At 43.8% G+C, this 72089-nt stretch overlaps 1 pseudogene; it reads right to left on the reverse strand.

Moving 5' to 3' along the window:
* Positions 1-28463: 28463 nt before the first annotated feature.
* On the reverse strand, positions 28464-34662 carry LOC132022387 (histo-blood group ABO system transferase 2-like; annotated as a pseudogene).
* Between the last annotated feature and the right edge of the window lie 37427 nt (positions 34663-72089).

Raw genomic sequence — 72089 nt, forward strand, 5'->3', positions numbered from 1 at the left:
CTTACACTGTTGGTGGGAATGCAAGTTGGTGCAGGCACTTTGGAAAAACAGTGTGGAGATTCCTTAAGAAATTAAAAATAGAGCTTCCTTATGACCCTGCAATTGCACTACTGGGTATTTACCCCCAAAGATACACATGTAGTGAAAAGAAGGGCCATCTGTACCCCAATGTTCATAGCAGCAATGGCCACGGTGGAAAGAACTGTGGAAAGTTCTTTCTTTCCAAAGAAAGAAACTTCTTTGTTTCTTTGGAACTGTGGAAAGAATGAAGATGCCCTTCAACGGATGAATGGATAAGGAAGATGTGGTCCATATACACTATGGAGTATTATGCCTCCATCAGAAAGGATGAATACCCAACTTTTGTATCAATATGGACAGGACTGGAAGAGATTATGCTGAGTGAAATAAGTCAAGCAGAGAGAGTCAATTATCATATGGTTTCACTTATTTTTGGAGCATAACAAATAGCATGGAGGAAAAGGGGAGATGGAAGGGAGAAGGGAGTTGAGGGAAATTGGAGGGTGAGATGAACCATGAGAGACTATGGACTCTGAAAAACAACCTGAGAGTTTTGAAGGGGCGGGGGGTGGGAGGTTGGGGGAGCCTGGTGGTGGGTATTATGGAGCACTGGGTGTGGTGCATAAACAATGAATTCTGTTACACTGAAAAGAAATTAAAAAAAAAAAAAAGAATTAGGCCAAATACTTGAACAGACATTTTTCCAAAGAAAAAGTGCTCAACATCCCTCGACATTAGGAAAATACAAATCAAATCCATAATGAGATACCATGTTACACCAGTCAGAATGGCTAAAATGAACAAGTCCAGAAATGACAGGTGTTGGTGAGGATGTGGAGAAAGGGGAACCCTCTTATACTGTTGGTGAGAATGCAAGCTGGTGAAACAACCCTGGATAACAGTGTGGAGGTTTCTCAAGAGGTTGAAAATAGAACTACCCTACAATCCTGCAATTGCCCTGCTGGGAATTTAATCCAAAGATAAAAACGTGGTGATCTGAAGAGGTACCTAAACCCCAATGTCTCCAGCAGCAATGTCCACAAGAGCCAAAGAATGCAAAGAGCCCAGATGTCCCTCAACAGATGAATGGATATATATGTCATATATACAGTTGAATATTATATAACCATCAAAAAATGAAATCTTGCCATTTGCAATGACATGGATGGAACTAGAGGGTATTATGCTAAGCTAATTGTCCTTCTCAATCAGAGGACAATTATCACATAATCTGTGATAAGTGGAATCCATTTTTTAAAAGATTTTATTTATTTGACAGAGAGAAATCACCAGTAGGCAGAGAGGCAGGCAGAGAGGGGAAAGTAGGCTTCCTCCTGAGGAGAGAGCCCAATGTGGGGCTCGATCCCAGGACCCTGAGATCACAACCTGAGCTGAAGGAAGAGGCTTAACCTACTGAGCCACCCAGGTGCCCCAGTGATAGTTGGAATTTAAGAAACAAGACAGAGGATCATAGGGGAAGAGAAGAAAAAAGGAAAGGAAGAAGAAAAAAGGAAGCAAGAAGAAACCAGAGAGGGAGTCAAAGCAAAGAGACAATCTCAGGAAACAAACTGAAGGTTTCTGAGTGAGATGGGAGTGGGGGAATGGGGTGGCTGGGTGATGGGCCTGGGGAGGTTATGTGCTGTGGTGAGTGCTGTGTAAAATGGAAGGATCACAAACATGTGCCCTTGAAACAAATAACACATTATATGATCATAATTAAAAAGAGGTGAAAGAAAACTTTTTAGAATACAAATGTAAATGAGCTCAAAATAAATAATCTCATCAATAAAAAGCAAGCAAGCAGGCAAAGAAGCCACTAGGGGACCTGAAGTCACCACACTCCAATTTCAAGCTCAATTACAAAGCTGTTGGCATTAAAATGTATGGTACTGCATAAAATCAGACACACAGGATGATGGAACACAACAGAGCGCTCAGAAACTGAGAATCATTGTACTTCTGGCAATGTTTATTCATTCATATATTAAAGGAATATTTAAACTTAGCTCTGATAGAATTATTAACTCTGAATGGGAATTAATATTGATATCCTGTTCCAACGTTTGCTTCCAATAAATACAGTTTTTAAACATACTGTTTATGTAGATATATATTATAAAATAAGGATGATTTAGAATCCACACTTTTAAGAAAAATTAAATTCACTTTAATAAACCTACCACGGAAAAGGAAATATAGATATCCATCATCACAAATGAGAACCTAACAAAAGACGACAATCAGACAAAATCTGATGGAAGAACAGAATACTACGTAAGTAGTTCTGCCCAAATGTCCAACCTGCTTAAAGCTATAGATCCAGCTACTCATTTACTAAAACACAGATGTCAGAGAAAAGTCCTAACAAAGAATATGAAGACATCGCCAATGAAGTCCACAATGCATATATTCTGAGAGGAAAAATATTTTCCCAAAAAACAAACTGTAAGACCAGAATGAATGAATGAATGAATGAATGGAGAGAGAGGGGGGGAAAAGAAACAAAGAAAGAAAAAAGGGAAAGAAAAGGAAAGAAAAGAAAGGAGAGACTTCAGAAACTAACACACACATGTATGGTCTTAACTTATGACACACCAACAGCAAATATTAAAATGGGGAAAGAATTGTCTCTTCAGTGAATCATACTGGAAAAACTGGACACTAAATGCAGAAGAATGTGACTGGATCACTTCCTACACCACTCATACACAGTATGAGTGGATGAGTGACTTGAACCTAAGATCTGAATCCATAATCCAGGTTGTCAGTTTTTTTGATATTGGTTTTGGTGAAGAGTCTCTTACATCAGACACAAAAACGAAAGGCAACAAAACCAATATTACACAAGTGGAAGGACATCAAATTGAAATTTCTGCATGACAAAAGAAACCATCAAACCCCTCAAGGCAACCTCACCAATGAGAAAAAATACCTGCACATTCTATGCGTGAAAAGAGGCTAACATCCGAAATCCACAAAACACTCCTTCAAATCCAAACACAAACCGAATAAAAACTGGGGAGAAACGTGAATAGACACTTTCCACAGATGGCATATAGGTGGTCAACAGACACAGAGAAAGTTGTTCAACATCACTAATTGTCATCAGGGAAACATAAGTCAAAACCACAATCAGCTATCACCTCACAAGTGTGGGAACAGCAATCATCCCAGAGACAGACACCAGGTGTGGTCAAGGGTGTGCACACAAGAGGACCCTGTGCACGGTTGGTGGGAATGGAACTTGGTGCAGCCATGGTGACAAATGCTACAGAGGCTTTGGGAAAAATTAATACAACTACCACATGAGCTGGTCATTGCTCTACTGAGTATTTCTTTGGCCAACACAAGAACACTCCCTCCAAAAGAGAGATGCACTCTCATGTTCACGGCAGCGTTATTCTCAATAACCTGACATGGAAACATTGACCTTGGGAACCTTATGCGAAGTGACTCAGACACAGAGAGACAAACACCAGAGACTCTCATGGACATTCTACATGGAAATAAAATAATGAACACATTGATCATGAGAAAAAATGAGGGGCTGCCAGATTCGGGGTTGGTGGGGGCAACGGGTGAAGGTAGTCAAAGGTGCCATGTTTGAGTGATAAAATCCACAAGTCATGGAATGTTCTGTGCAGCATGGAGAAGAATGCTAACCCTGCAGGATGGGGTACAGGATCCCCCACTACTTGAAAATAGTGTTCCTAGGAAACCTTCACAGCAGAATTGTGTAAACAGAAAAAGGAATTACCATTCATTTCTACAGAAAAATGAGTGAGCATGCTCAGACACCAAAAGTTCCTTCTCTTTGGCTCTTCTTAGGCCTTAGGACACCACATACTAATGGATGCCCAAAATAAATGGAGACAAAGCACAGCAGATGCTCACAGACACAATTCAAAGCGCTGGTGGCTGGACACAGAGAGCAGTGCCCAGGAAGGAGCTGGTTGGGGTGCACACTGCCTCTGTAGTGGTTCCCCACAAAACATATGCTGAACCCAATGCCAACTTCTTGACATTTTTTTTTTAAACTTTTTTCATAAGAGGAAACTCCTCTTTCAGGTTTCTTCTTGCTACTAGAGGTGGGTAATAACTTGGGTCTCTCCAAAAAGTCAAGTGTCTTACCATTAACTTTCAGAAAACTTGCATTTGAAAATTGCTGAGGGAGTAGATGTTCAAAGTTCTCCTGGACAGGTTCAGCAGGTTCCCTGTGAAAGGTACTTTCCTCAGCAGGTGGAACATGGACTACCTCCTACCCAGAAACCTCTCCTTCACCTTGCTCGGGACCCACAAGAGCTCAGAGTTACCTCAGCTCCTCCTTTCTCCCATTCCCAATATCTAACCCATCAGCAAATCCTGTGAGCTCCATCCTCAGTAGATACCCAGAATAGTTCTAACCCCTCCTTCTAAGTCTGCCTGTCTGGTCCACACTGGAACCCATCTCCTGCCTGACTTCCTGAAAAAGCTTCATCATCGACCTCCCTTGCCCATCCTCAATGCTGTGTCATCTGTTCTCAACACTGTTGTCAGGAAGGCCCAGTGAAATTGGGTCCCATGGTGTCACAGCCCTGCCATGGCTTTCTGTCACTCTACTGTCACCTCCCTGAGGTCATGTCCTAAGCTGTCTCTTGTAGCCACAAGGCCTGCTGATCCTGGACACACCTGGTAAGCTCCTGCCCCAGGGCCTTTGCATATGCTTTCCCTACCATTTAGAAGGCTCTTGGTGTGGTATCACTCACCTTCTTTTGAACTTGACTCAAGCATCACCTTCCTAGTGAAGACCCACCTCACCCCCATAAGAATAGCAACCACCACCACCACCCCCTTTCAGCACTCCAGCCCTGTCTCCTGCTTTCTATTTCCAAACCAGTTATCACAGTCACCAGGCCATCTAGGCAAGGGGGAAATTGAGCCCTACTCTGATGCTTTCACCACAGATTCCCCCCAATTTCCTAGTCCAGAGCCCTGGGGGGAAAGGTGACCAGAGCTCTTGCACATCCAGGATGCCCAGGACAATAGGTCCCCCTCCAGCACCATGAAGACCATCAGGAAAAATGAGCCATAAGAGGAATCCACTTGTACATGAAACCTGAAACCAGACACCTTCCTCCATTCTAGGTGAGCACACACACGTCCTCCCCTTGCCTGATGTGCTCACCTGAGAAAGCTGAGCAGAGAAGCATCCCAGGATCCACATCTCCCTCTGGCCAAGGTCCCTGGAAACAGACCTCTCTCCTCCCTCAACTAGCCACCTGTGGTTGATGTCTGGCATCCTCTCGTGCAGGGGCAGAATGGTGCACCTTTCTCTCTCTCCTGGGACGTCATCACAAATCAGGCCTTGCTGCACACTTTTCAGGAAGGAACTTGTAGCAGCAGTAGCAACAGCAGCAACAGCAGCAGGCTGCCCAGGATCGATCTCAGTCTCACATGCCAGGCCCCATGTGGAACTAGAGCTTCAAGGAGACTGATGTGCTGTGTGGCCTTGGAACCCAATGGCAGGAGCTGAGATTTCAGTTCTTAATGAAAACCGGCCTCTTCCACACAGCACAGGAAAGTGGAGGATTTCTCAGGGATATGGCTCTGGAAGAAGAGCTTCTGCTTGCTGAATTCACAGGGACCAGACAGAGGACACCTGCAGTGCCTTGTCTGAGGAAACAAGGGGCACCCTGAGCAAGAAGCCATAATGCTACCTGGGGGCTGCTTCCTACCAAGCCCCCTGCTGAGATGAGGGCTGGAGAACCAAACAGGAAGCAAGTTTCCTATCACATCTCCAGCAGGAGGGCTGGCTGGGGAGCAGATCCCTGTCCCTGGAGCAAGCTGGCCTGTGCATCAAGAGTGAAGGCCCATCGCCATGGCCTCACAGTCTCCCAGCTCTCTGATCAGACTGCCCTGCCAGACTCACACCTGCTAACACGGTGACTCCTAAGACCCAGAGACTGCCTTCCATGCCAGCTCACTGTGCTCACAGAGAAGCAAACTCCAGACTCAGAAACTTGTTCATCGTTAGCTCTGGAATTCCATGGGTTTGTCTACACTGGCCCACCCAGGTGTCCCTTTCAGATCATTCCTCCAGAGCCCTTGGGTTTTGAGCTACCTTCAAGCTGCCCTTCAAAAGGCAGGAACGGGTCTGTTTAAGCAGACCAGCCAGTGACTCTGTGTGTGGGAAACTCAGACCACATCCTCCCCGAACACCAATGCTTCCATGTCGAAGCTTCAAACCCTCACTCACTGGGCATGGAGCACCACATCAGCATGAACACTGCTCTTTCAAATCTCTTGTCTCCCATTCCTTCAAATCAGAAACAAAGCTCCAGTCACCACTCTATTTTCCCTGAGAGAAGTAAGGAAAAGGATAGAATAAAACACTATGTGGGCAGAGCACACTTATATCCAAATAGAATTCTGTGTTCCTTCTTATACGGACAGCCTGGCGTATATATATATATATACTTGACCTTGTGCTTTTCCTTTTGATATTTGGATTTTGAAGTCAATGCCTATATTTCTTTCTTAAAATAACAAGAATAATAATGATGTGGTCACGTAAAGGTCTGGGTCTCCATAACCAGACAGCATGACTCTGGTTCCGATGAGGATGAAGACACAACTTCTTCCCAGGAAGCAAAGCCCACACCCTCAGGGATCCTGACACACCTCACGGGTGATGAGCTCCTTTGCTCCATGGAGTTGTCTGAGTGCAAAGGATGTAGGCACCCTCCAGGGCTCATTCTGTTTTCTTTTCTTTCTTTTTTTTTTTAATTTTTTATTTTTTCAGTGTAACAGTATTCATTATTTTTGCACCACACCCAGTGCTCCATGCAATCCATGCCCTCTCCAATACCCACCACCTGGTGCCCCAACCTCCCACCCCGCGCCCCTTCAAAACCCTCAGATTGTTTTTCAGAGTCCATAGTCTCTCATGTTTTCTTAATCAATTCCTCAGTTCTAGTCACACGGGACTCACTGGGTCAGGTTTCAGAGCCCAGGATGGGTGATCAGGTAAGTACTCCCCACCCCCTCGACTCTCTGAGCTACTCAACAACCTACACTCCTTCTCTGTCCTCCTCACAAAGGCCACTGGGCCCTGTTACAGCCCTGCAGCTGCGCTTGCCTTTAAAAACTATTTTCTACTATCGGAATGTGGCTCATGGAAGAGAAAAACATGAACACCCACAAAGAATTCTTTTAATATTTCAGAAGATTTGTTTCCCATTGTTTAATTAAAACAGGGTATAAAAATGCACAGATAGCCCCTTCCACTAGCATGTTCGACTCATTGCGGTGACTTAGAGGAGAGCAGAAAATACAAGAGGAACAGATGTTCTGATGACCATCGTTTCCATCATCGAGGTTGTGAAACTCCACACACACTCAGAGAAAGAAGCCCAAACCAACGTCTTGGCCTGGCAGTGGGGAGAAGTCTGAACTGGAGAGACAGGGACAGACAAAGAGCTCGTGTGTGTTGGTTGAGGCTGGTGGCACAGAAGGGGCTCTGCCAGCTCTCCACCCAGGTCTCACCTGTCCTCAGCCAGGAACCTGTTCACAGCCCTGACTTGTCACAACTGTCACACGGGAGACACACAGCCACTCCTAGAGCCAGCCCTGCCCACACCCTCCTACAGAATGCAGTCTGCTCTCCTCTGGGACCCCTGGCAGCTCTACCCAGACCTGGAACTGCCCTCTCTGCTGCAACGCTCCAGAATTGGGCCCAAGGCTTTCATAAATGTGTCGTATTTCTCTCAACCCACCTTCCTATCTGGGCAAACTGTGAGTAATGTATCAATGGAACATGAACATGCTCTGAGATCTGAGTCTTTCCTTGTAGACTTCTGAGGACTCCTTTGCAATAAAATACCATAGCCTATGATGGGTGTTATAAAACTATTATTTATGGAATACAGCCCAAATCACCTCATTGTTAGTTGCTCTTCATTAACCGGAAAGTTTCTGTGTAAAAAAAGTCTCCTTAGATATTACCTTCCAGCAATTTCCTGAGGAGAAACAAGCTCTGTGGGGTAACCTGACTCACCCAGCATCACGCAAACAGTTCCAGAATTCAACCAAGGGCTCCTGAAGTCTGCCAAGTCCCTTGACGTCACCAGCATGCCTCTATCCAGGAGAATTCCCAAAGATTCTCCTTCTGACTCCACCACCAAAGAAACTACTGAGAAAGTATGGCACATCAAAATATCTAGATGATACATTTAGTCAAACTAGAAAGTCAAGCTTTACTTTTAAATGGTGAAAGCCTACCTTGAATAATTTCGAATTTTCCCTCTATCTTAATTGGAACTCTTTAGATGAAAACACTAATCAGTTATGAAACATCAACTTTGATCATTGACTAGAGATCATCCATGTCTCTATCTGGCCATAAAAAGCCACCTAACTCTAGATGGTGGCATTCGACCATACCCCAGGCCCAAGTGAATAAACGCTGTTAGATGAAGGATCAAATTATATGTTGAAAATACACAAAGAGTAAATCTCATATTCCCTCTCTAATACAAGTGATTTCCTAGGAAACAGATGTTCAGATTCCATTTTGTAAGCAGTAAATGAACAGAGAAAATGGTATTCCCTGCAATGTTCTACCTGCAGGGAAACTAAGTAACTCTTGCACCAAATCCAGAATGCTGACAGCTACTTAAGTTTTACTTCGTGGCTCAACTAGAGAAAAGAGAAAAGTTCAGGAGGTTTTGGGTTAAAAAGAAGTCTTACCTCCAGTCCTCGCATGTAAGTGACATTGCACCCAATGTACCTGCTGCTTTCTCAGAACACTGACGTCCCATGACAAGCTGCATGACTGACTCAGATGCTGTGGTTCAAAACATTGGGACTCGTGGAGCCCAACCAGAGAAGTGTTGTCAGGTGGGGATAAGAAGGCACCTCTGGGGCGCCTGGGTGGCTCAGTGGGTTGGGCCGCTGCCTTCGGCTCAGGTCATGATCTCGGGGTCCTGGAATCGAGTCCCGCATCGGGCTGTCTGCTCAGCGGGGAGCCTGCTTCCCTCTCTGTCTCTCTCTCTGGCTGCCTCTCCATCTACTTGTGATTTCTGTCAAATAAATAAATAAAATCTTAAAAAAAAAAAAAAAAAAAAAGAAGGCACCTCTGACCTAAGGCCGTTACACCTGCTTCTGTTCCTGGGAGAAGGGAAAACACAGACTTGTTGGTTCTTTCCTTTCTTTTTCTTTTTTGGAAACACATACTTGTTTCTTAAGTAGTAATTATCAGCATTCTAAAGTAGACCAGTGACTTTGTCTTTTTTGGAAAAGTGAAATTGTCCTTCCAAAGGAACACCTCAACTCACCTGTTCCTCATGCAACTTGAGTGGGGTCTGGTTTCCTCCAGCTTTCAGCCCCCACCTGGAGGAAGCTCCCACAGGATCCTGACAGCCCATTACCACCATCCCCTGGGACACGGGGCACAATGCTAAAATTGAGGGATGGCTCTGGGGCTTTTGCCACAACACCTGTGCCTGAGGGGGAAACAGGAACCCACAAGAGCCTCCAGCGGGATCCTGACAGTCCATTGCTACCATCCTGGGAACATGGTGTGGGGGTGTGGATGGCTCTGGGGCTTGTTAGTGCCACATCTGTGCTTGGGGCAGGGGCAGGAACCAGGAGGACCCTCTGCACAACCCTGACAGCCCATTACCACCAAACCTGTGGACAGAGCGCAAAATGTTGAAGCTGGGGAACTGTTCTTGGGCTTGTTAGCACCACACCTGTGGGGTGGGGAACAGGGAACACCCTGCTGAATTTGGGGTGCTGCTCAAGGCCCATTATCTGCACTGTGCCAGGGGACCAGAGGCACCCCACTGAAGTTGGGGACCCTGTGCTGTCTTTACATGCACTTTTCCTGGGGAACAGGGGAAATACTGAAATGTCCACAACCCATCCCACAAAGGCTTGGGTAAGTGGGCGCCCTGGAGTTCAGGGGTCTGGGGGAGAGGCCCAGTTGATGGACATGGGGCAGAAGAGACTTTCAAGGGAAAAAGTAAACCAATCTAAGTCCCTACGATGAACTCACTTCATGCGCCCTTCAAGGACCCTACCCCGGGATCCGCAGGCCAGCGCACAGTCGCACAGTCTGCACTCATGAAAGCAGGACACTGGTCCAGGATCTCTTCCAGCTCCCCGCGCCTGCTCTGCCTCCGGAAACTAAGGCAGCTCTGGCTCCACCCACAGAGGACATAGCTCCGTCCCTACATGCTGATCGGTCAGGGAGGGTGGTGCCCTCATGCCATTAGATGCGGTTCCTGCCTGTACCTGGCCACGGGCCCCCTTACACCCGCATCTCCCTGCTTTTGTACTCCCGGAGGTGGTGCCTCCTCGCTTGCACACCTGGCTCCGCCGGAAGGCCACAGGCGGGTCGTGGGCAGGGCTGTAGACCACCTTCAGAAAACTGCCCCTTCCATTCCTGCACCAGCCCTGCCTGGGCAGCGGTTCCTGCCTCCTGGCAAGGTCAGCTGCTCTCAGACCTTCCCAGGCGTGGGCTTTAGGAAATGCAAATGTTGGCGTGCCTGCCTGGCTCAGTCATTAAGCATCTGCCTTCAGCTCAGGTCTTGATCCCAGGGCATTCTAATCCAGCCCCTGATCTGCCTCCCGGCTCAGCGGGAGGCCTGCTTCTCCCTCTCCCACTCCCCCTGCTTGTGTTCCCTCTCTCTGTCTCTGTCAAATAATAAACAAAATCTTCAGAAAGAAAGAAAAAAAAAGAAAGAAATGTAATGGTTTCCCACATTTCCAAGGCAATTTTAAGACCCAAAAAGTAATGCTCTAAGCGGAAGGAGCTCCACCTTCTGGTCTCACCCATGGAGTAGATAGTGCTTCTCAGACCTTCCCAGCATCCTTCTAGGATGAGCCCATTTGTGCTGGAATATATATATTCATATGCTTGGTTCTGCAGGGAAGCTCCAGGATGAACAAGAACAACCGCCCTTCCGTGCTGTTGGAGTGGTGAACCAGGAACATTGATTCTTCGCTTAAAAAGAAAACATATTGTTATTGTCGACACTAAATGAACAAACCACTTTAACCATTTTAGAGAGAAAATGAGAGAGTTTTATTCAAACCCAAGTCAAGACAACTGCCTGGGAGACACAATCTTCACAAGGAAGGGAGTGCTCCAGGGCAGCAACATTTGGAACAGGTTTCTATATTCGGTCTTGTTTTGTTTTACATACAGAGTGACAGATCATCATGAGGAAGAACATTCCAGAAATTTACAGACTTTTTCTTATGTTTTCAGTATGTGCAAGTCAGTATGACTTTAATCTAGGAGTGGTCCTAGAGTGTGCAGTATGTGCAAGTCAGTATGATTTTAATCTAGGAGAGGTCCTTTTGTTTTTCTTATCTTTATGCTTGCAAAAGCATTTTTTTTTTTTTTTTTTGGTTCTCTTTTTCTTCCCAAAGCAGATGTATAATATGTGCTTGGGGCAGAAATAGTGCCCATGATCTGAGGTTTTGCACAATCATTCTGAGCTTGGTAAAATGTTAAAGGATAGCTTCCCCAGGAGCCCAGGATCCAGGCCCATGGTTGGTAAAAGACAAAAATTTCCGTTATCATTCTAATTACTAATAAAGAAAGGGACTTGAGACAAAAGCACTTTTAACAATACTACCAAGAAGTCAAAATGATGCCTACAGAAGTTTACCTGTTCCATGGTCAACACAGGTAACAGAGGTGTTCACAGAAGCTGGACTCCTCCCTTTCTCCTGCCCAAATCTCTGAAGCACACAGACAATTTAAAGTCAGAATTTTAGAACCTCCCAACATCTTAGAAATGTCTGGCACCATTCCCTTGGACTACAGAATAAAATGGAGTAGCTCATTGTCACAACACTAATTGAAGCATGAAGTCCCCCTAAAGCTTGGATACAGTGTCTTAGTTCTTTCCCTGCAGATTTCAGCTAATATAATCATAGTCATACCATAAAAACACTACAATGGTTTGGAAGTCAGTAATCATGGGTAAGGGAATAGTTTAGTAAAGTTTATAAGCATTGTTTCACTTTGTAGAAGAGGCTGAGCTGAGTGTTTTTAAATACTATTTCAGACATGTCTTGCACACTCTGAACATACCAGAACCTGAATCAATTTTTAAAAGATAGCTCTTTCAGTAACTCTAATATCAGAAAAATATTATAATGTCTCCATTCCTAGGGATCTTTGTGTATCTTACTCAGAGGTCCTCAGTTCTTAATGATCATGATGGGCAGAGGTAAAAAGGCCAGGTGAATTCATTCCAGTTGACCCAAGAAAAAGAAAATCCTGACACTTGAGATGTTTCCAGGTCAAGACCAGAGGTAAGAGGGAAATAGTACCATGTATGGAATAACAAGGTATTTGGAGTCAGTTTGGGGGACCCCACTTAGGTTTCTGACACTAAAATCCTCTGTGACTCAAGTCACCTCTGAGTCCCTGTCTAGCCATCTAGAAAATGTGAATAATAATATCTACATCGTAGTTTGGAAGTTTAAGAGGGAGAATTCTGAAAAGAGCTGGTGTGATGGCTCTCAAGAGCAGGTGCTCAGGAAGCCATGATTACTACTGGGGTCTATTTCTTTTTCAGAAGAAAGAACACAAGTTGAATACATGCTTCTAAGAGATGACTCACAAGATGATTTTTAAACCTTAAGGAAGGTCAAGAATCTGTTATTGTGTCATACTTCACTCAGAAAGCATGTTGTTGGACTGGTGTGGACAATACAATAGCACCATCATCACTAGGGGGGTGGGGCTTTCCATTTCCATGCAGCCATGTTGTCCCCCTTAGCTCAGGGCCACCAGAAAGGGCAGCTTGGGTGGTGGACACCAACATCACTAGGAGTGGGGATCTTCCCATTTCCATATGGCCCTGTTGTCCCTCTTAGATCAGGGCTAGCAAAAAGAGCAGCTGTGGGGGGACCACAGGCCAAGGCTGCCATTTGGGGCTGGGGCAGGCACAACTCTGACTTAAGGCTCATCTCCTGTCTAGCTAATTAAACTGCTCTTCCCAGATAGAGTGCCATTGTCTGCAAGCTCTGATGTAGGAAGTGTCGAGAATCTCCCTTATGAGTCCCTCTGGGGTCTTTAGGAAATGTAGCAAAGTTACATTTAATCTTTAAACATTGAGGGACTTCCTGGTTTTCTTTTCATTATGGCTATGGCTCAATTCTCCTGTGCTCTAAGAACATAATATAGTTAATTTCAGGCTTTAAAATATGTAGACTTGCTTCATGGCCCAGCATTTCACCTACTTGGGTAAATATCTTAGGACCACTTGAAAATAATGTCTTCTGTACTTAATGTGTAATGTTCCATATAGGTCAATTAGGTCACATTTGTTACTCATGTTTCATCTGCTTTTTCTATCAGATATTGAGAAAGGTCTATTAAAATCTTCAAACAATGCTAATCTAGTCAACATGGCACTGGAGAATCTACCAAGTATTATAAGGCAAGAGAAACAAAAAGAACAAGATTTGATGGGCTAATTGTGACTATTCACAGATAATGTGAGGGTGCACATAGAAAATATAAAATAGTCTATAAATGCACTATTAGAATTAAAAGTGGAAAACTTCCAAATCTTAAAACCAAGAAAGCAATCCAGAAAGCATCCCAGGGGAAGAGATTTCTTATGGATGGAGGGAAGGATATCAGAATAATATCAAACCTGTCCCCAGAGACCTGGCAAGCAGAAAGGGCTGGCAAGACATATTCAGGATACTACATGAGAAGAGCATGCAGCCAAGGGTCCCTTAACCAACAAGGCTGTCATTCAAAGAACAAACAATACCTATTCTTCTGACTTCGTTTCAAAAAATAGAAATGGAAGGACAATTTCTAAACTCCTTCTCTGAGGCCAGCATTACCTTGATCCCCAAACCAGGCAAAGATCCCAATTTCTTAAAAGTACATTCTGTATGATTCCATTTTTATAAAGATTTTATTAATTTAATATGGCACGAGAGTTGTGGGAGAGGCAGGAGGAGGAAGAGAGAATCGTGAGCTTACCCACACTGAACACAGACCCTAGATGCGGCTCAATCCCACACCATGAGATCACATCGTGAGCCAAAATCAAGAGTCAGTGGCATACCCGACTGAGCCACCATCCATCTCCTTTGCCTGCTCTCTCCACCACCACTACTCTGAACGCTTCTGAAAATACATCTATGAAAAATCATGCCAGAGTTTCCTGGAGTGAATCTGAGTATGATCACTGCTAGGTGATGGGTGCACCTGCACCCATCTAGGTGCACCCCCTAGTGGGTGCACCCACTAGCGATGGGTGCTGCTCACTGTTTTCTCAGACAGGGGTGCCCATCACCCTTCTCTCCAGGGGACCCCCATGTTCTCAGGCACCTGAGGGCCCCCCAGCCCAGGAATTCACCTTCTCTAGCAGAGGATAGATGGGACTTCTTTCTCTGGCCAGGACTATGAACACTGATCCTGGGAAAGGAGAGCTCTCCTGGGACTCCTGGTCAAGCCAGGCAGCCGTGGTCACTGTGTATGTGACAGAGCCAGTGTGGCTGGGCCTTGGAAGGAATGAGTGCCTGAAACAAGACTTGCATGGGGCATGTGGGAGCAGCAGTTGATGCTTCTTGCTTCTTGGGGAGCAGTGATGTGTGTAAAATGAGGGAGACTGGGGTGGAGCCTTCTAAGCCATATCACAGTCTCTCCCTTGGTCCTGAAGCCAACAGGAAGGAAGCTCTGAGGACAGAGACTCCAAGAGGATTCTCATCCAGGGAATGAGGGCCCACTAGAGGGCACTGAAGCCACCAGCCCCACCAGCCACAGGCCATTTGCACCTGCCAGATCACCTTGGGTGCTTCATTAGCATGTTGTCCATGTTTGTGTGTGAACAGTAATTGGCCCACTCAGTGCTGGTGCACTTCCAGAGGCAGACTAGAACCCTTCCAGGGCCTGCTAGTGGGTCAGAGGAACCCTGCCCAGAGAAGCAGAGAATGTCCCTCATCCTCCAGAGCTGGGGAAGGTAGCCACCATCCTGGGCCAGGACCTGGGCTAGGTGTGTGTTCTTTCTGAAGTCCCCGCATTCAGTGGGCATTGCTGTAACTGAGAAAGGCCCTCTCAGCCACAGAGTCAGGAGCCATGAGGGGCTGTCTCCCATCCTGACCCAGGATCATGACCTGAAATTATCATGTCTTTGGGAGGGCGGGTCTCCTTCAGGAGCCAGGGAGGGGCAGGCCCTGCAAGAGCTCTCCATTCAAGGAGGAGTCATGGAGAACCTGTGTGTCTTGGTGGCCCAGCAAGTGAAAGAACCAAACCCCAATGCTCAGGTTCTAACAGAAGCAGAATTTGAGTGTCTTGTTTGGGAGCAGCCACCTCCCCTCTTACATGGTCTTGGGGGACCCCAGGGAAAGTCTTCCTTGTTCTCATGCCCTCAGAAGGAGGAGCTGGCCCTTGTCCTGGGGTCCCCACCCTGTCCCACTGCTAAGGAAGAGCCACACACAGGGACCCGGTGTCAGGAACGTTGTCTCCCAGGGGTCTGGCGGCTGCATGGAAGGGTTGGATTGCTTTTGGTGGGAGGGGTGCTCACTGGTGACACTGTTCACCATCCCCCACTGCCCTCTGCAGTCCAGGCTCTGTGCCCAGCTTAGGTCAATCACCAGCACCCCACATGGATCCCACAGGATCGCTCTGCCATGGGAGTGATCATTCAGCATCACCGCATTGCAGAGGTGGAGAGGGAGGCCCAGAGAGGGGAGGCAAATTGCTCTAGTCACAGGACTGGTCAGCAGAGGGGCTGGAGAAGGCCAGCCCTCCCGAGCCCCCATTAGCCCAGCCAGAGACTCCCTGAACCCAGAGTGAGCCCTCCCCTGCCTACCCAGCCACACACTGGCCCCTGAGCTGGATGATGGACTGTTCTTCTTGGCCCTGAGGGTGTTGCTGGCTGACTAGGAGGGGGAGTGCAGCTGGCGGGAAAGTCTGTAGCTACAGGACAGAGTGACACGTTTGAACTAGCAGGAGCCACACTCTCTCCTGGAGCTTCCCTGGGAGCTGGAGTCTGGATGCCCTAGGGGCCAGCACACCACAGGGTCTGCACTGACTAGGGAGCCATGGCCTCCAGGGAGAGTCCACTCTGCCCTCTCCCAGCCCCTGTGCCGCATCACCTCTCCTCACTGTGGGGGAGAACCACAGTGAACAGGACCCGGAACCAGACCCCACAGGGCTGACTCTGCTGCAGCTTGTAATGAATCTGCAGGCCCTGAAGCAGTTGGATTTCCTGGGGCTGGAGGGGGACTGGCTGCAGACAAGGCCTGGGCTGGGACAGATGCGGGGCTTCATGGAGGGTGAAGGATGGGGCAGGGACAGAGTTCTGGGGCCATTGCTCATATCTAAAAGGGGCTTAAATCCCTGAATGCCCATTACAGTAACAACACCCTCATTACAGTAACACCACCATCACACTAAGTGTCCTGGTGGTGGGCCCCTCCTTCCCGGCCTTCCCACACCTCTGACTCCAGGCAGGGACAGGCTGGACTTCTGTCCCAGGGTCCTACCCGGAAGACAAAGAAGGAGAGGAGAAGTGGAACAGCGTGGACTGCTCTTAGCCCTGCCCTGAGTCAGCCTCCACTGCTGCCTGCAGGTCCTCTGGTCCAGCCCTGCACTTAGCTGGATCCTGGGAGGCAGTCTGCATTCCCAGCCAGCTGGGTGGGGAGTATTTGGTGACCTTTGTGCTCCCAGAAGTCCAGCCCACCTGGCCTTGCACCCTGAGGCTTGCACCCAGGATGGGCATGGTTCTGGGGCTGAGCAGACTTTGGGGCCACAGAGCCCTTGGTTGTGTTGAGGAAACACCAGGGACCGGTCAGGTGCAGAGCCATGGGTGTCATGCATGTCTGCCGTGGGACTGGGTCACGATACAGGTGCCATGTGCAGGTCCCCTGTGCATACCGGGCCCCCTCAGGAGGGAGGCCTGTGTGTCTGGTGCACCTATCCTCCACCTACTCTGGAGGAGTGGCCAAGTTCAAACATTTCCATGTCCAGCCCTCAGGGACAGTTGGGAACCTAGGGTCAAGAGAGGCAGGGACTCACCCAAGACACAGAGTCCCGGAAGCAGGGCTGCTCTCCAGTCCCAGGCCAGCCCCAGCCCTCCCGCCAGTTTTGCTTTGGGGGTGAGAGCCCCTCAGATCCTGAGGGAGAGCTACCCCCCATCCCATGTGGGGACATGACCTTGGGCATTCCCAGACAAGTAGAGGCATGTGTGCCTACACACACACACACACACACACACACACACACACACACACACCACTCTGACTGCCCAGCTTGGGATCAAAAGAGGCAGACAGCCCAGGAGCAAGGTGGGTGACAAGTGGGAAAGAAGAAAGAGGTTGGAGACAGCTGGGCCATGGGACAGGGGCATCAGGACCCCTGGCAAGAAACCAGATCCATAGCATGGGGATGGGAGATAGGCCAGGCTGATGGTCAGGGGGGTTGCAAGGGTACCGGGAGAGGACAGGGTCTGGGGTCTGGTGTCCATCACCATCCTGGGCTACTGGAAGTAGGAAGATATCCCCCCAAGTCCAGATGGGGTTACAGCACAAAAGGCCTTAGCTTACTCTTCTGTCAATTGAGCCACAGAGATGAGGTGTCCTTAGGGTCCCACATGCTTGTAGAAAAGTCTGTTGGTCTTGGATCTTCATTCCTGACCCCTGTGCTCCCAGTCCTGGCAAAATGCTTTGTACTCCCTCAAGGTCCTTCTGAGCAGAGGACAGCCTGAGGGCTTGGGGGCCTGATGAGCTGGGTTTGCAGAACGTGGCATAGCACTGGACCACTGGTCTAGGAACCAAGGTCAAGACCCTCCTTGTTGCAGCCTCAAGGTCCCCATTTGGAAGAGGTTCCAGAGTCAGTACTCCAGTCAGGGTGAGGAGGCCCTAGGAAGGAACCAAGCACCAGGACAGGAGAGGGAAATGGGGAGAAGGTAGGCTTCTGAGATTTCTCACATCGCCCCCGGAGACCCCAGGTGCTGCCCCTGGGGGACACACCGAGAAGACAGAGACAGGGAATGAACACAAGAGAGGGAACAAGGAGAAGGGAGAAGTCACAGACTTTCCTCAGTCAGGTTGGAAACAACATCCCATCATTTTGCTCCATTCTATTCCTTAGAGCACAGTCACACAGGCCATCCACCCAAGGGGAGAGAATTCCACAGGGATGTGTGACCAGGATTTGGAAATGCCAGGAAACATGGTGGGGACTGCCTAGCACATAGTCGCAGACAAGGCCCTGGGACCTGGGCCTAAACCTAATGGTAGCTCCTAAAAGTCTGTGTCAAGAGAGGACAAGGTCGGAATCAGTTCACTGAAACTTTCCCACGGGGGCTGGGAGAGAGGCAGGAGGAGGGTGGCTTTGCCTGGACCCCAGAGCAGCCCCAGGTCCCTCTGAGCTGTGTTCTATGACCCACCCAGTCCTCAACTCAACCTTGCATTGCCACGTGTGTGTCCCAGCCTCCTGTGATAGCAGGAGCATATGTAGAGATCCTACCAATGATGGTGTCCCTAGAAGTAGAAGCCAGAAGACCCCACTGTGCAGATGGGGAGGCTGGGGAGGTCCTGAAAGTCAAAGGGTCTGTCCAGGGTCACAGTCCTGGGCATGAGCAGGAAGCTGGTCTGAACCCAGCTCTGTGTCCTCACAGCAGGGACACCATCCAAACCCAGGCCTTGTGGGGCCCATGGGTAGGCTGTGTGGGTGTCACTGTAAGGACAGGGCCTGGGGTAGATTGTGAGCATTGAGCAGCTGGGGGAGGGGATCCTTGAGGGAGCTCTGGTGTGAGGAGGAAGTTGGGTAAGGGGTCCCTAGGAAGTGGTGACTTCCCTGACAACAGAGCCTAACAGAATTTGGAACCCAGGGAGCCTAACAGAATTTGGAACCCAGGTAACCAGGCACCCACATTCCAGAGACAGTCCCCTGCCCGGCTCATTTCACTGGAGATCCTTGAAAGAAGAACATGTTTGCATGTTGCATCCCAAAGTCTAGAGGTTGCAGGCAGAGGAAAGCACACCCTGCAAACACTTTCCCTCGCTGGGGATGTCATATCAGGGCTCCCCACCCCTCTCATTTGGCCAGAAGTATGGAAAGGTGACACCATGAGGCCCAGAGCCAGCCCCCAGCCTCATACACTCTGATCCGACATGTGCAGCCCCAGGTTTCCTCCCTGTGTGTGTGTGTGTGTGTGTGTGTGTGTGTGTGTAAAGAAGGCTCACGTGTGGTGCACCCACCCCATTCAAGAGCAGGGGTCACATGCCCGGTGGGCAGGTCATGTTCACACCCCAGGTCAAGGCTGGCTGGGTGAGATGGGGTGTCAGGGGCTGCGAGCTCTCCCTGGGGTTTATCCTGTGTCCTGCAGGCATGGGTCCCTGTCCCAGGTGTGGGGCTGTGCATGCACAGGTCTGTGTGTGATCTGGGAGCAGCAGGGGGACTGGGCAGGAGGACAGTGAGGGTGGCCGGGCAGGGCAGTGATGCATCCAGGCCGGCTACTGGTCCCTTTCTTTGCAGAACAACCGGCATGATGAAACTGGGAGGAGACTGTTGTACACTGCCTCCATCTCCCTGACACAGGGAGTGACCGTAGAGGTCTCTCCAGGAGCACGGACTGGGGACTGCCTGGGAAGGCCTCTGACACTTCCCAGGCCACTGTCCCTGCTGGTACCACACAGGACTTTGGTCCAGCACACGGAGGCCAAGCCCAAGTGTGAGAAGGCCAGGGCTTGGTGTATGGGGGTCCAGGGATGGGACAGTGCTAGGCCCCATAGGCAGGAGACCCCAGAGGCTGGTGTGGGGCCAGGAGCAAGGACTGGGCTCAGAGCACCCAGTGGGTGGACTGCAGTTGTGGAGATGCCCGGTGAGGGTTCCTTCCTAGCTGTAGCTTCCTTGAGAGGCCCTGGGCTGAGCTCTATCTCTGCAAAGGCACACAAGCTTGTTCTTTCACTCCAGCATCTCCAACAAAATGAGCTGGGCAGGGGGCTATCTCTGGAATATGAGGGCCTGGATACCTGGGTCTAGCTCTGAAGAGCCAGAGCTGGCCCCAACTTCATCTGCAGCTCCAGAGGCGGGGGCGGGGGGAGAGGGATGGTGCCTGGAGAGACTTCAGCAGGAGACCAGGGGTCCACCAGGTGACCCAGCACCTGCCCACAGAGAACCTGACGCTGTCCCAGAAGCACTGGCACCTGTCCCTCCCCAGCCCCTGCTCCCACCCCTGCTCCTGTCCATTTTCCTGCTCCCTCCCCTGCTCCTGCTCCTGTCCCTGCCCCTGCCCCTGCCAGAGCCACTCCCCCTTCCCCTGCCCTAGCCTGTGCTGCTGCTCTTGCATCTGCCCCCACTCCTGTCCCTGCCCTTATCCCATCCCCTGCCCCTACTCCTGCTCCTGTGGGGCTCCCAGAGCCACATCCAGAGCCCACAGCCCTGCTCCTCGTACAATTATCCCTTGTTCTATCCCCCGACCGATGGCCCACAGGAATGTTCATCCCCGACCAGTATGTTCTTTCTCTCTGGTACATATTAACTCACATTAACTGTTATTTTATCTTTCCATGTTCTGCATACTGTTTATTATTTCTTTTAAATAAAATTACTTGGTTACACTTGAATATGTCACAGTTAAGTACATTCCCAACTCTGTGTCACCACACCACAGAACATCATTGGCAGGATATCTTCGTCCTCAAAGGAGACCCTGAACCCAAAGCTCTCCCTGCCTATTTCTCCTCCAGCCCGGCCTTACAAAACCCCTAAGCTGCTTTCTCTCTCTGTTCCTTTACCTGTTCTGGATGTTTCTATACATGGAATCATACAATATGTGCCTTTGTGTCTCCCCACCTATTTTCAAAGGGGACTCTTTTTTTTCTGTGTTTCTGCGACATAGAATTTTCCTTATTCCATATTGAAACCTCTGATGGATTACAGATGAGATGTCATCATAGAGGCCCCTTTAGGAATTATGCACAATCTCGGGGTCAAGACCCCTGTTCCTGCTGGGACACCATAGCCTGACCCCAGAGAAGACACAGCTGTTTCCTTCTGTGGCCCCCACAGAAACCAGGGAAATGCAGAAAGCTGGAAGACACACCACAGAGGGCAAACATCACTCACAACTCAGAGATAAGTTTCATCTGACTCTCTTCCAAACCAGGCTCCAAGTCACGAGGTTCCACAGGGACAGAGACCAAAGCCCAGGGGGAGGATAGGCACATGGGGAGTATGTGCCAGAGATGCGGGAGGCCCTGGGGAAGGGCTCTGGCAAAGGAAACCCTATGAGGGCAGCGCTGGTCACCCCCAGAGCAGCAGGTGTCTGGTCTGGGGATCAACAGTCCCGGCGAGAATGTGAAGAAAGAGAGGTCCAATACAGGTCCCCTGAGAGAAGGGTGACGGGCACCCCTGTCTGGGAGAATGGTGAGCAGCACCCATTCCAGCCCATAAGTGCACCCACCACCTAGCTGTGCTCAGCCTCAGTCTCAGCCCCGGAAACTCTGGCACAACTTTTCACAGATGTATTGTCAGGAGTGTTCAGCACAGTGGTGGTGGAGAGAGCAGGGAATGGAACAGCCCTAATGCTCAAGGAGATGGATGGGATCCACGGTCCCAGTCCTCATGATAGAATGTCCTGTAGGAACCAGGGTGACAGCAGGGCCAAGGAGAAGGATTGTCAGCACTGGGAGGACAGATGGATGTGCCCTGAGCCACCTTCCAGGGCTCAGGCTGTGATGCCCTCTGACCTCAACCCAAATAATGGCTCCTAATGTATGGACCAGACTTCTACTTTCACCCCCTGCTTCCTAACTCATTTATTCACCATCTCACTCGTTACCCCCTTTTTCCTTTCCCTCCCTCCCTCCTTACTCTCCCTCCACTCCCTCCCTCCCTCATGCCCTCTTTCATTCAAAGATCTGGGGTCCCTGCTCTATACTGAGCACTGGGGCTTCATCAGTGAGCACTGATGACCCCAACCCATGTGGTCATGACCACTGTGGGAGGTGACATGGGGTAGTCCTCAGGGCTAGCAGTGGTGATGAGCCCTAGGAATCTATTCCTGAGAACAAAGGCCAGTTGCACAAAGAAAAGAATGAAAAGACCCATGCTTAGCACTTCTTCTAGAAAAATCTAGTCCTGAAAAGTGATGAGAATTAAATATATCCTAGACTTCATGCAATGTGAGTGCTAATGGCCCACAGCCCTGATTCCTAGAAGCAACAAAGAGTAAATCATCCAGTGTCAACTGGGGATTTATGACACAACTTTTTTAACCAAGTGCCAGAGCTTCAGTCAACATCTCCAGGGCCTCCAAGTTTTCCCAAGGGTCTCTGTGATCCTCTGACTCTTCCATCGACCTTCTTGGGAAGCTCTGTCCTGACGTCTCCCTTATCTCCTGCCTTTTCTACAACCCTTCTGTGGTCTCCCCTTCCCTTACCAGGGCCACCCTCACCAGGATTCCCCATGCCTTGGCTGGGTGCCCACATCCCTCACTGGGCTCCATGAGCCCTATGCTTTATGCAAGGCCTGTGAGCTCCCTCTGGGGTCACCCGGCTTCTCCATTGAAGCAGCCTGCATCTTCCTGCACTGGGTCTCCTCTGACGAGTTTGTGAGGTCAGCCTGTGCCCATGTCACGGGCATGGAAGCACGAGTCCAGAAAGTCCAGACAACCTGCTCCTAGTCCCAGCATGTGGAGCTTGGGCTGAGGGTGATGCCTGAGCAGAAAGGAGTTGGGCCCAAGGAGCCTGAGGGAGGACATGGCACAGTGATCCCGCAGGAGAAGAGTGAACATCGTGGGGGCCTGGTGCTCAGGCCTGCTGGGAGACCGTGTCCCACCCACACTGGATCTGTCCCCAGGGCTGGAGGTCACTGGGGTATCCACCTTCCCAGGCTGCAGGCTGGCAGTGACTGGCAAGGGAGGGGCATGGTTGGTGCAGGAGAGAGCCCTCAGGTAGAGAGGAGGGGGCAGGTGCTCCCCCAGTAGCAGGTGCACCGGGATGGACTGAGGGGGCATCAGTGGACAGCAGTGTCTGCAGCTGGGGTCTCCACACAGGCCCCCTCCTGATGTTCAGCACAAGCTTGTCTGGCTGGCCTATGTCCCCAAACACAAAGTCTGGCCCAGGACCTCCCCTCAAGCTCCTACTCCCAATCCTTTGTACTCAGCTCAAGTGCAAAAAATGGCCAATAGTTTAGGTGGTGTTGGGCACACAGAGACATGTAATTTCCTGGCCCACATTGTAACACTGCTGGCATTTTAAAGATCTCAGAGCTTTGATTCAAAAATGGTAGAATGCCAGGGACCCCAGACAGCTTTCTGGAAACAGGCCTCTGTGCCTTGCAGCCTTCCCATCCCACCAACTCTGCTCATAACCCCTCCAGAGCACAGGCTCACAGTCTTGGGACCTCAGATGGCCCAATGTGCCTACAAAAAGTGGTCCAGGTGGGGCAGCAGGACACACTGTGGATTCCAGTAAATACCCCTCCCAGAAAGTGAGGGTATTGTGGACGAGTTGCCTGAAAACAGCCAGGTCAGGGTTCCAGAAAGACACCAGAGGCACAGAAGTAACTGAGGGACATCTGAAGGTCAGGTAGGGACATTGGGAATCTCAGATGGTTTTGCCTAGGCGCAGCTCTCATCCCCTAAACCCTCAGTGTGATGGCTCTGCTGGGGGATGGAGGAGGGACCATACCTAGAGGACCCATGGCTCCACTGTCAGAGGTTGACAACTTGATCTGTGCACAGGTGGGAAAGCCTGGCCACACCCCCCAAAATTTCTGGAAACAGTAGCCATCTCAGTGGCAGCCAACCTGGGAGGTCAACCTTCCAGCTGCCTGAGGTGGAATCAAACCACAGACCAGCACACTAGCCAGAAATGGAAGAAGGAGAACCAGTTCTGCATTTCAATAGTTTCTGAATTACTGGTTTGTTCCTATGGTTAGTATACTTTGCAAAGCCTTGAAAATGTTCTCCTCGTGTTCTCTGCTGGAGAGGTTCTTGAAAAATCTCTGGTTTATAGATAAAAATCATCCAGTATCGACCTTGGTTGGCACAGTCATGCTGGGAAAAGTATGGATTTTCCCCCAATTACTAAAAATAGAACTCCTGTATGCTCCCACTACTGGGTAGACATTTATAGGAAATGAAGTCAGTTTCTAGAAGTAAGATCTGCAGACTCTCACCCAATCTCCTCAAGGCGGGGTGGCCACCCTTAGCAACAGGGTATCCATGTGGGAAGTCATAGGCAACCCTACCCTCAAGGCAGGTGCCTCCCTGGACAAGGGGCTGCCCCAGGGCTGGGAGGGCTCCACAGTAACTTATTCAATGTCCAGGATACTAGGAGGAGACAGAGTACAGCACTAGGCCAGTGAAGGTCAGGACACACTTCCCCAAATATGATATCTTGGCAAATTAAATATAGAAACTGGAAGAATTTTCCATAAAGCATACCAGGAAGTTCCCTCTGATCCCCAGCCATCAGCCCTTCTTCCCTGAAGCAGGTCAGAGCACTCCCATGTGGCACTTTCCCCTCCCCAGACTGCAGAGAGGACATGCTTGTCAGCAGAGTCAAGGAATTTAGGGCCACAAAGGCTAGAGGAACAAACCTGGTTAAACTAACCTTTATCTTCCTAGTTACTTTTTTACCGTTTACCAGCCCTAGCTCAAACCCCTGTGTTTCTCAACTCTTCACACACTTATTGCTTCTTTTCCTAAAACATAGAAGAACTGCCAGCTCCAATTGCCTCTGCTGGTCTCCACGTTCTTCTGAGGCTCCCAGCAAAAAAATCAATACACTTGCCAGCTTTTCTTCTGTTCATCTATCTTTCTCAATTTCCAGACCCAGCCAGAGACCCTAAGAGGAGTTGAAGAAAGCTTTCCTCTCTTGCAGCCCTGAGACAGGGGTGCGAGGGGGTTGGGGTGGGTGGGGGAGTGGGAGGTGCGTGGAGTCAGGAAAATCCATCAGGTCTTCCTGACCTTGGTTAGAGCTTCCCTCTGCTGGGAAGCAGCACAGGGCTGTGTATGGCTGGGGAAGCCGGGGAGAGGCAGATGAAACATGTAGGAAGCTCCCTGACCCCCAGCCAGGGGACTTGCCCCCACTGACAAGTCCAGGGTATGAAGATGAATATTATAATGGAAGCATCATTGAATATCAGGCCTTCCCCACCCCAGGCTTCAGTATGGCTGCTCCTTGTGGTTGCTACTGTTGGCTTAGTGAGTTTCCTGAACCAACTTTGTCATGACTGCGTTCTTTGCTGTGTGTGGCCACTGAATCCCTGTGCTGTAACTCAGTGGTCAGCCAGTGGCTGGGCAAACAGGTCACCCCATTCCTGAGCTATGGCTACAGATTGAAGAGCCCCAGAACCTCATCCTCAGGTTCGAATAGTCTGCTTGAGTGGCTCATGGAACTCTCAGAAACACATTACTTACTAGATGACCAGTTCATTAAAAGGACAGAACTCAGGACCAGGCAGCTGGAAGCAATGAGCAGGACAAGTTGTGTAGCAGAGGCTCAGAGTTTCCCCACTCTCAGAATGAAAAAGGCCTTCACTCACCTCCTCTCTGACCTTCGTCTGATGAAGTCCCTCCTTCAGGCTCATCTGTGAACTCAAGTCAAAGACCCAGAGGTTACCAAAATGACCCCTCAAGCAATAACCACTGCCTGACGATCACCAGCAAGACTCCACGTGACGGACTCCAAGACAATGATTGACCAGAACTTTACTGATTCCCCCTGCACCTGACCACAGACCTCTGTCCTAGATTTTCCTCATATAAAAGCCCACGAGTGTTTTCAACACCTTGAGACCATGCCAGTCCTCAGCCTTCTGGTGTTAGCTGCACTGAAATACATTCCTTTCCTGTGTCACCACCACTCACCTCTCTGCCTCTGGATCAGGGACACTGAGAATAGCATAATGTAGCAAGTCAAATATCAGTTCTTCCCCTCCCCAGGGTTCACTGCTGTTGCTCCTCTCACTACAGTTCTGCTGTTGGCTTAGTGACATTTCTGAACTGATTTTGTCAAATTTGTATCCCTTGTATGTGGCCACAGAAGTCTGTGAATGTAGTGGTCATCAGTCGACTCGGTGAGATTTCCTTAAACATCTGGAAACTGCCCTCCTTCTGAAAAACAAAAACAAGAACAAAAACCAAAAAACAATGTCTAGCCCTTGCAGATGGGGAGGAGGGCTCTGGGTGTGTGGGTGTTGGGATACGCCTTCAGCACCAGCCAGGCCTCTTAGCACTCTGCCTTGGCCTTCACTTCCTACTTGCCAAGTCTGACAATCACCAGAGGGCAAAGCCTAGGGCCTTTTCAGGTCCGCCCTGAGCAGGCACCCAGCCCATGCATGCAGTGTCCCAGGGGTTCACGAATAGGTCAGAGCTTCCAGGCCCTTCTTCCCTAATTCTCCTAATCACTCAGCCTTTCTTCCAGTGATTCTGCTTGATTTCTATTTGCCCCAACTCTTATCCATTGTCCTTGGTGGCAGAGACTCACAAATGACTTTAAATGGTTTGGACATCGAATGTCCTCTAGTAGCCACCTCACTACTGGAAGAGTTGGTGGAAAACAACAAGTCACAGAGCAATCCAAGGGTTTGGACTTGGTGTTTCCCTCTCCCGAGATGGGGATATCTGTGAGAGGGGAGGTGGCCAGCTGGTGGAGGGCCAGACACCTGACATGGACAGGACAGATGGGGTACATGAGGCCGAGCCCCCCAGAGCATGTTCCTGAAATCTGGAATGAACTGGCCTTCAAAGCTGCAGATTGGTTGGGATCATTTTCAGGCTGAGGAGGAAAATGAGGGGAGCAGAGGAGACTAAGGAAGCTTATAACAGACACATACAAAATTGTTCAACATCCCTCGACATGAGGGAAATACAAATCAAAACTACAATGAGATGGGATGCCTGGGTGGCTCAGTGGGTTAAAGCCTCTGCCTTCAACTCAGGTCGTGATCTCAGGGTCCTGGGATTGAGCCCCCGAGTCAGGCTCTCTGCTCAGCAGGGAGCCTGCTTCCCCTTCTCTCTCTGCCTGCCTCTCTTCTTACTTGTGATCTCTCTCTCTCTGTCAAACAAATAAATAAAATCTTAAAAAAAAAAAACTGTAATGAGATACCACCTCACACCAGTTAGAATGGCTAAAATGAACAAGACAGGAAACAATAAGTGTTGGTGAGGTTGTGGAAAAAAGGGAACCTTTTTACACTGTTGGTGGGAATGCAAGCTGGTGCAGTCGCTCTGGAAAACAGTATGGCATTTCCTCACGAAGTTAAAAATAGAGCTACCCTATGACCCAGCAATTAAAGTCCTGAGTATTTACCCCAATGATACAGACGTAGTGAGAAAAAGGGGCTACCTATACCCCAATAATCATAGCAGCAATGTCCACAATAGCCAAGTTGTGGAAAGAGCCTTGATGTCCTTTGACAGATGAATGGCTAAAGAAGATGCGATCCATATATGCAAGGGAATACTCCTCAGTCATCAGAAAGGATGAATACCCACCATCTGCATCGACATGGATGGAACTGGAGGGGATTATGCTGAGTGAAATAAGTCAAGCAGAGAAAGACAATAATCATATGATTTCACTCATATGTGGAACATAAGAATAGGGCAGAGGACCACAGGAGAAAAGAGGAAAAACTGAATGGGAAGAAATCAGAGAGGGAAACAAACCATGAGAGACTCTGGACTCCACAAACCAATCTGAGGGTTACAGAAGGGAGGGGGTGGGGGGATGGGGTACCTGGGTGACTGGTATTAAGGAGGGCACATGTTTGATGAGCACTGGGTGTTACAGGCAACTAATGAATCAATGAACACTACATTAACATCTACTGATGTACTATATGTTAGTTAATGAATTAAATTTTAAAAATTAAATAAAATTAAAAATTAAAAAATAAAACCAGGGCAAAAACCATACGTAACTCAGGGGCTCCGTGCTCCCGGTAGCTGAGCTACTGGCCACAGCCAAGGCCTCTGGCAGTCGGGGGACTGAAGGTCTGAGAGGTGGCTCAGTGCAGCCCTGCCCCTGAAGCCCTGTGGCCATGGCAAGGAGCAGGGACTGGGAGGGAAAACCCAACCAGAGGCCACCCTGGCTCCACGGCCGCTGCAGGACCACTCCCAGCCCCACCAGGTGGTGTTTGTCTAGAACCAGGAAGAAAACCTTTTCCCTTGATTGTTCTTTTTAAACATGGTTGCTGAGCATTGACACAGAAATCACCTGACATAAAACTGGAGCCGTTCACAGCTGCAAGTGACCCAGAAGTTATCAAAATGTAGCAACCACAAAGAAAGGACCTTGTGTCCCCAGGTGTGTGCAAGTACAGCTGGGGCCCTGGGAATGCTTGTGTGGGCAGGGCTGGGCTCCAAGTTCTCCCTCAGGGGAACAGAAGTAGGAACCTACTCTGACAGCTCTGCAGGACAACACCCCCTGATGGAGACAGGGGCAGCTCCTCATGAGTCTCGGATGTCCTGGTGATTCTTGGGCACAACCTGAATCTCAGTTTCTTCATGAAGGGAGGGGAGGGCTGCCCAGCCACCATAGGTCACACAGGTCCTCCAGGGGACAGCCCAGCCGCTGCAGGTCACACAGGTCCTCCTGGGATAGCACTTTGGTGGGTTTGTGGTCCAGCAGGTACCTCTTCAAGTGGCTCTTATCACACCACACAACCTCGACCCCATTGGCCAGGTCCACCTCCATCACCTGGTGACAGGCCAAGGTCAGTCAGTGAACCTCCACTACCAATCCCCCCAAAAAAGGCCCCCATGTAGTAAACATCACCCTGGTCCATGGGGATATGGGCCTGGGACTGTGGCCAGCCCTGGTAGCTGAAGTCCTCATGGGACACTCGGCAGAAACTGGGGTGCAGTTCTGCCAAAGGAGGGGCAGAATCTCCATGCCCACATGGTCACAGAACTTCATGTCCACATCTGCACACAACAGGTCATCCACCTCACGGAGGAAGCGCTGCTCACAGAAGTGACTGACCATCGCCATGTACTGTATGGACACATTCTGCTACTGCGGGGCACTGGGGACCTCAAAGACCACAACCCTCCAGCCCTCCCAGCGGGGCACACAGGCCTGGCAGCTTGCTGGTCAGTGATGACCAAGTAGGTGACCCTGTGTCCCACCATGATGGGCTTCTCTGCCCTCTGCAGGGACAGCTCCAGGAAAACCACCTATGTACAAGGACGAGGGACAAAGTGGGAAGAGGGTCACAGTCAGAGGCTGACCGCAGGACCCCAGAGCTGGGGGCCATGTACATGTGCATCTTCTTCAAGGAGGCAGGCCCTGGGCTGCTTTAAGCAACAGTCACTCTCCCAGCCTGTCCTGAGCAACTCTGCTTGTGAGGCCTCCCTATCTTCTGTTCCCAGAGATGGGGGCTATCAGTACCCCATCATACAAAGGGGAGCTTGAGACTTCGGAGGCAGGAAACCAACCCCACAGTCAGCATGCTGGAGCCAGGAACACTCCCCCTGTGCTGAGCTCCCAGGAAAACCCTGCATGTACCCTCCCCTGGCCACCCCCCTGCATGTCCTGCCCACCTGCCAGGAGTGGAGCACCTTTGGGCACAGCTCTCCTTCCTATGGCCTACAGACTGGCTAGAACAAGCTGGGCTGGTCTCTTGCTCCACTTTGCTTTGAGGGGGCTGTCTCTGGCTCCCACAGAGCTGTCTCCACCCCCATAGGGTCCTCTCTTGAAGGCTACTGGGCCTCTTGCTGACAAGTTCCATCAATCAACCGCTGCTATTCCTAGGAGTGGTCACCCTCGAGCTCCCCCAGATCAGGAATCAGGTCCAGACTGTGGGCAGGGAAGGGGAAAGAGGACTATGGAAGAAGAGAGGCTTGCTTAGGCCCCAGCCATGAATCCAGGAGTGGAAGCTTCCAGGTCCAAGACTACATCTCCCAGGCTCCAAGAATTTGGAAGTGTTGTCTCTCTGAGGGGTCTACCTGTGGGGACAGCAGCTCCCCCATTGTCAGCAAGGCTGGTGAGCCCCCTCTGAGACTGATTTTTTTCTTAAGGTTTTACTTATTTATTTGACACAGAGAGAGACAGTGAAAGAGGAAACACAAGGAGGGGGATTGGGAGAGGAAGAAGCATGCTCCCGGTTGAGCAGGGAGCCCAACATGGTGGGGTTTGATCCCAGGACCCTGTGATCATAACCTGAGCAGAAGGCAGATGCTTACCAACTGAGCCACCCAGGCACCCTGAGACTGACTTTTTCACCTAGGCACTAAGCCTACTTCCCAGTGCCTGCCCCAAACCTGGCAGCTTAGTAAACCACTCACACAGGGAAAGTAGGCACTACATTTAAATAGGGGACAAAGCAGCTGGCAGACATGAGTCAAGTTACCGAGTGGCAAGTCCAGGTCCAGCCAACAGGGGAACAAGCCAGACATGAAGCAGGGGTGGAGAAGAGTGCAGAAGAAGAGGGCAGAGAGAATGGAAAGGCCTGGAGTCAGGCCTGAGGCACATGTGGGAGACCACACACCTGGGAACCCCATGGGGGTTGGGAGGCATGTAGTGGGAGAGAAAAGGCTGGAGAGGACAGTAAGCTGGGAAGCAAATCACAGAGATGCTCAAAGTATGTGTTCTGAAAAGACCACTCTTCTGGTTACCAGAGAAGAATGGACTCTGTACAGCAGAGGGCAGGGACACCCTAACCTTAAGCCCTAACCCTAACTCTACCCTAACCCTAATCACAGCTGCAGCTGTGCAGGCCAGGTTCAGGGAAGGAGCTGGGGTCCTGTGCCCTCTGCAGGTAGGTTAAGCCATTTAATTCTGGAAATTCAAGCTGCATGAAGCCCAATATCCTTCAACTTCTCCAAAAACACCTAAGGAACAATGAATTGGAAACAGTATGGAATGACAACAGTCCCTGACACAAATGGTGGTACAAAACATGACCCTGGCCCTGACACACACCTATTCTCTGACCTTGCTCTCAAGCCTGACCCTGACCCCAATCCAAGGCCCTAACCCTAGACCCCAACCCAAACAAGAATCAAAAGGTAAGGACACCTGGGTGGCTCATTGGGTTGGGCCTCTGCCTTCGGCTCAGGTCATAATCTCAGGGTCCTGGGATTGAGCCCTGCATTGGACTCTCCGCTTTCTTCCTCCCACTCTGCCTGCCTCTTTGCCTACTTGTTACCTCTCTCTCTCTATCTGCCAAATAAATAAATAAAATCTTTTAAAAAGAAAAAGAATAAAAAGGTAAAAATTACAAATATCCATCAGTGGTGAATGCATAAACAAAGTGTGGTGAAGTGTTTGAATTTGGGTTCAGGTTCAGGTTTCAATCAGATTTCTAGATCAAGCTTTGGGTTTAGGGTCAGGATGAGGATTTAGAGTGAGGGGTAAGGAAACAGAGTTGGAGTTTATGGCTTTAGATTTATGATTTAGGGCTTAAGACTCAGGGATGATGGGATAAAGTTCAAGGTGAAATTTGCGGTTTGGGTTCATGCTGGGATTTGGGTTCAGGGTTCATGGCTCAGAGTTCTGGTTTAGGGTTTGGATTTGTGGTTCAGGTCTTAGATCCAAGGCCCAGGTTCCAAATCTAGGCTTCCAGTTCAATTTCAGGTTTGGGATTTGGGGTTCCAGTTGGGGCTTTAAGGTCAGGTTAGGTTTCAGTGTTAAAGGTAAGGGTTAAGGGTAGGCTTAGGGATGACACACTTTCTTCAGTGTCATCATAGACACAAAATTTCTATCAGAAGTTTCTAAATCTGAATTATATTTCATTTGGGTGTCAGGAGCTGGTTTAGAATTTAAGATCTCAGTAACTATCCCCCAATAACATTCTGATCCTAGGGTGATCCTAGTCACCCAGAAGCAGCTTTTGTCTTGGCTCAAACATACCCTTGGCAGAGAAGGGTGAGCTGATACCAAAGTTGGGATGACTTCACAATGGTAGAGATGTGAAACCAAATATCAGGGAAATGTTCATGGAAAATGAAACAGGAGGCAGATAACTGGTCAACTACTGATTCTTCCACAATAACAAAGACCAAGTCTCCAATGAAATCTGATAAGGTTCCCTAAGAAGGCCTATGGTACTCATTACCAGTACCGAAAGAGGGCCACCTCCCCTGCTTTAAACTAAGAATCACAGCAGGATACTTCCTACTTTTTTCAAAAATAAAATTTTATTATTTGGCAGTTCCAGTGTACAATTTGTGGAAGCACTGACAACATTTCCCTTCCTCAAATCCTCATCAACATATGGTTAAAATGCAGGCAATGTTGTAATGCAGTGTTCATTGGAATACCAAGTACAAAGAGGGCTATTAGAAGCAATAAAAATAAAACTCAATAAATATTAAACTCAAAAAAAAGCACCCTTTATGGGCACTCAATGAGTATCCCTAACCTTAATATCTAAAGTCTCATCCTATGGAATTCACCTATATAAAACTCATCAATAACAATATCCTATTGATCACCATAACCACCTCACCATTGATCTCTAGGCTTGCAATACACACTCCAACCACTAGAGACACACTTCTCAAAAGAAGAGCAGGACTTGCCCACTCCCAGGGGTCCAAGCCAATGGCTGGGAGAAATCCCAGCCATTAGGACACAGTCACAGAAACCACACCCAGAACTCAATATTAAGGACAGACATCTAATGAAGTGGGTGCTGTAGATCACCACCAACCCCACGAAGTAACTCTACAGTGGACTCCAAGTCTGTCTCCTGCCCGGGATTACATGGGGCACCACACTCTTCCAACACTCCATCCTCAGAACAAAACCGTGAACTGTTCTCGTCAGTCCTGTGTGCAGGCTCACAGGAGCCCTGTGAAAGCCAGACACCTTCTTGAGAGCACCCAGCCTCTCACGCCTCTCCTAGCAGAGGGAGGGTGCTGTCTCCCTGACTTCCATACCAACTAGAAAATACTTGGAACAAGTCTTGCTGTACTCCATGCAAAAGGCATATTCTCTATCTGCAAAATGATGGATGCTCAGACACCACGGATTCCCCATATCTGTCTGAACTAAAATAAATTGGAGACAGAGCTTGGCCAGAGCTCACGTAAATACACACACACACACTCTCCCTTTGTGCCCTCCAGAGCAGTTCCCATCCACCTTGTTCATTCTTAGCCATTGTCTCTTCAGAGTAGTACAGTTGCCAAGGTGCTAGGGCTGAGGTGCTAGGTGCTTAGCCAGCACCTTGGACCACTCACTATCAGAAATTAATATTCATTTTATTAACAGATACATCTCAGGAGATCTTTCCACAGGAACCATTAGAAAAATCATTACAACAGAGGTCCTAACAACCTGTGCCAATCTCTAGGTCTCCAGTTCCTGGCTCCAGGGATTGACTCATCCATGGGCATATGACCTGCTCACAGCCAATGAGATGGGAAGAACCTCGATCTCAGCCTGCAGAGGCAAGCATGGGGTGGACCTTCCAGGCTGGGGCTTTTAAATCCTGACTGCAGAAATGGCCTAGGCCAGACCTGGGCAAGTGCCACAGAGGGCCCAAGAAGCCAGGTGCTCCATAACATTGGTGAGGCCTCCATCAGACTCGTCCTGAAGCCCACACATGCTAGATCCTCCACTAACTCAGGAGAACCCTAAATATGCTCATGGTCTTGGCCTGAAGAAGATGATCATCTGTGTGGTAGATAAGCCACAAGATATACCCACCAGGTGATGGGGACTGACTCAGCCAAACTATACCTATATGGAATTCAAACACAGACAGATATCTTATGGCAAGCTCGAGGTCTACAGAGAAAGGCAGGAGAATTCCAGAGGCCTTAATTATTCACCCATCTCACTACCATTTTCTTTTTTCTGTTCAAGTGGAGGGGCCAGGGTTAGGAAGGATAGATCCCAGTGTCTTCCCACTCTGCCACTGGAAAAGAAGAGCCCTCGCTCCATCATCCATCATGTTGCAGATCTGGGGTGTGGGAAACTACCACCCATGGGCCACATGGGACCTCCCCCAGTATGGTCTCAATCCAGTGTCTCTGAAACATTAGTTATGGATGGTCTGTGGCTGCTTTCAAGCCACAGTGCAAGAGTGGAGTCCTTGTCAGAGACACCACATGCACTGCAACACTGAACAGAAAATCATTACAGAACTGTGCAGAAAAGACTGTGCTGATCCCTGATCTCAAAGATACTAAGATCGTGTCCCTTCTTTGAGTTGAATGTAGAGCTTTCTGGGCCAAATCTAATTTTTTCACCACCAGAGGCAAGAACTTCCATGCTTTGAGCCAGAATTCCATCTCCATCTCCTCTATTTACACCTTCAATGCCATGTCTACAGGTCTGTAGCACAATGGGAATTCACTCTTTGCCATGGTAGTGATGCTCAGAAACGGAGGTGTAAGTGTGAGCTCATGAGGGTGAGCATGTTTTTCCTCTTGGGTATCCACAGTGTGCAAGAGGAATACAACAGAGTAGCGTGCTTTCTGTCCCACAGTAATGGCCATGCCATGCGGTTGCATAGTGATCTCAGAAGGAAGCCACCTTCCTAGAACACACTTTGTCTAGGAGGACTCCCATGTCCCTTGTCCTGGACACTAGGTTACACTAAGCCTGGGGACACCCAGAGGGATAAAGACTCACCTTGCCCAACAGGGTTTTGAAGGACACCTGCTGTTCCAGGGCAAAGGATCCTGAAACCATTCATTTCATCCATCTGTCATCCAGCCATCCATCTGAGAGAGAGATCGACTCCAAGCCAAAAGGACAGACTAAGAGATGATGAATAGCAGCCTTGCATGACAAGTGCCATGACAGCAGACACTCAGAGAACTGGGCTTGTGCATGGTTGGCGAGACTGGGAGGCCAGGGATCAGGGGTGTTCCAGCTGGATGTCACAGCTGTGCCCTGTGTGGCTACAAATGTTAGTGTGACTGAGCTTTGACCAGACTGGAATGACAGGACAGGCGAGGGGTGATGTCCCTAAACTGTCTTCTGCAAGGCAAGATTTCAGTAATGAGATTTCCTTCAGTATGCTTTCATGTCACATGCGTCTGTGAGTCCCTAAACCTGATTATGTAGAACATGAAGTATGTAGGAAGCCATGGATTTCAAACCTGAGGTGCTGGGGGCAGATCACCCTTGATATTTCTTTTGGCTGCTTTCAGAGTAGGATGACTTCTCCCGCCTTCATCTCTGACCCCAGGACAGGGAGCAAAAGCAACACAGATCAACATGTCACAATGTCCACAGAAATCTGCAAAGCCATGTTCTCACAGGAGCTAACGGATCAGGACCAGTGGGACAGAAAGGGGAGGCCGATAGCAAGGAACAAGTCATGTGCATGTGAGCTGACCCACTTCTCTACCGGTTGGAAGCAAGGCATGCCTGACGGGAGGGAATCCCTCCTGCACCCAGTCCATCTCTTCACCGCCCTTGAGCAGAGCAGAGGATGTGCTGAGCTTGGCGTGGCTTTCATAGGGACACAGCCAGCTGGCTACAGATGCTACCTGCCAAGTACCTAGAGGACCAGCTCCTTCCTGGATCTTAGCTAAGATGAAACAATCATTATGTTTAGTTAAGTGACCTATTTCCGGGGACTGGTCCTGTGCTCACTGCTCTGGTGACTATAGTAACTATATACCCTCCCTTTGTCTTTCTGAAAAACACCTTAGGCAGGTAAGATGGACCTGCAAAAAGCTGTCCCCAGTCCAGGTATGTCACTTGACCCTGACCCTATCCCTAATATGTACCTAAGATATAGTATTTAAAATACTGCTCAAAAGTGAAAGGATGGTTTTTATGAAATAAAAATATGAAATAAAGAATTCAGGGACCAACCTTTTTTGGTCTTAACTCTCCCTTGAATTCCTTCAATCCAAACCATTTCGACCACATGCTACCTGGAGAGTGGCCACACGGGGGCAGCACTGAGTAAACAGTGCGCCAAGCCCATTGCAAAGCCTATTCTTCCCTCATCCTGTCAAACCTTGTTCATTCAAAGTTTACATATCTTGGTACAAGTGATTAAAAGTGTGACTTTGTTGAATTTTTTAACAACCAAACTTATTCCTTCAACCTGTTAAGAATAGAAGGTGTTTTCTAAAATCTCAGACTTGGAGACTACTCGGGAAGGCCCATGGGCCTGGGAAAGGGCTATGACTTGGAATTGATTCAGGTCTACTTAGGAAACAAGGATGGCTTCTCTTCCACTTCCTTGCAGGACGAATCTGTGTCAATGACCAGCACTGAATCCACACCAAAGAGCACAAAGTACAACTCAGAGGAAAACCAAGGAGACTCCAGAAGCAGAGAAAGAGCCAGCCCCAGGAACAAAGACAAACCAGGAAGGCTCTGCCTAGGCCAGTTTGCATTTCTGCAGATCCTGTGGAGCTACAATGCCCTCAGTGCCCTCAGTGCCCCCAGGGTCGTGGGTCAGGCCGAGCACACATCCTGATGCTGTCCTGTTGGAACATGTGAAGAGCCTTCTGGGCCCTTCCTCCACGAGACAATCCCTACTGCCTGACGACTCCAGCCTGCTTCTTGGAACTCCCATTCCCCTTTCTGACCCCATCCTTCACTTTTACCATCATGGCCCTCATACAGAGTATACTGAATGACTTCCTCTTCTGTCATCTAAATGTTTTTGTTCATGTTTGCTGGGAAATGATACCTTGCATCATTGACCCTGATGTAGAATCCCTTGCCACCTTGCCTGAAATCAATGTGGACTGCAAGTCCTACACACTGTCATGAGGCTAGTGTCCTGGGCAAGGTCCTCCTGAAGCTGGCTCAGTTGTTGCAGTGAAGGCCTGAGCCAGGCACTACTCACTGTGTGCCAGGAAGGTAGCACAGCCAAAACCTTGTTTGGGGTTCAGGATTGCTCATGGCCCCTCAGCCACATCAGATGGCATGGGGGAACACCCTGAAGACACGGGCTAGTCCAGTGTGGCCCTGGGGAATCTTCATGGAACAGGCATTGTGTCCAATGGAGGAACTCCATAGGAGAGGGGACAATGAGAGTCAAAACTCCTAATATATATATTTCATCTGGGAGACTGCCCAGAACTTAAAAATGTTTAAAAATAGAACTATCCTGTTACAAAGCTGTCATCATCAAGACAGTATGGTACTGACACAAAAACAGACACATAGATCAATGGAATAGAATAGAGAGCCCAGAAATAAACCCTCAACTCCATGGTAAACTAATCTTCGACAAAGCAGGAAAGAATGTCCAATAGAATAAAGACAGTCTCTTCAACAAATGGTGTTGGGAAAATTGGACAGTCACATGCAGAAAAATGAGACTGGACCATTTCCTTTCACCACACATGAAAATAGACTCAAAATGAATGCAGGACCTCAATGTGAAAAAGGACTCCATCAAAATCCTTGAGGAGAACACAGGCTGCAACCTTTCAATCTCCACCACAGCAACTTCTTCCTAGGAACATCGCCAAAGGCAAGGGAAGCAAGGGCAAAAATGAACTCTTGGGACTTAATCAAGATCAACAGCTTTTGCACAGCAAAGGAAAGAGTCAACAATACCAAAAGACAATTGACAGAATGGGAGAAGATATTTGCAAATGACATATCAGATAAAGGGCTAGTATCCAAAATCTATAAAGAACTCATCAAACTCAACACTCAAAGAACAAATAATCAATCAAGAAATGGGCAGAGGACATGAACAGACATTTCTGCAAAGAAGACATCCATCCAGATGGCCAACAGACACATGAAAAAGTTCTCCAGACCACTCAGCATCAGGAAAATACAAATCAAAACCACAATAAGATACCACCTCACACCAGTCAGAGTGGTTACAAGTAAGAAGTCAGGAAATGACAGATGCTGGTAAGGATGTGGAGAAAGGGGAACCCTTCTACACTGCTGGTGGGAATGCAAGCTGGTGCAACCACACTGAAAAACAGCATGGAGGTTCCTCAAAAAGTTGAAAATAGAGCTACCCTATGACCCAGCAATCGTACTACTGAGTATTTACCCTAAAGATACAAATGTAGTGATCTGAAAGGGCATGTGTACCTGAATGTTTATAGTAGCAACGTCCACAATAGCCAAACTATGGAAAGAACCTAGATGCCCATCAACAGATCAATGGATAAAGAAGAGGTGGTATATATATATATATATATATATATATATATATATATATATATATTGCAGCCATCAAAAGAAATCTTGCCATTTGCTATGACGTGGATGGAACTAGAAGGTATTATGCTTAGTGAAATAAGTCAATCAGAGAAAGACAACTATCATATGATCTCCCTGATATGAGGAAGTGGAGAGGCAATGTGGGGGGTTTGGGGGTAGGAAAAGAATAAATGAAACAAGATGGGATTGGGAGGGAGACAAACCATAAGAGATTCTTAATCTCATAAAACAAACTGAGGGTTGCTGGGGGGAGGGGGGTACGGAGAGGGTGGTTGGGTTATGGATATTGGGGAGGGTATGTGCTATGATGAGTGCCGTGAAGTGTGTAAACCTGGCAATTCACAGACCTGTACCCCTGGGGCTAATAATACATTATATGTTAATAATAATAATAATAAAGTAGAGCTGCCCTATGACCCAGCAATTGCACTCCTGGGTATTTACCCCCAAAGATACAGATGCAGTGAAACAAAGGGACACATGCTCTCCAGTGTTTATAGCAGCAATGTCCATGAGAGCCAAACTGTGGAAGAAGATGAGATGTCCTTCAACAGAGGAATGGATAAAGAAATGTGGTACATATATACTATAGAATTTTACTCAGCCATCAGAAGGGATGAATGCCCACCATTTGCATCAACACAGATGGAGCTGGAGGGGGTTATGCTAAATGAAATCAACCAAACAGAGAATGACAATAATCATATGGTGTCACTCATATGTGGAAAACAAAGAATAGTGTGGAGGACCACAGGGGGAGGGAAAACTGAATTGGAAGAAATCAGAGAGAAAGACAAACAATGCATGACTCTTATTCATAGGAAACAAACTGGAGGAGAGGTAGGTTGGGGGCGGAGTAGCTGGGTGATGGGTATTGAGGAGGAGACAGGTGGCAATGAGATCTAGGTGTTATGTGGGACTAATGAATCATTGACCATTACATCAAAAATCATACCCTGGCTACTGGATTTAAGTTAAAAATGTGAAAAACTTATTAAAAAGAAAGAAACTTGTGCTATTACAAGGAGTATCACAAAAATACAAAGGATAGTGACAGAGTACTATAAGCAAGTAGAGGCCAACATTTTGGACAACCTACAAGAAATGGATAAGTTCCTAACAACAAACTAGAATGAACCATGAAGGGAAAAAAAAAAATCTGAACAGACTGATCACTAGTAAAAAGATTGATTCGATAATGAAATTCTCCCAGGAAACAGAAGCCCAAGACCAGACAGTTTCACTGAGGAGTTCAACCAGATGATAGAAGAAGAATTAACACCAACCCTTCCCAAAATGTTTTATAAAAGGAGAGAGGGACATATGTCCAAACTCATTTATGAAGGCTGCAGTATCCTGCTACAAAAACAAGACAAGGATGCGACAAGAAAAGGAAAGGCCAACATCTCTCATGAACAGAGATGCAAAAAATCCTCAACAAATTATCAGCAACATCAATTCAACAATCCTTCAGGAGAATCACACAACATGATCCAGTGGAATTTATTCCAGTGATGCAATGATGATTCCATATCTGCACATCCACCAATAGCATATACCACCTTAACAAAATAAAAGATAAAAATCCTAGGATTGTTACAATAGATGCAGAAAGAACACTTGACAAGATTCAATACAATAATGATAAAGACTCTAAACCATCCTGGTATTGAGGGAACATACCTCAACCAAACAAGGGCCCTATATGAAAAGCCCACAGATGATGTTACACTCAAGGGTGAAATGATGAAAACTTTCCCACTACCAGCAAGAACAAGATAAAGGGGTGCCTGGGTAGCGCAGTGGGTTAAGCCTCTGTCTTCTGCTCAGGTCATGATCTCAGAGTCCTGGGATCAAGCCCCGCATCAGGCTCTCTGCTCAGCAGGGAGCCTGCTTCCTCCTCTCTCTCTCTCTGCCTGCCTCTCTGCCTACTTGTGATCTGTCTGTCAAATAAATAAATAAAATCTTAAAAAAAAAAAGAACAAGATAAAGATGCCCACTCTTACCAGTTTCATTCATCATATTGAAAGCTCTTGCCAAACCATCTAGACAAACAAAACAAAATGAAACAAAACAAAAAGATATGAAATCTAAATAGGAAAAGAAAATGGTCACTATTTGCAGATGACATGATACTATATGTAGAAATCTCTAAGGAGTCCACAAAAAATTGTTTTATTAACAAATAAACAAATTTGAATAAATTAGAATAAATAATTTCAGGAAAGCTGAAGGATACAAAGTCAATATACAGAGAAATGTTGCATTTCTTTTTTTTAAAGAATGTATATATTTGACACAGAAAGAGACAAAGAGAGAGAGCATAAGCAGGAGGAGCAGCAAAGAGTCAGGAAAAAAAACATACTCCCTGCTAAGCAGGGAGCCCATGCCAGACTCATTCCCAGAACCCCAGGATCATGACCTGACCTAAAGGCAGACACTTAACTGACAGAGCCACCCAAGTGCCCCAACTTGTATTTCTATATACTGATGACCAACTTTCACAAGGAGAAATTAAGAAAGCAAAGCTACTGACAATTGCATCAATCAAAAAAAGATCTAGGAATAAAAGTAACCAAGAATGAGAAAGACCTGGTATACTGAACACAAGGTGGAAAATGAAGGAAAAATATGTGCATGTTGGTGGGTGAATGTATGGCCAAAGATTTGGAACATGACACAAATAAATGGAAGCATACACCATACTCATTAAGTGGAGGAGTTCATCTTAACATGTCCACCATACCCAACGCAATCTGGAGAAAGAAGAGGAGAGAGAGAGTCCAAGATGGCAGAGAGTAGGACACCTTCATTTCATCTGACACAAAGAATTTATAGAGAGCTATCAAACCACTCTGAACACCTGCAAATTCAAGCATAGATCCAAGAAAAGAACAGCACCAACTCTACAAACAGAAAAGCGACCACTTTCCACAAGACTGAAAATAGAAAAAAGTGAGCCTAAGCTGATAAGCAGAAAGAAAAACCCTGGGGGAAGGGAGCCTCTCTCAGCTGGCTATTGCCAAGTGCTAGGGGCAGCAGAGCACAAAATCAGAACTTTGGGAAGTCTGCTCTGGTGAGGGATGTCGCTCTGGCGGCTGGGCAGGAGATGGAACACTTAATGGGACAGTGTGGTCTCAGGATCTTTGGGGTCCCAGGGAGACCAGGGGCACTTAAGGGCAGCAGAGCTCCCAGGTACCAGAGCAGGGAATCCACCTGCAAAGAGTGAGTCCAGGAGTGAGCTCGAAGCTGGAGGTTGCCATAAACTGTGATCCACAGCACAGTCTGGCCACTGCTCTTTGAGAAGGGGCCCAAGAAGCAGCACAACTGGGGTTATCCCCCTTCCTCCTCTGAGTCTGCTGGGTTTGGAGACAAAACTGCATCATGTGCCAGAGACAGAAATGCTTGGTCACAAGTCTGGTGATACCATAGTCCTGAACAAAATGGAGGAAGGCACAAATAAATGGAAAAACATTCCATGGTCATGGATTTAGAAGAACAAATATCGTGAAAATGTCTATGCTACCCAGAACAATCCAAAGATTCAATGCAATCCCAATCAAAATACCATCCACATTTTTTGCACAACTGGAATAAATAATTCCCAATTTGTATGGAAGTAGTAAAGACCCTGAATAGCCAAAGGGATATTGAAAAAGAAAACCAATGCTGATGGCAACCCAACTGCAGACTTCAAGCTTTATTACAAAGCTGTAATATCAAGACAGTATGGTCCTGGCATAAAAACAAACACACAGATCAATGGAACAAAATAGAGAAACCAGAAATGGACCCTCAACTCTAGAGTCAACTTATCTTCCTCAAAGCAGGAAAGAATATCCATGGGGGAAAAGTGTCTTTAATAAATGGTGCTGGGAACACGGGACAGCCATATGCAGAATAACGAAACTGGACCCTTTCCTTATACCACACACAAAGATAGACTCCAAGTGGATAAAAGATGTCAGTGTAAGACAGAAATTCATCCAAATCCTTTAGGAGAACAGAGGCAGCAACCACTTTGACCTTAGCCACAGCAACTTCTTGCTAGACAATGTCTCCAAAGGTGAGGGAAACAAAAGCAAAAATGAACTGTTGGGATTTCATCAAGATAGCAAGCTTTTACATAGCAAGGGAAACAGTCAACAAAACTAAAAAAACAACTGAGAGAATGGTAGAAGATACTTGCAAATGACATATCAGATAAGGAGCTCATATCCAAAATCTAGAAAGAACTTACCAAACTCAACACCCACAGAACAAATAACCCAATCAAGAAATAGTCCAAATATATGAACAGACATTTCTCCAAAGAAGACATCCAATGACCAACAGACACATAAAGAAGTGCTCAACATTCCTTGACATTAGGAAAATACAAATCAAATCCATAGTGAGATACCACGTTATACCAGTCAGAATGGCTAAAATGAACAAGTCCAGAAATGACAGGTGTTGGTGAGGATGTGGAGAAAGGGGAACCCTCTTATACTGTTGGTGGGAATGCAAGCTGGTAAAGCCACCCTGGAAAACAGTGTGGAGGTTCCTCAAGAAATTGAAAATAGAGCTACCCTACAATCCTGCAATTACACTGCTGAGTATTTACCCCAAAGATACAAATGTAGTAATCTGAAGGGTCACCTGCACCCCAATGTCTTTAGGAGCAATGCCCACAAGAGCCAAAGTATGCAAAGAGCCCAGACATCCATCGACAGATGAGTAGATCTATATGGATGGATGGATATATGAAAAATATGCAGTAATCAAAAATGAAATTTTGCTATTTGCAATGATATGGATGGAAATAGAGGGTATTATGCGAAGTGAAATAAGTCAATCAGAGAAGGACAATTATCATATGATCTCACTGATATGTAGAATTTAAGAAATAAGACAGAGGATCATAAGGGAAGAGGAAAAAAAAAAGGAAGCAAGATGAAACCAGAAAGGGAGTCAAAGCAAAAAGACACTTAATCTCAGAAAACAAACTGAGGGTTTCTGAAGGAGAGAAAGGTGAGGAAATGGGGTGGCTGGGTGATGGGCACAGGGAAGGAATGTGCTGTGTTGAGCACTGTGTGCTGTGTAAAACAGAAGATTCTCACCTGTACTCCTGAAACAAATAACACATTATATGATCATAATAAAGAAGAAGTGAGGGGCGCCTGGGTGGCTCAGTGGGTTAAGCCGCTGCCTTTGGCTCGGGTCATGATCTCAGGGTCCTGGGATCGAGTCCCACGTCGGGTTCTCTGCTCAGCAGGGAGTCTGCTTCCCTCTATCTCTCTCTGCCTGCCTCTCAGTCTACTTGTGATTTCTCTCTGTCAAATAAATAAAATCTTTTAAAAAAATTAAGAAGAAGTGAAAGAAAAACATTTAGAATACAAATGTAAACTATGTAAAAATGAATAAATAATCTCATCGATGAAAGCAAGCAAGCAAGCAAGCAACTAAGCAACTTGGAGTCACCACATGCCAATTTCAAGCTAGATTACAAAGCTGTTGTCATCAAAACAGTATGGTACTGGCGTAAAAACAGACACACAGGACAATGGAATACTGATAATCATAGTACTTTTGGCAAAGTTTATTCATTCATATATTAAAGGTATATTTAAACTTAGCTCTGATAGAATTATTAACTCTGAATGGGCATTTATAATGTTGATGTCCTGTTCCAGTGTTTGCTATCAATAAATGCATTTTTAAACATGCTGTTTTATATACATATATATTACAGAATAAGGATGATTTAGAATCCACACTTTTAGGAAAAATTAAATTCACCTTAATAAACCAACCACAGAAAAGGAAATGTAGATATCAATCATCACAACTGAGAATATCACAAAAGAAGACAATCAGACACAATCTGGTGTCTGATGGAAGAACAGAATATTACTTAAATAGTTCTGCCCAAATGTCCAACCTGCTGAAAGCTATAGATCCAGCTACTCATTTATTTTTTTTAAAGATTTTATTTATTTATTTGACAGAGAGAAATCACAAGTACACTGAGAGGCAGGCAGAGAGAGAGAGACAAGGAAGCAGGCTCCCCGCTGAGCAGAGAGCCCGACACGGGACTCGATCCCAGGACCCTGAGATCATGACCCGAGCCGAAGGCAGCGGCCCAACCCACTGAGCCACCCAGGCGCCCCCCAGCTACTCATTTATTAAAACACAGATGTCAGAGAAAAGTCCTAACAAAGAGTATGAAGACATCATCAATGAAGTCCACAATGAATATATTCTGACAGGAAAAATATTTTCCCAACAAATAAACTGTAAAATTAGAATAAATAAATAAACAGAAGGGAAGGAAGGATAGAAGGAAGGACAGAAGGAAAGAAGGAAGGAAGGAGAGAAAGAAGAGGAAGGAAGGAAGGAAGGAAGCTCAGAAACTAACCCACACATGTATGGTCTTAACTTAGGACACAGCAGAGAATATACAATGGGGAAAGGACTGTTTCTTCAGTGAGTGGTACTGGGAAATCTGGACACTAAATGTGGAAGAATGTGACTTGATCACTTTCTTACACCGCACATACAAATTATGAATGGATGAGTGACTTGAACATAGGAACTGAATCCATAAACCTCCAAAAATAAAATACAGGTAGTAAGTTTCTCAATACTGGTTTTGGGGAAGAGACTTTTACATTGGACACCAAAAGCAAAGGCAACAAAAGCAAAAATAAACAAGTGGAAGGACATCAAACTGAAATTTCTGCATGACAAAAGAAACCATCAAACCCTTAAAGGCAACCTCCCCAGTGAGAAAAAATATCTGCACATCCTATGTGTAAGAAGAGGCTAATATCCAAAATACACAAAACCCTCCTTCAAATCCAAAGAAAAACTGAATAAAAACTGGGGAGAATATGTGAATAGATACTTTCCAAATATGGCATACAGGCAGCCAACAGACACAGAGAAAGTTGTTCAACATCACTAATTGTCATTAGGAAAACAAGTCAAAACTGCAATCAGCTATCACCTCACAAGTGTGGGAACAGAAATCATCCCAGAGACAGACACCGGGTGTGGTCAAGGATGTTCACATGAGGGGGCCCTGTGCACTTTTGGTCGGAATAGATATTGGTAGAGCCACTGTGAAAAATTCTAAGGAGTTTCTGGAAAACAATAATAGAACTACCACATGACCTGGTAATGCCTCTACTGAGTTTTCTTTGGCAAAAGCAAAAATCTTCCTCCAAAAGAGAGATGCACTCTCATGTTCACAGCAGCATTTTTCACAATAACCAGACATTTGGAAACATTGACCTAGGGAGCATTATGCTAAGTAACTCAGACACTGAAAAACAAACACCAGAGACTCTCATCGACATTCCAATGGAAGAAAAAAAAAATACTGAATACACAAATAATGAGAAGAGATGTGTGGTTCCAGATTCAGGGATGGTGGGGGGAAATGGGTGAAGGTAGTCAAAGGTGCCATGTTTGAGTGATAAAATCCTCAAGTCATGGAGTGTTCTGTGCAGCATGGAGACAAAAGCTAACCCTGCAGGGTGGTACACGCTCCCCCACTACTTGAAAGTACAGTGGTCTTAGGAAACGTTTCACAGCACACGTGGCATAAACGGAAAAAGGAATTACCATTCATTTCTACAGAAAAATGAGTGAGCATGCTCAGACACCAAAACTTCCTTCTCTTTGGCTCTTCTTAGGCCTCAGGACACAACATCCTAATGGATGCCCAAAATAAATGGAGATAAAGCACAGTAGATGCTCACAGACACAATTCAATCTCTGGTGGCTGGACATGGAAAACAGTGCCCAGGGAGGATCTGATTGGGCTGCATGCTGCTTCCCCCCAAAACAGATGCTGAATGCGATGCCTACTTTTTTACTTTTTTCATAAGAGAAAAATCCTCTTCAGGTTTCTTCCTGCTACTGGAGCTGTGTATTACCATAAGTCTTTTGAAAAAGCCAAGTGTCTTACGATGAACTTTGAGAAAAATGGGGAAGACTTGTACCTGAAAATTGCTGAGGGGGTAGAAGTTCAGAGTTCTCCTGGACACAAACATCAGCAGGTCCACTAAGAAAGGCACTTTTCTCAGTAGGTGAAACATGGACTACCTCATACCCCCAGAAACCTCCACCTTCGCCTCACTCAGGATAACCCACAAGAGCTCGGAGTTACCTCAGTTCATCTTTTCTCCCAATCCCAATATCACACCCATCAACAAATCTTGTGAGCTCCATCTTCAATAGGTACCCAGAATAGCACTAACCCCTAAGGCTGCCTGTCTGGTCCACACTGGAACATATCTCTTGCCTGACTTCCTGGAAAAGCTTCATCATTGACCTCCCTTGCCCATCCTTAACCCTGTGTCATCTGTTCCCAACACTGTTGCCAGGAAGTCCCAGTGAAACAGGGTCCCATGGGGGTCATAGCCCTGCCATGGCTTTCTGTCACTCTACTGTCACCTCCCTGAGGTCATGTCCTAAGCTGTCCCCTGTGGCCACAAGACTTGCTGCTCCTGGACACACCTGTTATGCTCCTGCCCCAGGGCCTTTGCATATGCTTTCCCTACCATGTAGAAGACTCTTGATGTGATATCACTCACCTTCTTTAGATCTTGACTCAAGCACCACTTTCTTAGTGAAGACCCACTGGCATCCATGAGAATAGTAAGTACCACAGCCACCTCCCCTTCAGCACTCCAGCCCTGTCTCCTGCTTTCTATTTCCAGATCAGTTATCACAGTCACCAAGCCATGTTGGCAAAGGGGAAATGGGGCCCTACTCAGATGGTTTCACCATGGACTCCCTCCAATTTCCTAGTCCAGAGCCCTGGGGGAAAAGACCAGAGCTCTTGTACAGCCAGGATGCCAAGGACAATTGGTCCCCCTCTGGCACTCTGAAGACCATCAGGAAAAATGAGCCATAAGGGGAATCCACTTGCACATGAAACCTGAAACCAGACACCTTCCTCCATTCTAGGTGAGCACACACACGTCCTCCCCTTGCCTGATGTGCTCACCTGAGAAAGCTGAGCAGAGAAGCATCCCAGGATCCACATCTCCCTCTGGCCAAGGTCCCTGGAAACAGACCTCTCTCCTTCCTCCACTAGCCACCTGTGGTTGACGTCTGGCACCCTCTCGTGCAGGGGCAGAACGGTGCACCTTTCCCTCTCTCCTGGGACGTCATCACAAATCAGGCCTTGCTGCACACTTTTCAGGAAGGAACCTGCAGCAGCAGTAGCAACAGCAGCAGGCTGCCCAGGATCGATCTCAGTCTCACATGCCAGGCCCCATGTGGAACTAGAGCTTCAAGGAGACTAATGTGCTGTGTGGCCTTGGAACCCAATGGCAGGAGCTGAGATTTCAGTTCTTAATGAAAACTGGCCTCTTCCACACAGCACAGGAAAGTGGAGGATTTCTCAGGGATATGGCTCTGGAAGAAGAGCTTCTGCTTGCTGAATTCACAGGGACCAGACAGAGGACACCTGCAGTGCCTTGTCTGAGGAAACAAGGGGCACCCTGGGCAAGAAGCCATAATGCTACCTGGGGGCTGCTTCCTACCAAGCCCCCTGCTGAGATGAGGGCTGGAGAACCAAACAGGAAGCAAGTTTCCTATCACATCTCCAGCAGGAGGGCTGGCTGGGGAGCAGAGCCCTGTCCCTGGAGCAAGCTGGCCTGTGCATCAAGAGTGAAGGGCCACCGCCACTGCCTCACAGTGTCTCAGACTGCCCTGCCAGACTCAAACCTGCTAACATGGTGACTCCTAAGACCCAGAGACTGCTTTCTATGCCAGCTCACTGTGCTCACAGAGAAGCAAACTCCAGGCTCAGAAACTTGTTCATCGTTAGCTCTGGAATTCCATGGGTTTGTCTACACTGGCCCACCCAGGTGTCCCTTTCAGATCATTCCTCCAGTGCCCTTGGGTTTTGAGCTACCTTCAAGCTGCCCTTCAAAAGGCAGTAACTGGTCTGTTTAGGCAGGCAAGCTGAGCGACTGTGTGTGGGAAACTCAGACCACATCCTCCCTGAACACCAATGCTTCCAAGTCCAAGCTTCAATCCTTCACTTACTGGGCATGGAGCACCACATCAGCATGAACACTGCTCTTTCAAATCTTTTGTCTCCCATTCCTTCAAATCAGAAATGAAGCTCCAATCACCACTCTATTTTCCCTTCAGAGAAGTGAGGAAAAGGAGAGAATAAAACATATGGCGGGAGGAGCAAGATGGTGGAGGTATAGGAAATCTAAATATCATCCTGTCCCAGGAGTTCTGCTAGATAGTTATTCAACCATTCTGAAAACCTACAAACTCAATAGGAGGTAGAAGAGAAGAAGAGCAGCAATTCTAGGAACAGAAAATTTACCACTTTCCAGAAGGTAGGACATGCAGAGAAGTGGATCCAAGGCAACCTACAGGAAGATAGACTGTGGGGGGAGAGGCTGGCTCCCAGGAAGTTTTAGAGCAGCAGAGCACAAAATTGGAACTTTTGGAAGTCTGCTCCACTGAGGGATGTCACCCCAGAGGCTCAGAGGGGGGAGGTGGTCAAGCCCTCATGGAGACAGTGTGGTTTCACGACCACAGGGTCACAAAAAGACCAGGGGTGTCTGAGTGTGGCAGAGCTCCCAGGTATTGGATCAGGGAAGCCAGCTCCAGAGATGGGGCTGAGGAGCTGGTTCTCAGCTTAGGCTTACCTTCAACCATGATCCCAGGCACAGTTGGGCTCGTCAAGAAGTGTTCCCACAAGTGGCAGATCTGTGGAGACCCCCTCCCTCCTGGGGCCGAAACAAATGGCAGAAATCAGCTGAGTTTGGAGACTCCAAATGGGGCTGTAGGCCTGTGACAGCTGCAGGCCCAGAGATTGGGAGGCCGCCATTTTCATTCCCATCCTCCAAAGCTCTACGGAAAGCATTCAGGGAACAAAAGCTCCTGAGACCAAAACCGCGCAGATTACTTAGTCTGGCTCCTGCCAAACGGTGCAATTCTGCCTCAGGCAAAGACACTCAAGAATCACAGCAATATTGTCCAAAGATCTATGATACCTAAAGCAATCTATGCATTTAATGTAATCCCTATCAAAATACCATCAGTGTTTTCAAAGAAATGGAACAAATAATCCTAAAATTTATATGGAACCAGAAAAGACTCTGAATAGCCAGAGGAATGTTGAAAAAGAAAGCCAAGGTTGGTGGCATCACAATTCTAGACTTCAAGCTCTATTACAAAGCTGTCATCATCAAGACAGTACAGTACTGGCACAGAAACAGACACATAGATCAATAGAACAGAATAGAGAGTCCAGAAATGGACCCTCAACTCAATGGTCAACTAATCCTTGACAAAGCAGGAAAGACTGCCCAGTGGAAAAGACAGTCCCTTCAACAAATGGTGTTGGGAAAATTGGACAGCCACATGCATAAAAATGAAACTGGACTATTTCCTTACACTACACACAAAAATAGACTCCAAATGGATGAAGGACCTCAATGTGAGACAGGAATCCATTAAAATCCTTAAGGAGAACCCAGTCAGCAACATTTTCGAACTCAGCCACAGCAACTTCTTCCTAGAAACATCACCAAAGGCAAGGGAACAAGGGAAAAAATGAACTATTGGGATTTCATCAGGATCAAAACCTTCTGCACAGCAAAGGAAACAGTCAACAAAACCAAAAGATAACTGACAGAATGGTAGAAGATATTCGCAAATGACGTATCAGATAAAGGGTTAGTATCCAAAATCTAAAAAGAACTTATCAAACACAACACCCAAAGAACAAATAATCCGATCAAGAAATGGACAGAAGGCAAGAACAGACATTTCTTCAAAGAAGACATCCAAATGGTCAACAGTCACATGAAAAAGTGCTCCACATCACTCGGCATCAGGGAAATACAAATCAAAACCACATTGAGAATCCACCTCACACTAGTCAGAATGGCTACAATTAACAAGTCAGGAAATGACAGATGTCGGCAAGGATGCGGAGAAAGGGGAACCCTCCTACACTATTGGTGGGAATGCAAGCTTATGCAGCCACTCTGGAAAACAGTATGGAGGTTCCGCCAATAGTTGAAATAGAGCTACCCTACAACCCAACAATCGCACTACTGAGTATTTACCCTAAATATACAAATGTAGGGATCCAAAGGGGCACTGCATCCAAATGTTTATAGCAGCAATAGCCAAATTATGGAAAGAGCCTAGATGTCCATCAACAGATGAATGGATAAAGAAGAGGTGGATATATATACAATGGAATACTATGGAGCCATCAAAATCCCAAAAATCTTGCCATTTGCAAAGACATGGATGGAACTAGAGGGTATTATGCTTAGCAAAATAAGTCAATCAGAGAAAGACAATAATCATATGACGTCTCTGAAATAATGAATTTGAGGGGCAGGGGGTCATGGCGGGTAGGGAGAAAAAAATTAAACAAGTTGGGATCATGAAGGAGACAAACCATAAGACTCTTAATCTCACAAAACAAACTGAGGGTTTCTGGGGTTGGGGGGATAGGTATAGGGTGGCTGGGTTATGGACATTGGAGAGGGTATGTGCTACGGTGAGTGCTGTGAAGTGTGTACACCTGATGATTCACAGACAGATTTCCCTGGGACAAATAATACATTACATGCTAGTTTTTTTAAAAAAGAATTTAAAAATCTTTGGAAATAAATAAACTTCTCTTACAATGTGCACACACAAATCTGCAGGGATGTAAGCTGAAGCAAAATTGAGATTCTTCCTCATATCTAGTCACCAAAGCTTCATTCTTCATTGTATAGGCTTAATTTACCATTAATTCTTCTGTTTACGAAAAAGTAAGATAATGTAATAAGAAAATACAATTTGGGCTTCCTCCCCTCTGATTTTTATGTAGAGAACTTACTGTAGCCAATAATAGTATTTTCAGCCAATAATAGTATTTTATATTTATTAATCATTTACTTTGTGCTAGGCACAGTTTTAAATATCTTATATCCTAATCAATCCTCACAAATATATGAAATACTTACTAAAATCTTCAGTTCCACTTAAAGATAAAGGAAATAAGTCATTGAGAGTTTAGGTAAATTTCCCAAGACTTCACAAATAGTAAGTGGAAGAACTGAGATTTGAACCAATGCAGTCTGGGTACAGAGTCTTTGCTGCTCAACTTCATTCTGTTTTGTCTAAATTAGACTCTACAGTAGGGATCATGAATGCAAAAAGAAGGTAAATTGGGACTGTGGAATTTAGAAATGGGTATATTGCTTAACTGTCAACTATGTTTAATAATTGAAGTCATTATGGCCAGAATTGTCCTGGGTTTTCCCCTCTCTTCTTTTATTACAATTAATAGTGTTTCTTTTATTCTCAGATTTCCTTGTTCGGGAAATTAATTACAAATTCATTGTATAAATAATGTATTTGTGCTATTAGAATATAGGCTAACATTTCAAGGTTATCAATAAACAGGACTTGACATGTTGAAATTAAGGTTATCACAGACTCTCTTTTATTCTTTGGGGGAGAGTCAGTCATTGTGCTTCAAATTAAATCAAAGTATGATAACTTAAATATACAAAATATTTGGATAAACATACAGGTAGAGATTACTCAATGATATTGTTGATGGAACTGATGTGTGCTAATTATGTTTCTTCACATATTTATACAATACAGAAAGTAATCGGTGACTTACTTCCTGTTTTTTATTTGGTGATGAGTTTCAGTTTATCCACTGTGGTTTTCAGTCTTACATATTGATAAGCTATGGAAGATACCTAAAGCTAAAAAAACAGATTGAGCTTCCCGCTTGAGAAAAATACATTGTATTCATTTAAAATATTTTTAAACTCACTATCATTATTCTCCAAAACTCCAAACTATAGAACTGTTTATTAAAGACGTGACATGAAAAACTTCAGATGCTTTTTGACAAGGAGAGATTATGACATCATTTAAGTGGATTATAGCTGCCATAAATCTATTGTTATATCAACTGAACAACCTTATCAACCCCTCCCATCCCCAAGAATAAAGATAGAAAAACCTTTGGGGAGTATCTTATGGGGCATGAATTAAATAATAAAATAAATCTTCATACATAGAATATGGTGATTATATCTTTAAATTATACATTTAAATTATATCTTTTTAAAATTATAAATTTTATAAATTATATCTTTTTAAAATCTGACTCATCAATATATATGAGTATTTATGTATAGACCAAAAATATTTAAAGTACTTAAACCTGATTATACAAAACCAGTAGGCTACATAAAATAAGAAGCACACATAGAAGTAAAAAAAATCAAAAAGATTGGGGTGCCTGGGTGGCTCAGAGGGTTAAAGCCTCTGCCTTCAGCTCAGGTCATGATCCCAGGTCCTGGGATCAAGCCCCACACTGGGCTCTCTACTCAGCAGGGAGCCTGCTTTCTCCTCTCTCTCTCTGCCTGCCTCTCTGCCTACTTGTGATCTCTGTCTGTCAAATAAATAAATAAAATCTTTTAAAAAATTAAAAAGATTTTGATGAAACAATAACAAAATTTTGAGAAGATTGCTCTAAAAACTAAAGCATAAGTGTACGCAATTTGCATTGGGTAATTGGTACCATCACTCAGGGCTGGATGACAAGTCTTTGTATGTATGTATGTATTTTGTAATCTCATGGTTGTTGTTTTTTTTCCAATCTGTTTTGTCTTGTGGGTGATGGTCTTTATTATATAAGGTTATAAGTGATGTTAATGAGAACACCTAACAGAAATATAGAAAGTATCCACCTTGTCTTTATGAGGGCACGAGATTAAAGCTCCCTCTTAGCAAACCACAGAAGGGAAATCAGAAGAAGTGATTTAGTATTTTCAAGCAGGAAATTAGCTGCTTAAATGTGTTTTGCAATTTACTATTTCCAAGTGAGAAAGCAAAGCATGAGTGTTTCAACAGGGGCAAGGTTCTCTTTTAACTTTCCAAATTTATGTACATTTCTATTAATATTGAACGTAAAGAGTGCTGGCAACTCAAATTCAAAGCAATACTGAATGGCTTAAAGCCTCTGCCTTCAGCTCAGGTCATGATCCCAGGGTCCTGGGATCAAGCCCCACATCTCAACGGGGATCTGCTCAACGGGGAGCCTGCTTCCTCCTCTGTCTCTGCCTGCCTCTCTGCCTACTTGTGATCTCTGTCTGTCAAATAAATAAATAAAATCTTTTAAAAAAATAAATCAAAGCAATACTGAAGAGAAAATATTCAGTAGTATTTTTGTTGAGATACTATAGATAGAAAATCTCCGTTTATAAAACTCCTTTAGTTCATAGCTATGTGACCTGTAAACATATTTCTTCCTAAAGTTGATATTTCATTTCACCTTCTATCTAAAAGGATAAGGATTTTCCTCCCAAATAAATGAATGTAATTAAGGTGAATATATATATATATTTTTAAACTACATCAGCTTTCTATCTTCCCATTTGATGAAGCCTCCCTTTTATAATAAAACAAATAGTAACTCTATCCATTTTAAGCAAGGTATCTCCTATATTAATGCATGCATTGTGTTTCTCTTTGTAAGTCTGAAGATGTCTCAATGAGTCTTCTTTGTCAACCAGTTATTAAAAATAGAGCATGATTTTCTTCCACCTCCTTGTTCTACTTTACAACATTTTTAGAATCAGACCAGATCAGAAGTAAAAAGAGTGTACAGATAAATGGGAAACAAGGATTGCATAAACAAGAATAAGCATATTTTGAAACTAATCAAGAACCTTAGTAATTGGTCATGAACATTCCAACGGAGATAGAGGAATGAGCTAGTATGTACCAGCAGGAATACAATGGTGCTTGCTTAAGGGTGTCAGGGCAGAGAGGAGCAGAACTTGAGGCCAAGTAAACAAGAATTCATAGATTTGGGGACACTTTCCCAATTTAGAGTTTAACAACCAGTGAAGAGGCAGAAAATAGGACAATTTCACTGCTAGAGTGGCCCTTAAAAGCCAGGAGAGAATGATTTTCCACATCGAACAAAGTGGGAATGTCTGACTTTCCCTGGAATACAGTTCTAGAAGGGGTCAAAATGGCTCAGAAAAGTGACTTTGCAGGAGGGAATATATTATGTGTGACCAGACCACTCAGTGGAGGATTACATTCTGTAAGAATACCCAGGGGGCACATCCATTTACCAAAGTCATCAGGAACAGCACTGGTGAAAGGGCTACTGGTACCATTTGGTACTGTCGAGAATTTCTTCCGCAGGCCAGGATTGAGAAGATGATCACAGAGATTGGCTTTATAGCAATAGACAAGATGGAACACCAAAGCAATAGTGTAGAGGTGGGAGTTTATAACTTTGAGAAGCCAAGGGACACAATTACTATAGTGACCTGCATATCAGAAAGATAACAAGGGTCCCCACCCACAGGAAGTTAAGGAGATGGTTGGTAAAACAGAGCGTCTTGGAAAGCAAAAGAGTTGGGCAGAAAATGGATTTGGATGCAGATATCTTTTTCTTTTCTTTTTATATCACTTGTATTTGTATATCTTCCTTTTCCTCTCCTTCCATGTATATTTATTCTCACAGTATAAACATTTCCAAGATTATATTTGACATATATGTGTATATATTATATACACAGTAATATCGGTATTCTCCATCAAACTGAGAGAACTCTAACGTGTAAAACAAAATCACCAGAGCCCATTTTTCTCTTTATTTACTCTAGACTCCACTATTTCTTTGCACTCAATAACCTTTTCTGCCTTTATTCATACAGTTGGCTGAGGTTCACTGAGGGCATATTACATGCTAGTTCTACTGGAGGCACAAGGTGAACAAAACCAAATTTGTGCCCATTTGGCACTTCCATTCTTGGAGAGAGAGAGAGAGTAGAGAAACAATCACATGAAGGACCAGGTAGTGATTGCTGCTCTGGAAAAACTCAAGTTGAGATCAGTGGGATGAAGCACCAGGAACTGGCGAGGAGGTGTGATTTTATTGTATTCTCCTCTCCTCTCCTCTCTGTTAAACCATGGTTTTAAAAGGAACAGTTTTCATCTCAGTCTGTGGAGGTTGAAAAATATTACTAAGGGATAGTATTTGTCATTTTCATTCATGGTGAAATGTAAGATTCCATCATTTTTGGGTACAGGAAGCATTTGAAGAGATCAGACAAAAGAATTCTTCTCCTTGGACCAGCACTGAGTCCTCTGCTTATATATTACCCCCAACCCTTGCATTAGTATCTTGAACCTTTTTATATAAATGATATATTTGATATGATAAAAACAGAAATGATCTAAACTTCATTTTGGTCCTTATATCAGAGCACCCACCATAAAATCAAAGTTTCTGCAAACACATAAGTTTGACTATTTCTATGAGATGATGTCCAGACAAGCATGCAGATAAATCAACCAGACATCCAAACTCTAGTCTCCTGTTTTGAATTCTGTGAAGCATTTAAACATTGCCATTGTAAAGGGGCTGTCATTGCCAGTAAAGGCTGATGTTACAGGATGTTTTGCTCAGATGATAGCAAAGTAGTATTCACTGCCACTTTTATGATAATAGTTAAGAATCTCACATACTTTTAAATTCGGTCATCACACTAATAGTCTAGTTTAGGCAAACCCAAGACTACTGCTGCTATTTAATCACTGTAGATCTTACAGGCTGGCATCTTGAAGAGGAAGGATTGACTTTCAGACATACAATTCAATATGGCAAGGGTACTTTGTAGTTGGGCAAAGACAAGGGAAGAAAGAGCTCAGGTTTCAATGCTGGGACAGTTGCTGACCCACTCTCAGTACGAAGCAGCAAAACTTCTGTGGTAGAGGTTTGTTTATTTGTTTGTATGTTTGCTTATTATTTATGAGTGAAAAGCTTTGACTGCTGTTGAGCTGGCAAAATAAATTCATAAGGAAAGGATGATTGGGAGGAGGAGACTGAGAAGGATATAACTGGGTTAGTACTTAATTGATTTTTAGTGTAAGTAGAATTGCTAACAACATAAAAGCCAGTCATAGCAGGTGAACAGGCAAGTGAAAAAGGTTATTGTACAAGGAAGATTCTGTTGGGAACTTGAGAAATACTGCCATTAGTTATGATTTTATTCAGCTATGTCACTAGCCATACTCCCAGACATATGACACAGGAGATAGGGGACCACAGAAGTCTGTGAATATAGTTCAAAGGAGTGTGACACTTTGTCTGAAAATATTAGTAAGTCCCTGATAAATCTTCATTATTTCAGGTTTGTTAAATAATTGGGAGACTTACAATTTCATGGTAGACATAATTGAACAGAATGGACTAGTCAGGCTGAGTCCCAGCTGAATTCAACACACAGAAAATTCTCCAGAATTTAGATGTAATTGAATTGACCAATTTGGAATAAATGAAGTCATGAACTGAGCAAGTTTATGCTGCAAATTTTACCACTTGATTGTCTTGCCTTCTTTAAATAATGAACTATCCCCTGAAGCCCTTAAAATGTTATGTGTACGAGTGAGGTGAGATTGGTTTTATGATGACAAGAAATCACCCAGCCAGAGTGATGTGCCTCTGGTCCAAACAACCATATACCTGTGATACAGGCAGTTCCTTCTGCCTGGGCCACCTTATTTCAACCTCATGTTCAGAGGTGATAAATCACATAGGAAACAACCTCTTGCTACCATTTCTACCATGTATTGCTTTAGTAATGAGAAGCCATTCCAAAGAACAAAGAAGGCTAACAGAAACATAAAAATGATAATGAGAGAAATGGAAAAAAAAAAATTGGTTTAGGTGAGTCAACTCTTCAGGTGGTGGATAAAGAACAGGATGAAAATCAGAATGAAATTGGCACTGTTGTTCTTAAATACTGTTGATAGGGAATCACCAAATCACAATGATAATCCCAGCTCAGGTGGCTGCCTCTCTTCAAAGGCATCATAAATCCTTCCCTGTGGGAGGCCACGGTAAAACTTGAGAAGAGAACCAAACCAGGCCCTGGCTTGTGCCTCCTTTAAAGGCTGAATAGCCAAACAAAAGACTTAGTTCGATAAAGTTGAGTAGCACTGAGAAATGGTCTGTGCTATGTGTTGTGCGCTCACCTACATGACTTCCCACATGTTTGCTAGTCAGATAGAGGCGATTTGGCTGGGGTCAGAAATTCTTGGCTGGTCCTTGCTGTCCTTGCACGGGCTATAGACTGACTACACCACTGTAAGACTGTGCTGTGCTTACACAAACTATGTCTTGAGTGGCCTTGAAGTCAGTACATCTGGCGCTAAAAGGTCTGCTATTGGTGCTTAGGAAATAGATAATGGGAAAGCTTGAAGGATTTTCTGTGCATGCTGCAAACTCTTTAGTAATCAGCTAAAAATAGATACTTTTCTTATGATTGTTTCTGTTAGTTATATAATGCCTCACAGCCTTGAATAAAATCGGCACTATTGGACATCCTCCTTGGTGTTCCTCCTGCCCCCATCTCTTTGTCTCTTAATTTCTTTTCACCATCCTCTTACCCTCTTGACCCTGGTCGATTTGTCGTGCCAGCCGCAACACTTCCCTATTTAACCTAAGCTGGAGAAATAGAAGTCCCATGATGCTTGAGAAGAATGGAGTGGGGGCACCCTGATGGTTCAATGGGTTAAGTTAAGCATGTGACTGTTGATTTTGGCTCTGGTTATGATCTCAGAGTCTTGGGAGGGAGCCCCGAGTCAGGCTCCATACTCCGCTTGAAGTCTGTTTGGGATTCTCTCTCCCCCATCCCCCTGCTACTCTCCCCACTCATGTGCCTTCTCTTTCTAAAATAAATATATAAAATCTTTAAAAAGAGAAAAAAAAGAATGGGGAGAATAAACAGAAATGGTGTGATACATTAATGTTGGCTTTCAATTCCCAGCTGTGCTTGGATGTAAAGCAATGTGCTTCTTTGCTACCTTTAATGGTCATGCCAAAAGGAAACCTTTTTATTTAAAACTGTTTTATTGAGGGGTGCCTGGGTGGCTCAGTGGGTTAAAGCCTCTGCCTTCAGTTCAGGTCTTGATCCCAGGGTCCTAGGATCGAGCCCCATGTGGGGCTCTCTGCTTAGCAGGGAGCCTGCTTCCTCCTCTGTCTCTGCCTGCCTCTCTGCCTACTTGGGATCTCTGTCTGTCAAATAAATAAATAAAATCTTTTAAAAAAAACTTTTATTGAGATATAATTTACATACTATATAATCAGTCAGTTAATATATTATTATATATTACATTAATATAATATAATAATAATTAAAATATAATTATAATTATATTAATATATAATATAATTGTATATAATATAATTATAATATAATATAATTAATATATAATATAATTGGTCAGTTAATATATTAACTATATTATATATTATATTAATATATAAATATTTCTTTGCAGTTAATATTAAGCAGTACTGAATGTCAAGATTTATGTCTTAATTGTATTTTGTATTATATAATTGTATTATATAATTGTATTTGTATTATATAATCAAATGTCTCCCCCATTCACCTTTCATTTGGTTAATAAATATTTTTACATTCCTTTGATTTTAAAATCTTGAAAATATTTTACCTTAAGTACATATATTCTGTATATGACAGGTTTTCTTTTTTATTCCATTTTAATAATCTCTTCTTTGAAATAGATGATTCTAATATGCTTATATTTTATATTTTTCTATGAAAATTTCTTTAATAGTTATTTTTCAATTTAAACTATAAATACCTCTTCCCAATTCCAAACTATTCACTTATTTTCCCATCCTTTGAATGTAACCCGTAAATTAGCATGTTTTATCTACCAACAGAAAACCGCACACAGGGGCACCCAGATGGCTCAGTTGATTAAGTGGCTGTCTTCTGCTCAGGTCAGGGTCCTGGGATGGAGCCCTGCATTGGGCTCCCTGCTAAGCAGAAGGGCTGCTTCTCCCTCTCCCACTCCCTTGGCTTGTATTCTTTCTTTTGCTGTCTCTCTCTCTCTTTCTGTCCAATAAATTAAAAAAATATATTTAACACAACAAACAAACAAAAAACAAAAAACCACACACACACACAAGTATATACACATATATGTATGTGTATATATATAAATTCGTTTTATGGTTGTCCAGAATTTTAGTGTCACTGAAAATATGAAGTTATTATGTAGTAAATATGCACCATTGAGCAATAGTTCCTGTTTTCTTTCATTTTTTCTTTATCATTTCTGTAATTCACCACTGTCTTTAAGACAAAGAAGATTGTTTTATGTTTGAATCTGCTGCATTTCAGTATTCTTTTTAATAAAACATCTTGGAAATTAACAAATGAATAGCTTTCCTTTTCAGTGTGCATGTTGAGGACAACTTTTTCAACAAATTTGTGAAAGTTGGAGAATTTATTAGTGGCAATCCTGAGCTATATTGATGCTATTGCTACTGATTGTATTGTGTCTGTTTTGAAGTGTTTTCCCCCACCCCCAGGTTGGAGGCTTCTACTGAGATATTCTCAAGGGCAGAGATTATATTTTAGCCTAGTTTGGGGTTATAGAAAAATGAAGCAGAAACTGCAAATTTGGTATATATCCTCTGCCTCCACATATAGTGTCCTTTAGTTTCCCATGTTAGTAATTTGCTGGATCAGTGTGATACCTTTTTAAAATGGAATCATTACTTATATGCTATCATTTCCTGAGGTACATAGTTATGTTAGAGTTCACCCTTTGTGCTGTATATTCTGGAAGCTTTGATAAATGCATAGTGTCATGTATATATTTCATTACAATGTGCTACCGAGTATTTTCACTGCCCTGTAATTTCCTGTGCTCTATCTACTTATCTTTTACTCTTACCCCTAATCCCCAGCAACCACTTATCTTTTTACTATCTCCATATATTTGTTTTCAGAATGCCATTTAGTTGGAAGGATGCTGTATGTAGTCTCTGTGGACAGGCTTCTCTGTAATAAACATTTAGGGTTTCTCCCTGTTTTTTTCAAAACTTGATAGTTTGTTTCTTTTTACTGCTGAATAATTTTCTGTTGTTAGGATGTACCAATTTATCTGTTCACCTATTTATGACATTTTGGTTGTTTCCTATATTTTCCCAAATTACAAATGAAGTGATAGAAACTTTATGTGCAGCTTTTTGTGTAAACATAAGTTTTCAACTCATTTGAGTATTTAGAAGAGTAACTGATGGATCATGTGATAATCTGTGATGAACTTCGTAAAAAAGTTTCCAAATTGTATTCTACATGTAAGCAGTCAGACCATTTTCATTCCTGCAAGCAAGAGAGTTTCTGCTGCTCCACATTCTCATCAGTATTTTGGTATTGTCAGTGTTTTGGGTTTTAATCATTCTAGATGCACAGTGATATCTTGTTGTTTTAATTTGCAATTCCCTAATGCCCTGAGATACTGAGCAGCTTCTCATAAGCTTTCATTTGCCCTTTATTTTTTCTTCTCAACTTGCATCCCTTTTATGACTTTTTTTTCTTACTATGTTAGCAAGGACTTCCAATACAACACTTAGTAAGGGTAGTGAAAGTAGATATAGCCTTGCCTTGTTGTTGATCTTAGGGGGAAAGTATCTAGTTTCTCACCACTAAATAGGACATTAGTTTTAATTTAAATCAACTTGGTTACTTTCCCCTCTATTTCTAGTTGGAAGCTTTTTGTTTTTCTTTAATCATTAATGGTATTGCATTTTTCAAATAATTCTTCTGTATCAATACAATTTTTCATGTCTAACATGTGATGGATTACAATAATTAATTTTAAAATATTGATACAGACTTACATACCTGGAAACCATTCCACTTGTTAATGGTGTATGGTTGTTTTCATACAGGGTTGAATTTTATTTACTTATGGCTTGTTGTAGGTTTTATATCTGTTTTCATGAAACATCTTGGTTTTTACTTTTTCTATTTTTTTTTTCACATTGCCTTCCAGTTTATTATTGGAGCAATACTGACCTCACAGAATGACTTAGGAAGGGTTTGTTAGCTATTTTTTGGGTAGACGGTACAGAACTGGTTATCATCATTATTGGAATGTTTGTCAGAATTCACTAGTGAAACCACCTGCAACAGGTAATTTCATTTAGGAAGGTTGTTAATCACTGAATTGGTTGTTTTAATAGAGATCTATTCAAATTATGCATCTTCTTGTGGAAGTATCTTTAGATGATGACTTTGAGGGAATGTTCTATTTCATCAAGTTATCAAATTTGTGGGCATAGAGTTAATAATATTTACTTACTAATGTTGCAATGTTCATGGGATCAGTAGTGATGGGCACTTTTCAACTTCTGATATTTGTAATTTGTGTCTTCTCTTGTAATTTTTTTTTTGTAACCTGACTAAAGGCTTATAAATTTTACTGTTAAAGAAAACTGAAAAAGTAGTGGTCCATAGTTTGTTTGGTGAAGTTAAAAGTGTTAGCCTGGCTAAAGCAGGAGGGAGAAAATACACCTAGTGAAGTTGCTTTGGGAGAACAAGTTTGAGACAGAATGTTAATACTGCAAGTGATATGTTACTAATTTCATCTTATTAATGATTATAAGAAGTTGAATTCAAAAAGGAGTCTAACTGTTGGCAATCAGGGACTCACTGAAAGAAATAAAACAGATATTCTAGAACAATCAGCATGGAAATTTGGGACTGATTCTTTATAAAATCATAACAGATTAGTTTGAGAAGGGCAATGAATAACATTTTGCTACTTACAGTGCTGTCTTGGGCAAAGAGAACGTAAAAGGAAGCACGTTTATAAAATTCATTTCTTATATGCATGCATTAAATAAGTTCTTAGGAAATATTTTCATATGGACATCCCATTTCATATTTGTATAAGCCGGTCAAAATAACAGAACCTAAAAAAATTGAACCAATTGTCTGAGCTACAACCATCCAGCCAACTTCAAATAACATGAGTTAAAAATAAAAAATGTGATTTTTTTAATTCATAGAGAAGTTGGTTGATTTCTGCAGAAATCAACAAAAAAGAAGTTTTGTAGTACAAGATGAGGGACAAAGAACCATTAAAACTATTTGTCTACAGAAATTCTAACCTTCCAAAAATTTATTTATACTGTGCATTTTTGTTTATTAAAAAATGCTATCACACTGGGCACATCTGATTTTCATAATGTTGTGAGTTAGACCAAATCAAATTTCTAGACTCAAAATTTTAGAGTCTAGGAAACTTATAAAGGTAATTTTCTAGCTCCTAGGAAAGTTGAAAACAGACCTGGGTCTTTTGATAATACAGCTAGTATTTTTAATTACACTAACTTTTTTTGAAATGTGTTATGCATTAACTATGTAATTTTACCTGGTTTATACTTATTCACTTAAATAGCAATACAAGAAATGAAAACGTGGGATGCCTGGGTGGCTCAGTTGGTTAAGCAGCTGCCTTCAGCTCAGGTCATGATCCCAGCGTCCTGGGATCGAATCCCACATCGGGCTCCTTGCTCAGCAGGGAGCCTGCTTCTCCCTCTCCCTCTGCCTGCCATTCTGTCTGCCTGTGCTTGCTCTCTCCCCCCCCCTCTCTGATAAATAAATAAAATCTTAAAAAAAAAAAAAAGAAAAAGAAATGAAAATGTTCTTCAAAGAAATACTGTTATTAACTTCTTCATTGGTTTGGGAAGACCATAAATCATTCAGAAGCCACACTATGGACATGAAAAGCACATGGGTCACCCTGATTTTTAGAAAATATCACTGCATCTGGCTTCCTGATCTGTGTCATAAGTGACATTTAAGATACAAAGGAAAAACTAGTATTCCCTTCTGCTCTGCACTACACATTCTGACACTTGATTTTATTTTCAGCTCCAAGATTTACATATCCTCTGATGTCCTTATATAGATTAAAATCTTTTAGAGGACAAAAACTTTTTTTTTCCTTTAATACATTCACCATGACTGTAAGAACAAATAGTAGATGTGTAAAATTTTTTTAATTCATTAAGTGACTAAATAAATGTAACTTTCACTTTTCTTACCAAAATGTGTGTTTAATTTTGGTAAAATGGTACTAGTATATGCAGAACCTAAACTTAAGTTGTATTTATTTCTATGCATGAGAATTTTGCCTCTGATTAAGGAGTAGAAAATGAATAGCCCTTCTTGGGTTCTATATTGACTTTTTTGGAGATTACTTATTGCTATAATATGTATGTATCCATCAGACAAAAATAAAAAAACACAGTTCTGACCTGAGAGTTCTTACATTATATATAGAATGATTTTAGTAAAAAAAGGGATGCGTGAATAGTTGGTATTATTAATAAAAACTTTTAAAGGAAATTGATAAAATTCATTAATTCTCCAGAAAAAAAGTACTTTCACTCTGCTTTATCATCATGAAATTTAATTTCCTGGTTATCCAAAGAATTCAAACCTGTCAGTGAAAAAATGTCTTCAGCCTAATGAATGTCAAATTTTGGAAATGTACAGTCTATGCTTTGAATACCAATATTTCTGATTAAGAATGAAACTCGACCATTCTCTTACACCATACACAAAGATAAACTCAAAATGGATAAACATCTCACATGAGGCAGGAATCCATCAGAATCCTAGAGGAGAACATACTTTTCGACATCAGCCTCAGCAACTTCTTTCAAGATATGTCTACAAAGGCAAAGGAACAAAAGTGAAAATGAACTTTTGGAACTTCATCGAGATCAAAAGCTTCTGCACAGCAAAGGAAACAGTCAGCAAAACAAAGAGGCAACCCACGGAATGGGAGAAGATATTCTTCCATTGACACGTACTGTCTCCCAAATGACATTACAGACAAAAGGCTGATATCCAGGATCTATAGAACTCCTCAAACTCAACACACACAAAACAGATAATCATGTCAAAAAATGGGCAGAAGATATGATCAGACACTTCTCCAATGAAGACATACAAATGGCTAACAGGCACATGAAAAAATGTTCATCATCACTAACAATCAGGGAGATTCAAATCAAAACCATACTGAGATACCACCTTACACCAGTTAGAATGGCCAAAATTAACAAGGCAGGAAACAACGTGTGTTGGAGAGGATGTGGAGAAAGGGGAACCCTCTTACACTGTTGGTGGGAATGCAAGTTGGTGAAGGCATTTTGGAGAACAGTGTGGAGATTCCTTAAGAAACTAAAAATAGAAATTCCCTATGACCCTACAATTGCACTACTGGGTATTTACCCCAAAGATACAGATGTAGTGAAAAGAAGGGCCATCTGTGCCACAATGTTCATAGCAGCAATGGCCACAGTTGCCAAACTGTGGAAAGAACCAAGATGCCCTTCAATGGATGAATGGATGAGAAAGATGTGGTTAATTTACACTACGGAGTATTATGCCTCCATCAGAAAGGTTGAATACCCAACTTTTGTATCATCGTGGACGGGACTGGAAGAGATTATGCTGAGCGAAATAAGTCGAGCAGAGAAAGTAAATTATCATATGGTTTCACTTATTTGTGGAGCATAAGAAATAACACAGAGAACATGGGGAGATGGAGAGAAGGGAGTTGGGGGAAATTGGAGGGGGAGATTAACCATGAGACTCTGAGGGTTTTGGAGGGGTATGGGGTGGGAGGTTTGGTGAGCCTGGTGGTGGGTATTATAGAGGGCACATAGTGCATGAAATACTGGGTGTGATACATAAACAATGAATACTGGAACACTGAAAAGAAATTTAAAAAATAAATAAAAATATAAAATAAATAAAAATAAAAATAAAAATATTTTACATATATAAAAAAAGAATAACAAAAGGAAGACTTGGTAGAATATAAGAGGCAATGTACTTGGAGCTTTTAGTTTAAAAAAATATGGATCCATTCTTGAAATTTTATGTAAGTCTTCAGTGCTATGCCATTGCTACTTAAATCCATTTACAAGTTACTATACCATTGCTCCCTTCTAAGAGGAAGGAATTTGCCCCTATTCCCTATAATCCAAAATGTAATAGTTCACCTGGTGATTGTTGAGTAACCCCTGAGGGTTTGCTCCAAGCAATCTCAAAATGATCATGCTTTCAACAGGAGATGGACACATCTATATAGATACTCAAGTCAAATTTTTTTCCAAATTTTTCTTCAGAATGCATAATGGATTTATGTGTATATAAATAGTTGTCCTGTGAAATGTTAACCTTATGTTTTAACTACTAAAATATTCCATTGTGCTGAACATCATGTTTTTGTTCTGTTTTGGGGTGGGTTTTTTTTGTAATTGGCTATTAAAATGTTTTTCAGAGTTGTTTTTTTGTTTGTTTGTTTCATTTTGTTTTTAACACTATCATGTCCAAATCCTCCTTGTGTGTTGGCTTTTCCAGTTGGTCCATGTTTTTACCTTTGATCTACAAGTCTTGTTCTGCTGTCTCCAGGATTTAGGGATGTCTGCTTTATCCTTATAATCCAAATTAAATCAAAGCTCCTATATTGAGTTAGGAACTGTGTTCAGCTCTGAGGCCAAGTAAGATAACAGTCCCCTATGAGTTTCCCTTGGAAGTGGACAAAAGAATATGAAAGGAGGCATGGAAACAAATAATTATGATAAGTTAGAGATGTAACAGTTAGGAAAATATTTGCTTTATGTGACTAAAGGATGACAGTGCTACTACTCTACATAAGAAAGGTTTCAGGTTTATGTGCTACCAATAACCATCTGATTGTCTTATATAAAGCCATAATCTATAAGTCTATGTAATACCTCCAAACTTAATTTCATTAGGAGTTAAATTGTTTCCTTATTTTCTCCAACTATTATACTTGAAATATATTATTTAATTTCTTAGCTGATTCCTAAGAGTACAACATACTTTAATGAATGGCTCAAAAACTACTTTTATGGTCCTCTTTGAAGCCAAGACTGTGAAATCACCTCTCTTCAGTGACTCTGAAAGTTCTGAGAAAGCAGTACAGATGAATTAGAAACCCTACATATGTACCATAGTTTCCTGATAGTAGAGAGATCACACTGAAAATGGAGGTCAGCTGATACATTTAATTTTGGAATTTTAATATATATTATATATTAAAACATATTGATGTGTGTGTGTATTTATCTATATATATGGAAAACATGAGAATGAGAGTCTTAGATGGTTATTCCTTATGTGGTTTATTGTGGTCGTGGTTGTTTGGTCTTCATAATATCTTCTTTTCAAAATACCTTTCTGGTTCTTATTTTCTTAGGTATTAAAATATTATTTTGAGGTATATTTGACTTTAAGACTATTGACTTACTGAACTAGCTATATGGTCTTGGATACACTGTTTAATTTCCCTGGTAAGTCTGAAACATGCCTTGTTTCTGATCATGGGTAAGGTGGTTTATATTTCATCATTAATTACAGTACCAGTCATAGCTTTTTTTGGTTTAAATTTTGTTTTTGAGATTTAATTTATGAGATTGAGAAAATTTACCATTATTCTTAATTTACTGAGCAATTTTATCTTGAATGTATGTTGCATTTTCTCAAGTGTATTTGCCACATCTTTTGCAGTTAGCATATAATATTTCTCCTTTAATTTTAATGGAATAAATTAAATATGTAGAAGTTTTTCTTTATCATCTTGACAACTTTGACTGACTCTGGGATTATTTTGTTCAACTAGCTTCTTTAAGATTTTTTTGTTAAGTCATCTCAGTACCCAATATGGGGTTTGAATTCATATCGCGAGTCACAGGCTCCACCCACTGAGCCAGCTCGGTGTCCCTCCACTGATGTGGAAGTTTATATCCTAGACTGGGCTCCTTTTTCCTTTTTCTTTATTGCATTTAATGCTATAAATCTAAATAATGATTAGCTTATGAGACAACTTTTAATATGTTGTCTTTTCCTCAACTATTTTTGAGGTCTTTTAAAAAAATTTTCGAACCCATGATCCATTAGAAATAGACTGTATAATCTTCAAGCATGTGGAGATTTCCTAGATTTATGCCACTTAGTGACTTAGAATTGGATGCTACTGTAGTATAGAACAAATTCTGTACAAATTTTCTTCTAACAAAATGTGACCTGTTTTGTGGCTCAGCATATGGCTTTTATCACTATTTCCAGTACATTTGAGAGAAATGTGTATTTTACCAATATTCGGTGTGATGTTATAAAATACCAGTTAAGTCAAAATGGTACAGCTCTTCCAATCTCCTATATATTTACTGACCTTCTTTGCCTAATTAGAGACTGGAGGAAGGATTTAACGAGGCCAACTACTAATTTATGAAGAGGTTTTTTAGTTTTGTTTTTTTGAGATTGTTGTATTTACCATATATTTATTCTTCCAGGCATTGCTATCAATTCAGGATTAGTTTTCTATATGGCATCTTTTCTCTTCAGTCTGAAGAAATTCTTTTAACAGGCTTTATTTAGCAGGTCTGCTGGAGATAAATTCTTCCACATTTTGTCTGAAACGTATGTATTCACTGATCTTTATCTGCTATTTACAGCTCTCTTGAAAGCCCCCCAAAATAAATCTTAATGCCCAGTGTGATTTTTTTTTTTATTGTAGCATTTCCATTCAGTGCTTTTGAAAATTTCCGTCTCTTTATTGAAAAGCATTATTTATTCCCTCATGATGCTTACTTCTCTAAATTATTTAACACGTTAATCATGATTCCCTTAATCCATATCTGATAATTCCAACATCTGGCTATTTCTGGGTCTGATAGCATTATTATGATAGTAATATGTTTTGTCTATTTCCAGAATTTCTATTTCACCTTTATGCTGTCCTTATTGACTGAAGTAATGTGAGCTTTCTTTAGCATGGACTGTCTATTCCATACATACTTTTTGGTATCTAATTAGTTCCTTTTCTTCAAGACTATTTTTCCTTTAGATGTCACTTGTGTTCTTATTTTTTGTATTTCAAGGTCTCCTTAGTGCACATACCAAGTTACAATTTCCATTTTGCTGGAACTCTAGGTGAACTTCACTATTGTGGGTACAGTCTTCCTTTATTTTGCTTTTCACTTATATTTCTCTTACTAATATGTTCAAACAACATCCTTAAAAAGAAACAAAGATAGGGAAAGAAGCAGGCAGGCAGGAAGATACACAGAGCATGGAAGACACAGGAGGAGAGAAAACATAGGAAGTAAAATTTCTGTCTGGTGGTCTTAGTAGACAGAGAATTTTAGGTTCAAATTGCATTCTACAATCAAAATATTAAAGATACACCAAAATTTTATTTGTAGATTCCACTCTGATGAAAATCTGATGCAGTTCTCCTGTACTTTCTCTCTAGAAACTTAATGCTCTGCCTTTCAAAGTTATGTATTGTGGGGAAGATTTATTTAGTTATATTTTCCACCTATTCTCAAGGGCACTGAGCAGTCTCTTTTGCTGTGAAATATGTGGGGTGTGTTTTCCCCTCAGCTTCTATCAATGGCTTCTCTTCCTACTGTAGGTATTTCTCCTTCTCCATCCCCCCCCCCCTTCTCTACAGCTCAGATTCATGCCATTCATATAGGGACACTATTGGAATGCTGTATTAGGCTACTTTTCTTGCAAAATCAATCTCTCTTAGTCCTTTTTTAAAACTCTGAATAAAATGTCCTTTTTTGCATTTTTAATGTTTTAAAATTTTTAATTTGTTTTTTATTTTCAGCATAACAGTATTCATTATTTTTGCACCACACCCAGTGCTCCATGCAATCTGTGCCCTCTATAATACCCACCACCTGGTACCCCGACCTCCCACCCCCTGCCCCTTCAAAACCCTCAGATTGTTTTTCAGAGTCCATAGTCTCTCATGGTTCCAATTTCCCCCAACTCCCTTCTCCTTTCTATCTCCCCATGTCCTCCATGCTATTTGTTATGCTCCACAAATAAGTGAAACCATATGATAATCGACTCTCTCTGCTTGACTTATTTCACTCAGCATAATCTCTTCCAGTCCCATCCATGCTGCTACAAAAGTTGGGTATTCGTCCTTTATACTCCATAGTGTATATGGACCACATCTTCCTTATCCATTCGTCTGTTGAAGGGCATCTTGGTAATTTATATACTGAGTATACAATTTTAAAACTCTCTTCCCCACCCCAGCCTACTTCTTTTGTAGTTCATTTTGTATGCTATTCTGGTGTTATGTAACCAATGCATTCTTGAATCATTCTGAAAATATGAATTTGAAATGTTTAAGTTTTCTCTTGAAGCCTGCAATTCTAATTGTTTTCATTGCTTTCATGCTATTAGTTCTTCTTGGTCGTTCCTTACTCAGCTGCTGATTTGCATCATGTGTGTAACAATAGAAAGATAATTTGGATTCTGGAAGCAGCATCTACCATAGGATCTCTCATTCTTTCAGGAATTGTGATAAATTTCTGCTAAAGTGTGTAGTTCTCCACTGACCTGGGTAAAGTCTGTCCTCTGGGTAATCTAAAATGGCCTGATACAAGATATGGGACCAAGAGTGTGCGTGGAGGGGTGGCACGTATTTCTCTTGTTCCATATATGGACTTCCTAGAAACCACTCTCAATCCCTGCCCCCACTCCCACCCCCACACTTTCTGCCTGTCTTGCTTTTTTCCAGAGCTGGATCAGGAAGCCTTTCCAGATGACCTACCTGGCCATTTCCTCCTCTGCTTCATCAGTAAAGAAGTGTCCACCCTCTCTTATTCGCCCATAAATAGATTTAATGTTACCTACTGTGCTCCCCATCCCCAGCTCACTCATACATCCCCAGATTTCTTGGCTGTAACCCATTTTTAAATGGGTCTAAAGATGGATACAGGTCAATATATGTGCTCAGACCCCTCTTCAACAATTATCTTTGTTCCTATTTTATCCATTCCTCTCTGGAATTTTCATTTTCTATTTTTTGATGAACTTTATTTTGAAGATACTGCCTATTTAGAAATAGCACAGTAATTTTCAATTAAATATTTTTTTAAATGTATTTCTTCTGTCACCATTTCTTCTTAAATCTCTTGTTTTCATTCTAGGCTTAGTTTTGCCTTGACATAAACCATGTGTAATACTTTCTACTGTATTCTCCAGCAGTAAACTTCTTGTGCATTCTTCTGTCTAGAAATGCATTTCCTTTCCTTAGTCTTGAATGATACCTTAGTGGCATATGAACACCTAAACTGTTATCATTGATTACAAGGGAAATGTTCTCTAGGGTCTGGTCTGTATTGTAAACATGAATCCTGATATTGATCTAATTTTTATCATGTCATGTTTAGAATTACTGCCCTTTCTGTCTGCTTTAACATTATTTGCTTGAATTTTCTCCATTTTTTTTTACTACAATGTATACACAAGGAGTTCACCTATGTGTGTGCACATGCGTGTGTATGGACAGCATGAGATAGAGATACATGTATCTCCTTTTCTATATATTTATGGAGAGAATAACTTAAGCTTCCTTAATGTAAGGATTAATATTTTTCAAAAAGTTCTAGAAAATTATTCTTTTAATACTACCTCTCTGGTGTCTTCTGCCCCCGTAGAGATCCAGAAGTGTATAATTCTAATCTTGGGCTGATTTCATGGGTGATCAGAGTAGGTAATCAGCTCACTTTACAGGGCAGGTTGAAATAGCACCTCCTACTTCTCTGCCATCTTGTCTCCCTCCTACTTCTCTGCCATCCTGTCTCCCTCCCCCTTTGTGATTATTATAGACCTTCACAGATCTGGTGGATTTGTGGTTAGTACATCATAGTGGTTTTAACTGACATTTACCAAATGATCCAAAAACCATCAGTTTTTGTGTGTGTTTATACATAGTCTCTTGTACATTCTCTTTATACGTGTTTCCTCAGAAATACTGGGAATATACTTCTCCAATTTATCCATTGATTTTTTACTCTCTTAATAGTTGATAGACAGAAGTTCTTACTTCTACTATAATCCCTTAATGGTTAACACATTTTGATTCCAGTACAGAAACGTTGATCTTCTCTAGTGTCATCAAAGTGCAAATTTTATCTCCAAAAGTTGCATTTCATGCATGCATGACATATATTTAAAATACATGGTGTTAAACCTCGGAGTTCACTATATTGTCTTAACATTCCTTGGTGCACAGTTTAGGAATTAGAGAGTGAGTGTGAATTCATGTTTCTTCTGTCTGCTTTAACCAGAGCTATTTTGAAGGAGTTTGCCAATAAATCAAATAGCAAATAAAGATATTAAAAATTACTTCATATGATCTCCCCTTCATACCTATCATCATATTCCCTATTTAATCTTGATATAGTTTGTTATTTTTCCTTTGCATCTTTCATTTTTCTTGAAAAAATTATTGTTTATTTAATCAATTTAATTATTTGATTAGTACATTGTACTATATAAAAAGTGAGGTTTGGGGGGAGGAGTCAAGATGGTGGAGAAGTAGCAGGCTGAGGCAATATCAGGTAGCAGATCAGCTAGATAGATTACCTAAACATTGCAAACACCTACAAATCCAACGGGAGATCGAAGAGAAGAAAAACAGCAATTCTAGAAACAGAAAATCAACCACTTTCTGAAAGGTAGGACTGGCGGAGAAGTGAATCCAAAGCGACAGGAAGATAGACCCTGGAATGAGGGGCCAACTCCCAGCAAACAGCGGAGAAACAGAGCACAAAATCGGGACTTTTAAAAGTCTGTTCTGCTGAGGGACATCACTCCAGAGGCTAAACCAGGGTGAAGCCCATGCAGGGTCAGCGTGGCCCCAGGTCCTAGGGTCACAGAAGGATCGGGGGTGTCTGAGTGTCGCAGAGCTTGCAGGTATTAGAACGGGGAAGCCAGCTACAGAGACAGAGTGAGCTCTGTCTCACTCTGAGAAGTGAACTCTCAGCTCGGGGTTACCTTGAACCGGTTGCAGCCTGGGTGAGCTCAGAGCATGGCCAGAGGCCAGGGAGACGGGAGTAATTGGGTGCTATTCTCTGAGGGCGCACTGAGGACTGGGACCCCAAGCTCTCGGCTCCTCTGGGCCAGAGACTTGGTGGCCACCATTTTCATTCCCATCCTCTGGAACTCTAT

This window comes from Mustela nigripes, chromosome 7 (assembly GCF_022355385.1).
Source record: "Mustela nigripes isolate SB6536 chromosome 7, MUSNIG.SB6536, whole genome shotgun sequence".
Taxonomy (NCBI): Eukaryota; Metazoa; Chordata; class Mammalia; order Carnivora; family Mustelidae; genus Mustela; species Mustela nigripes.